This window comes from Lepeophtheirus salmonis, chromosome 5 (assembly GCF_016086655.4).
Source record: "Lepeophtheirus salmonis chromosome 5, UVic_Lsal_1.4, whole genome shotgun sequence".
NCBI classification, from domain to species: domain Eukaryota; kingdom Metazoa; phylum Arthropoda; class Copepoda; order Siphonostomatoida; family Caligidae; genus Lepeophtheirus; species Lepeophtheirus salmonis.
The window spans coordinates 43,168,244-43,240,332 of NC_052135.2; the positions used below are offsets into that span (position 1 = coordinate 43,168,244).

General features: G+C 31.8%; 5 protein-coding genes and 1 long non-coding RNA gene across 16 annotated transcripts; 2 read left to right on the plus strand and 4 right to left on the minus strand.

Annotated features, from left to right (window-relative positions):
* Positions 1 to 446: 446 nt before the first annotated feature.
* LOC121117938 (phosphatidylserine synthase 1 homolog l(3)77CDf) lies at positions 447 to 4,125 on the minus strand. Of its 2 annotated transcripts, XR_005864281.2 has the most exons (6): positions 3,810 to 4,125; positions 3,309 to 3,739; positions 2,357 to 2,763; positions 2,033 to 2,292; positions 1,053 to 1,235; positions 447 to 784 (listed from the first exon to the last, which is right to left on the minus strand). XR_005864281.2 is itself a non-coding variant. In XM_040712469.2 (5 exons), exons 1-5 carry the CDS (start codon positions 4,003 to 4,005, stop codon positions 1,204 to 1,206), a joined length of 1,326 nt encoding a protein of 441 aa, XP_040568403.1. In that variant the 5' UTR covers positions 4,006 to 4,125; the 3' UTR covers positions 1,008 to 1,203. The 2 variants fall into 2 exon arrangements, 1 of the variants encoding a protein (XP_040568403.1); XM_040712469.2 differs by lacking the exon at positions 447 to 784 and having other exon boundaries at positions 1,008 to 1,235.
* A 1,398-nt stretch (positions 4,126 to 5,523) lies between these two features.
* Positions 5,524 to 30,755, minus strand: beta-Spec (spectrin beta chain). Of its 8 annotated transcripts, XM_040711415.2 has the most exons (14): positions 30,580 to 30,755; positions 19,098 to 19,315; positions 18,897 to 19,048; positions 18,605 to 18,817; positions 14,646 to 18,550; positions 12,823 to 14,560; positions 12,654 to 12,758; positions 12,433 to 12,580; positions 11,201 to 11,338; positions 10,769 to 10,939; positions 10,110 to 10,197; positions 9,690 to 9,857; positions 8,887 to 9,081; positions 5,524 to 6,047 (listed from the first exon to the last, which is right to left on the minus strand). In XM_040711415.2, exons 2-14 carry the CDS (start codon positions 19,234 to 19,236, stop codon positions 6,044 to 6,046), a joined length of 7,164 nt encoding a protein of 2,387 aa, XP_040567349.1. In that variant the 5' UTR covers positions 19,237 to 19,315; positions 30,580 to 30,755; the 3' UTR covers positions 5,524 to 6,043. The 8 variants fall into 8 exon arrangements, with proteins under 8 accessions (XP_040567349.1, XP_071744789.1, XP_071744790.1 ...); XM_071888688.1 differs by lacking the exon at positions 11,201 to 11,338; XM_071888689.1 differs by lacking the exon at positions 10,769 to 10,939.
* A 7,067-nt stretch (positions 30,756 to 37,822) lies between these two features.
* Positions 37,823 to 43,131, minus strand: LOC121117207 (medium-chain acyl-CoA ligase ACSF2, mitochondrial-like). Its single transcript, XM_071888102.1, has 6 exons — positions 42,972 to 43,131; positions 40,710 to 41,139; positions 40,547 to 40,667; positions 39,743 to 39,910; positions 39,422 to 39,678; positions 37,823 to 37,985 (listed from the first exon to the last, which is right to left on the minus strand). Exons 1-6 carry the CDS (start codon positions 43,129 to 43,131, stop codon positions 37,961 to 37,963), a joined length of 1,161 nt encoding a protein of 386 aa, XP_071744203.1. The 3' UTR covers positions 37,823 to 37,960.
* A 650-nt stretch (positions 43,132 to 43,781) lies between these two features.
* LOC121119068 (uncharacterized) lies at positions 43,782 to 44,166 on the minus strand. 2 transcript variants are annotated; one of them, XR_005864663.2, is made up of 2 exons: positions 44,110 to 44,166; positions 43,782 to 44,016 (listed from the first exon to the last, which is right to left on the minus strand). It is a non-coding gene; the product is annotated as an uncharacterized lncRNA (long non-coding RNA). The 2 variants fall into 2 exon arrangements; XR_011780245.1 differs by having other exon boundaries at positions 44,075 to 44,133.
* Positions 44,167 to 44,471: 305 nt separating this feature from the next.
* Positions 44,472 to 46,519, plus strand: LOC121117787 (uncharacterized). Its single transcript, XM_040712280.2, has 3 exons — positions 44,472 to 44,753; positions 45,351 to 45,431; positions 45,487 to 46,519. The coding sequence occupies exons 1-3, from the start codon at positions 44,555 to 44,557 to the stop codon at positions 45,756 to 45,758; spliced, it is 552 nt and encodes a 183-aa protein (XP_040568214.1). The 5' UTR covers positions 44,472 to 44,554; the 3' UTR covers positions 45,759 to 46,519.
* Positions 46,520 to 47,252: 733 nt separating this feature from the next.
* Fbw5 (F-box and WD repeat domain containing 5) lies at positions 47,253 to 50,201 on the plus strand. 2 transcript variants are annotated; one of them, XM_040712279.2, is made up of 5 exons: positions 47,253 to 47,986; positions 48,055 to 48,132; positions 48,251 to 48,615; positions 48,684 to 49,532; positions 49,605 to 50,201. In XM_040712279.2, exons 2-5 carry the CDS (start codon positions 48,084 to 48,086, stop codon positions 49,971 to 49,973), a joined length of 1,632 nt encoding a protein of 543 aa, XP_040568213.1. In that variant the 5' UTR covers positions 47,253 to 47,986; positions 48,055 to 48,083; the 3' UTR covers positions 49,974 to 50,201. The 2 variants fall into 2 exon arrangements, with proteins under 2 accessions (XP_040568213.1, XP_040568212.1); XM_040712278.2 differs by having other exon boundaries at positions 47,253 to 48,132.
* The last annotated feature ends 21,888 nt before the right edge of the window (positions 50,202 to 72,089 follow it).

The following is a 72,089-nucleotide window of genomic DNA, read 5'->3' on the forward strand; positions in this document are numbered from 1 at the left end:
GTCATGTGTTTGGGCGTGGTAGATACAAAACTTGAGAAAATTGTTATATAATTATTACTGAAGAGGTCTCCAATGGAGACGAAATTGATTAAATGTTACTGATCATATAAAAATCTATTTTTTATTGTATTGGTTGAGTCAAGTCCTTCTTCTTGAAAAATTTTCTTAATATTTATTTAAAAAAACCGATTTTTATTCTTATAAAACTTGGTTGTTCAGGTCCCCAAAATGGACATCAAGAATGCTGACGTCATATGAAAACGCTCAATAAGGACTTCTCCAAATTATTTTTTGGTCCTGAAAAGTCCCTGTGTGTCCCGTATTTTTAATAATGGAGAGCCCACTGGTTCCTATCTTGTTGTAATATTACACTAATTCATAAAATAATCATAACATCACTTCAATTTGTAATTAAGTAGTAGGTAGTAGATAATTCAGTAGTCTTGTTTGTTTCACTTTTTGGCAAATCATTATGTATTTTTACAACATACATGGATATTTGCCGAATGCACTTTTAAATGTCAATACTTGTAGAATGCATATTATTATTTATATGAATCGATAATGATTCCAGCATAAGTACATATTATATGTACTATATAGCTACAAGTCATCATCAATAACCGGTTGTTAGTAGTGGTAACCGGGAAGAAAAATTAGTAGTTGCTCAAGGTTAAAAGTATTTGAAGGCTAGATTTGTTCACACCCAAAAGAAGTTGCTCCGTGAAACATTTGACCAATCCTTTACCACGCCCTAACAACTATCTTTCTTTCTTTTAGCGCTCTGAATTGAGAAAACATATAAATATATATATTGAATTTATTAAATATAACAATATTATCTAGAAATGAGTAAGTTTAAATGACATAATGATGAATTTTGAGTCACAAGTAAATATTATTAAACTTGGGGGAAAAAAGATAACATTAATTAAAAAGATAATAACAAGTTAAAAACTAAAGATAACGTAAATTAATACGAAAAAATCAATGACTATTAGGAATAATAATTATTTAAGTAATATGTATTATGAGTGAATGCAGGACTATACCCAGCAATAAATATGAAGGAAACTATGATTTGATAATTATTATTATCGAAATATCATTTTCCGACTTTTCAGGTTAAGGCATCGACTGAGGAGGAAAAAGAATATAAAAGACTAGTAAATGAAATATGAAATCCATGTATGTATAAAAATACTAATCAGACTTGGTACGTTCAACCAACTGATCTGAAAAAAATGAAGAATAAAACTTACGAAAAGTCAATTAAATATAATCTTGTTAACCTATAACGCACAATGTATCATCAGAGATGGGGATTTGGACTTGATTACATATTGAAAGACTCAAGTTTTGACTTGAACTCGAAAGCTAAGACTCACGGCTAGGCTATGACTCGAAGGTAATTTTTTTATTGGTAACTCTTATTTACTTTAGAACTTGAACTAAACACAATGAAAAAATTCAAGGACTTGGATTCATCAGCAAAGACTTGAGAATCGACTTAGATTTGCAGTCGATTCTGACTTTCTCCCAGTTCTTCATATCATATTTTAGGCATGAGTTTTAGAATCCTCGATTTGAACAATTTGACAAAAAAAAAAGTTCAAAAATTGAAGGATGTATTTGCAAATATAAACAATCAATAGACAAGATAACAAGATAAAAAAATACGAATTTCTTACTTGAAACACCTTCGAGTAGTGTTTCAAACCTATGACCTTATACAAGAGGGCTAAAACTACGTTTTGTTTTTTTTCTCTCTGAAAAATAACAAATTTAATTTTACTATAGATATTATTAGGAAAAAATCATTCGATTATTTTCATAAGCATAACTATGAACATTGAAAAGCTTGTCACTTACTTTGAATATTCTTAAAAAATCTCTATTTCTGACTAGAAGTTAAAAAATCTCCGATTTTGAACAATTTAAAAAAAAAACTGGTCCTAGACATGGACAAAAAATTAGAAATTCTAAACACACATCGACGTTATAGGGTTTTACAAAAAAGAGACATACATACCTTTGGCACCATTGTGGATTCGTGTTTGTTTTGATTGATGTCTCCATTTGGATATTTTCATGGAAAATAATGTGCCCAAAGCTGAAGTTAATACAACCATTAGAAGCCATAATCCAATTTTCGAAATTTGCGTTTGAGAAAACAGGTCAAGTCCAAACTTGATATTAAGTATTAACTCAGAGAGACATATACAAAGAAAGACCCATGTTTGGGTTCCCAGTCTTTTGACTTGAGTATCTGTCATGTACATATAATATTGCCTAAATGATTTAAAAAGATGTCTCGTTTAAAAAAATTCTTAAACTTAATTGGCTGGCAACTTACCTTGTTGCGGGGGCAGCAATAAGCCCAAACATAAGAATCCTTATAACACAAATAGGATGCTCCACGGGCATAGGAAAAATATGTTTAAGAAAAAAAGTATTTAACTCCACAGTTTGCCAAATCAGCATAAACTGTGTAACAAATACAACCCTCATTTTAGAACATGATGGATCCATCCAACGGATCGAAGACCAGCTCTCAGGAGTAAACTGAAGCAACACTCTTTTAACTTTGCCTTTTGTAGTTCGTATCTCTTTAAAGGACTCCCAATGATATTCTCGCATTTCTAGCCATCTACAAACAGTCATACCAGTAAATATTCCAAGTCCATTACAGATTAGCACATCCAGGATAATATTATCCCACCAGCATTCATAAAAATTTGGAAGTAAATGTCCAAAAGCCATCTATATAGCAAAAATTAGGTTAAGAAAATTGAATTAAATGTCAAATGAAATCTTAGTGAATAAGTAAATATATTTTGAACTCTAGAACGACGGTTATGTAGTATTTCCCTTCGCTACAGCTGGTATCAAAAATGATTCCACATAATTTCAAAAATATGATGGGCAACAGAAAAATTATGTTTGAGGCTGTTCTGATTGATATAGTTACAATACAAGTACTAATTTGAGACAAAACATCAAAACAATGATTTACGATATGTCTAGGGTACATATTTGAACAAGTAAAAATGGGTGGTTGCATAAATGATTCCACCGTCCACTGAGGAAGCTGTTTTAGGATCATTAAAAAGAACATGGCTCCAAAACATCCTCTAGAAGTAGTTTTCACATATTTAATAACATACTTTTTTTTTAAACTAGAGTTAGAACATTAGAAAATATTTTACCACAAAGTCAAAATATTATTAACAAATGGTACTATCATCGATCTAGCATTAACAAAATTATCTTAGGACATAAATTCAATGATATTTTGTTGCAAATACCTCGGTAAGCTCCCACATGATGGAAATACTCCAACAAATTCCGTAGTGACGAATAATAAGTGCTTTCATGCCCCACCCCCAGTAGTGCCCAAAGGCAAACCAATCTAAATGTGCCCATAGCTTTTCCATGGATATATCCCAGCATTGGGCTCCATATTCTTTCTCCTTATCTATAGAATAATTAGCCATTTTAGGATCAAACCAAATAATGACTCCTCTCACGGTGTTATAGTCCTGCTGAATGAGGAATTGAATGATAAGTAAGTAGATAACAGAGACTCCAAACACCATTCTCCAAAGAATAGGATGAGGTCGAGTAAAAGGACCATGGGGAAAAGAGAGGACTGAGATCATCATGAAAAAGACAAAGGTATTAAGGAGGCCCACCCAAATGTTGGAGCGGCTGTCCATGTTTTCATCTCGTGAAAAGGCTATAAAATATATTATGTGTATACATCAAAAAGAGAGAACAATAGCTAATTATAAGTCCTAATTAATTACCAATAACGGATATCCCTACAACAGAAAGAAGGAGTAGCGATATGGTATGAGGCTTATAGAAGAAATTCACAGAAATATCATCCACTGGACGTTCGTTAATAATGGTAAACCGATCTTCTTCTTCTTCATCCGAGGAGGCATTGTCCTCCATTACAGATTCAGATCTTACCTTTTTCTTACTATTTCCTCGTTTCATTTGATCACTCCGAGAAAATTATATTAATAATTTTTTAACTTAATCGTACTTTTTTTAGTTAATGTTGGTATTTAATATATTTTCTAATATTATGAATTCTTCCCTTTTATTACAAATATAATAATGAAAAGAACTCGCTCCTATGAACGCTTTATTTGTAGAATCACGCAACCTTAATGAACTTAAACAAAAAGGCTTTATTCATGTTTTATTTAATCCATTCATATAAATAGGGAAGATACTTGTAAGAAAATACAGGCGTGATAAATAAATCATATGTATATCTATGCAATATTGATTAATCATCGTAATATTTCAATTATCTATTCTATAAGTATGTCATCAACATAAAAGCAATCTTGAAGTCAAGAAATTTATACATTTACTATTTATTTGCTAATTGTTGATTGAAAACTAATATTCAATTATGAACTTAATATTTCAGTTTCTAGAATGGGTTGATACCCTACTCGAGAATGTTAGCTTGGGGAGTCTAGTGCAGTATTTCTTACACTTTATACAGTTTACGCCCTCTGTATAACACTACAGATACTTGCTGGCACACTGTACGAAAAATAGGACTCCATAACTTAAAATAGTTACTTGATTTTTATAAACGATATTTGAGGAATGCTACAGAACACAGGTAAAAAAATTGTGGGCCGCATAGTTTGAGAACCACTGATCTAGTGCCTTTATTTGATACAAAGAACTGTAAAAAGAGGACATTGCTCGGAAAAAGAAGACGGGTAGTCACATAAGATGTATAGTTGAACGCAGTTGGAGGAGAGGGCTTGATATGTCCCTCCAGATTTTCTTAAACCTAAAAATATTCCCCACATATTTTACAGCATGTCATGGATTACTCACATATATATATATATTATAATGGCATCCTTGAATGGCCTTCCCTAGTTTAAAAATTCTAAAACAATTTCGCGGTAATACCTTGAGAGACAAGTGCCCAACATACAATTTTTTTAGTGATACGAGTGGGATTCTGAGCTAAAATTTGCATTGGCATACGAAGTTTAAAAAAAACACGAGATAGTCAAGAATTGGCGACGGGGCAGTCAATTGGAGTTCCTTTTTTTAATTATATCTTAAGTGATGAACTGATTCGACTTGTGAGCCCATCCCGGAATAAATTAACACTCATATGTGAAGGTATTGCTATAATCAAGACACATGCTTAATAATACACTAATCAAACCAGCTCCTATTTGGGTTGTTGGACCGCATAATATAAATATTTTTTGAGAAAAGGTTTCGTGGTTTTAAATATACTCTTCCACTTTTAATTTTAGGCGTAAAGGATTTCTCAGAATTACTTGAACAATAAATCTACCTCCACTTACGTTTGGTGTATAATTTATAAATAATTATTCGCACTCCAAATATTCTGTGAATATTATGACTTAAGAGTAAAATCGTACATGTAAACACGTGACGTATCAATGAAAGACTTCATATTATATATATAAATGATAGAAAAGATCAGAGTCCGTAAACATTGGATTCGTTGTAAAATTATAATAATTTATTTCGAATGAAGCCATTAAAATATAAAAAAACATTTATTCAAAAACGTACAAAACAAAAAATACCTTGTTCATTCAATTACAATGTTGTGAAGAGTAAGCTAAACACATTATATAATATTATTTATTATATAACGCCGCTGCTGCAACATGGAAAGTCTAGATGAAAATATAATATAATTAATAACATGAAAGTAGACATAAGTAAGAAAGATCACTCCAAAAAATCATTTACTTTCTGTTTGTAATGAAGGAACTGAATAAAAAGATAAATATAATATAAACAAATAGGAAGAATATAGTAACAATATTAAGAATTTATAACAAATTAACAATTTATTTAAGAGATATCATTGTCTTAGAGTATAATATTAGAATAAGCGATGAACGGCTACACAGGCCTAAAGGAGTTTTCGCATTTAAATATGATTAAAAGAGAATCTTCAAACGCGATCCAATCCTTCACTTCTAAATACATTGCAGCTTGAAATACATGATTAACTGAAACGATAAATAGAAATGCAGAGTAATAAATAGAGGTCCTGGTGTACAATATGATGGAGCAAAAAAATATTATTGAGGTCTCTTAAGGAGAAATAGTGTAAATTACTTACAACAATGGTTCTCAATCTGTGGTATGCGAACCCCCTTTAGTGGCAGCTTGAGTAGAGGGGAGGAGTTTTAAAAAAAATAACCAACCATCGTTCTCTTTTACTTTTTTATATCCATTCCGGAGCGTCTAGGGACTTTTTTATAAATTTATTAAACGTCATATTATTAAGGGTTTTTGAATTGACTTCAAGTGTAAGTAAATATCAAAATATTAACCACCAAAATTGACACTAAACTTGGTAACTAAAAAAAGTCAACAAATATGTTCAATAAAAAAAGATCATCCAAAATGAACAAAAAAGTGCGCCCTATAAGGAATATAGCGATATTATATTCCAATTTGTCATTATTTTACAAGAAATAATCATATTAGGAGAAAACTATATCCACACATTTGAAAGATTGTATATTCATATAGTTGCTATTTTTTGACTTATATTGAATATTTTTTCGGTAATACTATTTAAATAAATACAAAAAATTATAAAAAAAGAAACAAATGTTATATGACCCCATAAAATATATTACTTTTAGAACATGTAAAATCATTCTATTTTATCCGATAAATTAATTAACTAAAAATACAATTTGACCAAAAAAGTATCAATCAGTGTTAAGAACAAGATTGATATTGTTGTGCGAGGTACAATTTTGATGGAATAATGTTGGAAAAATCACTAAATTTATATCAAAAATACACTATTTCCCCATGGGAGCAGGGTATTCCCCACTGAGGGGTGTGGAGATGAGTAGTGATACTCCCTCATGGACATGTTTGTTTGTTTTTAGATGGTCATCCCACAAAAAATTCAACAATTTGGAAAGTTCCTAAAGAACGAGATGCTGTCCTTTGGAGTACGGTAAGTTAAAGTTTTTTTTTACCCCACTTAATATTAAAAAAAACCTTTAGAAATAAGTAATAAGATGATACATAGATGGAAAAGGAGATGCAAATACTAAAGAAGATCTTTACCCAGAGATAGATTAATAGAAGTTGCGAAGGAAGTGAGTAATGGATGTTAGCTGTTGGTTGATTGATACGGTATAATAGAAAGAGAGTCCAAAAGTCCCAAAAAATATTTTTATTAACATATTTATTATTCACATCTTGGTTAGAGATGATAAGAATGTTTATTGATCAATTCATGTACAAAGTCCACGGAAAGTTTTATTATAGCTTTATTTTGTGGTAACTTATTATTTGATTAACAAATTTATGTAACATATATATTTGAGATTAAAATGGCCACCACTATAGCTGTAAGTATCCATGGAAAGTTCTTCTAAAATTTTATTTTGATGATATTTGCAAAAATTATGTTAATTTCAAATATTTGCTTATATTTTTCTGATTCAAACAAATTAAATTCAAATCAATATTGCTACTGAACTAGATTTTTTAGGGACCAAAGACATCTTCTAACTTATTATATTGCTCCTTTCGAAATAAATATTGGCATTCTATTTTTTTTTAATGTGTTAGAATATGTCTTTGCATAGAACCAAATCCTATATTGTATATGAAACCCTTATTATTTACACTTCAAATAAACTCGTTGAATTTGTTTCAAGCCAAAAGCTATTATAGCCTATTTGAAATTAACATAAAATTTTGCAATGAATGAACTAATTTTTTGGTAGATTACTGATTTTTATTAATTTCGAAATTTGGCTCAAACCTATAGAAAGGGTACAAGTACTCAAAAAATTAGAGATTTGATACGAAAAAGAGATTCGTAAATAGCCCGTCAAGTACAACCAGAATTGAATATGGAATTAAAAGACTTTTTTATGTTGCCTTGTGTTATCAATTAAACGGAAATCAATCAGAATTAATTTCACAAATCATGAAAGGTCAGCTAATCAGTATAAATCCATATGGAATTTATGTTGTTAAACACACACTCAGACAGGAAAGCCAGCAGTACAGTTAAAGGGAAATTATGTTGCATCATTAAAGGAATAACCATACTAATTAATTAATTAATCAAAATAAGTAATTATTGGTATATATTTATTTATAAATAGCTTTATATCATTATTTTTCTACAACAGGCACAAATTACAGAATAAAAGAACACACACCACTCTCCCAACTTTTACAAAGTGATGTTTGATACTTATGATGATAGATAAATAGACTGAGTACAAAAGTTATTTGAACTCATTAGCTGATTCATGGAACGTATTATAATTAATTATTATTATTTATATAAAACAAACAAACCAAATAATCTTTTTTAATATTCTTTTTTTTTTGAGAAAAAAAAAAGAAAAAAAAATTAGGGAAAAACGACAAAATGATTTATGCAAAAATAAAAGCTCGCCATTTACTATGTATATATTAATAGGAAAAGTAGAAGTGGCAGTGAATAATAATGAAATAATTCATCTATGTTAAGATAGTGGGATCAATCTGCCAATGAATACACTTGGATAAAAACTATGAACAGCTAAATATTATTGTATTATTTTGTTTGTTGGTGTGAAGCGAGGAGGAAGATTGTTTTTGTTTTGTTTTTTGTAACAGAAAAAAAATATATGTCTATATATAGTGTGGATTTTTCATGTATATATATAGTTATACGTTATATATCAATTCATTTAAGAAATAAATTAAATCGTTAAAGGAAAGAGATTAATATAATATTATATATATATGTAGGTATCTATATATAAGTATAGAGATAGATAGAAAGAGAGAGTAAATGACTGGGAGACTCGTTACTTTTTCTTCAGAGTGAAAAAACTTCTTCGCTTGGGTTCATCTTTTTTCTCAGAACCTGAAGGAAGAGTTTGCGATTTCATTTCAGCGCCGGAGGTTCCACCAGCAATAGCTGCTTGTTGGTTGATAGAAGCTACCCATTGACCCATTTCCTCGGCATCCTTGGCTTGGAAAAGATATTCTCCTCCATTGGACAATCTATTGATATATATAATTGATAATAAATAAAATAGTCAAAATATTTCCCCAAAAGACAGTCAAATCCACATAAAAAAAACTCATCGGCCCCAGCAAATTTTTTGCTCTTATCTGAACTGAAGGAAAAAAAACAACATATTTTGACTACTTAAGTACGGGCGATTTTTATATTATTAAAACCATCTTGTAATGAATATCTTAAGGAATTAGAAGAACTTTTTTTATTAATTAATATTCTAATGGCATAAAATAAGTAGATCAACCAAAATAATAATAATATTTTAATTCTTTAAGACATTCATTACACAATTGTTTTAATACAATTGACTCTTTCCTTTTTATATCTTTTATAAACTATTCCGGTAAAAAATCGTCTTAAGGGTGAAAAAAAGAAGAAAAAAAAGGGATTGCATGTTCCAAGCAAAGAGTCTATCCAACAATTTTTAGGAATTTCTTACGTAAAAATCACGTCTAAAACTTGTACTTATTCGGATTTTTTATTCTTTTATGAGAAGCAATTTATGGAGTCGCAGATTTGTGTATGAGAAAAAGTGGCTTTTGAGTGAATTTTTCTATAACCGGATTTGCCTGTATTTATTATTACTTACTTCAGCCTAAAAACGTTATCCTTTTTGACATAATTCGATGCAATTTCCGCATTCGCTCCTTTTAAGTCAATGGGTGATATACTCTCAGGAGAGGACTTGTATGCTTTTTGATCCTTGTAGAAACCTAAGGTTGTGCCTTTTAGTACAACACAAACTCGGTCCCATGATCTAAGTAAAATAAAATATTATTATAACATCGATCTATGTAAAAGGAATTCCTTAGATTAGTATTATTTTATGGGTAACCTTTTCATCAGGGTAATTGGGTATATTTAATAGACATGAGGAATAAAAAAGATCATTTGAAATGTCTTCTCTCTAAAAAAAGTTTGTTTTTGCATATGGTTAGTACTATAGTTGAGGCAAGCCCTGGGAATGGAAACCCGGATGGAAATAGTTGCCATAGATATATGTACATACCTGGCTTTTGCTCTTTTGGTCATCGTTTCCCAATCGTGTTTTCGCATCAGAGTTGCCTCCAATTCACTGTCCTCTGCTGGTGGACGCTCTATAAAGAGAGATAAAAATAAGCAAATATTAATATTTGATGACTTTAGGTAATATGTACAATACAAATGTACAAAGAAGTCCAGAGTAAATTATTCTCTCCTAATTCCAAAAAGTTCATTTTTGGATTATATTGTATATATATGCGCATTGAGTGCTCACTTAAACTCACTTACAAAATATGTCGTACTAAATATATATCGGAATGATGTACAATTAGAGTGTATTTATAAATTAAATGTACTTAAATTCTAGAATAATTATGTGTATCATGCTAATTATGATGTAAGGTACCCTGGCTTTTAAAAGTAGGTGCACTATGACAATAATGTCTGGACAATGATTAAACGAATGAGATCACAATGCAAAACTTAAAAGTAATAAATTTGGGGACATTAAAATAATCATTATGTATGTATTTATAGGTAATAAGGTAGTAGGTAGGTAGACAGTTACCCCAGATTGGGACTTGTGTGACGGATTTAGATATTAAAAAAAGGAATATTTCATTTTAAAAAGAAAAAACAAACAATCATCCCTGGTGCCAAATAACTGAATTGGTTATTCCTTACCAGCAACGTCTCTAAGGTTTTCCTCGTCGTCACTTAAGTTTGTTCCAGAAGTATCAGGTTTGGATTTTTTAGGCCATCTGAAGCTTCGGAAGGGTGACTTAGAACGAGTACGTGATTTTGTTCGGCTCGAGGCGGATTTTTTTTCACTGGCAGTACTACCTCGCCGAGAAGCTTTTATTGAGCAAAGAAGGGTTAAAAGGTTATTAGAAAGAAAAAACAAAACAAAAACACAAATTCAACAAAAAGAAAACAAAAATAATAAAAAAAGTAAAAGATATGTGATGTGTGGAAAGATGATCGAAAATCATAATTAAGTAGAAATCATTTCGATGATCTAACCAATGGTAAAAGGAGACTGACTCCCTCTCATTGACTATTTTTTTTAGTAGCCATCTTGCATATGTCAATGAGCGGAAGTATAGGATCTTATACCTTTGGTTAAACTTCCAAACCAATCGGAGGAAGGAGATTTAGATGTGGAAGCAGCAGGAGTTGATGTTTTGGGAGGTAGTGTTTTGCTCAACCTTGCCTCTTGAGTAGAAGTATCAACTTCCACTGAGATATTACCATCTTTGAGAGTGTGAGAGAGAATTCAAACAGAAATGGAAGGAAGGGGGAAAAATAAAATAAATAAATAAAATCATGCATTTAAAAAAAAACATGCAAATACATAATTAATATTAATCAAAAAATAATAAACGAACAAAATGACTATTAAACTGTGCACACATAACAATACGTACTGAGAGTTAAAGAAGAATTTTAAAGATTACAGAGATAACTAAAGCTAAGAATTGATTCCCAGAGTAAGGAAAAAAAAACTACCTTTAGCCCCTTCAGAACGAGCACCAGGAGAGGTTACTGTGGGTTTAGTAGATCTTCTAACTGGTTCTACTCGCACAGAAGAGCTGTCAGTAACCCCTTGGGAAGAGGGACGACGCCCTGAAGAGTCTATTGGCTCTCCACCACCAGCAGTTTTAGATGAATCTGTGAGGGAATCCTTTTTAATATCGACACCAGCACTTACTCCTCTTCCAGCTTGTTTAGTTGATGCTTTAGAAGGTGTATTTGAAGGGGGGAAAGGACACAGAACAAGGAAAGAAATATGAGGAAGGAAAGAAAAAGTAAGAAGGATTCAGAGAGTTAATATTGAGTTGAGAAAACAAAAACTTTTGATTATTTTATAATTAGTTTGTTATAAAACCTTAACGATATATAAAACGTACTTATAACATAAAGCCCAGCAGCATTTGTTAAGAAGGCAATAAAAGCAACACGATTAAACCCATATGCACATTTCATACATTAGACCTATTCACATTTAACCCAATATATTTTAATTTGATTGACTGATTTATAGTTAGTCTCAATATATATGTACAACACAAACATTATTTCAAAAAACATGCAAACGGATTTATGAGTTAGCCCCAAACAGACCCAGACTTTCGTTTTAGAGGCCAGTGTGTATTTAATATTTAAATACAATTTTTCTTGTTAATTTCTTCGTTTTTGTAATCAGTTACATGATTAATATAAGTGCACAACTCCGATTTACCCCAAAATTTGTACTTAATCTTACATTTTTTAATAGTCACTTTGAGACTTTTGGAAAAAAAGTCATTAGTACCTAAGGTGTTTATTTCCCCTAAATAAAAACTTACCAGTGGTTGACTTGAGACTACCAGTTTCCGATTTAGTAACGTCCCCAGCTTCAGATTTTTCACGAGGAGGAGTAGAAGGTTTAGATGACTCATGGGCCCTTCGTTTCTCCTCTTCTTCTTGCTGCTTCTTAAGTTCTTGTAATTCAAACTACAAACCCAGAACATGAATGAAATAATGGCCATTATAATTAATGAACCTTGAAAAAAAATAATGATGTTACCGTTGTTAATCTTTCTAAAGCGACAAATCGATCTTCTTGAGCAGCTGCGGCCTTCTCAAAAGCTTCATGTTTCTTTATCAAGTTCTCTACTTCATCAATCGTTTGCTATAAATAAATGAGAAAAATAAATATTAAAAAAAAACTTAGAACAGAATGACTAATGGCATACTCCTAGTTCTTCCGATTTGAGGTATGGATCTTGTGCGATGAGCCATGCTTCGGCCACAGCAGCATCTCTAGCAAATTGATAGACCTCGAGAATAAGCTGCAAATGCTCCCATCGCTCTTCCCATTTGTGTAACATGAAATTTCTTTGAGAGGTCAGGTCCCCTAACTTAGCTTTGATATCCTCCGATGCATAATGATTCCTAGACAAAAGTTCTTTCCCAAGACCAAGACAATGTGAAAAGTTGTCTTCACGCGCGTCAATTTCACACTTGTGTCCTTGATGATTATTCATTAATAGTTCAACACCACTGACATCTCTGGGTTTTTCAGATGTAGACATTTGTCTCATGAGGTCATCCATCCAGATCATGAGGGTTCGAACCATGTTGAAGAATTTGAAAAGATCTGATGTATCGTTAAGTTTGGCTTTGCGCGTGTCAGTCATGGATTGAAGTTCACTCCATGCTTTTGTCACTTCCCTTTCTCTATTTGTTATTTCCATAGCTTTATCACCAGCATAGGATGCCTGCAATTTAGCGGACTCAGCTTGAATGGCTTGAACCTGAGTTTGTAATCCCTGAAGATCTTGACCAAAGTTTTGGTGTTTACGTAATAAAGCAGAAACTGAGCCTGCGTCGCGTCCAAGTTCATCGGACATTGAGTTTTGTTTTTCCAAAATTCTTCCAAGAACATCTTTACAGTCATGGAAGTATTTATGTAGTTCCCTAGATGCCTCCAACATGGCAGTACGTGTATCAATCAGCTCTCCAAGATCAGCCCATGAATCATTGAGGCCGTCCTTCCATTGGGCTATTGTGGGGGCATCTGTGTGCCCAGCACTAATTAGCGCATCAGCAATTTCATTTGCATTGGCAACTCTTTCAGTCCCTGTAGCTTGAGTCTCTCTAGCAAACTCAAGGAATCTCTCCCATAATAACGTAACATGTTCATAATCTTGACCTAATTCATGTGAGCCTGCAACGACTTCACGCTCTGCAATCCATTGTTCCAAGTCATCAACCTCACGGTTGAGTCTGAACAATTTTAATGCATCATCCAATTTAGCTCTGCGCTCGAATGCCAAATCTTTCAATCCAGCATACAGTTTGTCAACTTGATTTATACGAACACCGATTTGTTCTGAATCAGGATGCCCTTCATCCATCAATTGTCGCCCAGTTTCTCCTTGCTGGCGAACATTAGAAGCATAATCTTCAACGGCATTTTCCAAAATTTCATGTTTTTTCTTGAGATTCTGAGCAGAAAATTCATCTTTGCCTCGATCTTCTACCATCATGTACAACTCTTGCTCACTCATCCATGCTTCAGCCTCGTTTGCATCAAAAAAGAATTGCTGAGCTTTCTCGGATACAAGAAGTTTTTGACGCCTGGCTTCAAGCATTTGTTTCAAATGACCGAGTTTTTCGGTCAAATCTTGAATGTCTTGACGGAATATATCAGCTTCAGGATTTCCATCATCAATAAGTTTTTGTCCGATTTCACAAACAGAACGAATACGAGGCTCATGGTTATCAATTTCTCCCTTGAGAGTTTTGTTCTTTTTGATCATCATATTAACAGATTGAAGAGAATTACCATAATCATCACTGACTGCAGAGTTCATTCTTTCTTCTATCCAGATATTTTCGTCCTCGATATCTCTCTTAAATTGGAATATTTCTTTCTTCGTGAGTAATTCTTTCTTTCTTGCTTCAAGAGGAGCAATAATAGTTTCAAATCTATGGAATAAAACATTTTTTTAGTTATATGTAGGATATACATATTATTCAAAGCAAGATTACGAATTAAAAAAAATACACTTACCTTTGATTAACTTCTTTCTTCTTCATTTCAATTTCTTCAGTTTTTTCAGGAGTCATTTTTGTCAAATGATCTGCTTGATTCTCCAACTCCGAGACTTGTTGAGATTTCACTTGCATTTGTGTTTCTATCATTTGTTGTTTTTGCATAAGAATATTGACTGATGTGAGATCATTTCCAACGGACTCTGTTTGAATTTGGGCTTCCAAGTCCTTAACAAAGCTATCAATATCATCACAAGATTGTTCATATAGATCAGCTCGCCTAGCATCAAAAAGCCTTTCTCCTTTATCTTTAGTGCTCTTTTGAAGGTCTTCAAATTCTTGACTAAGTTCATCAATTTTGGGAGAAATAACAGTTTTCATTTCAGGCTTAGTAACAAGTAGTTCTTTACCAATATCTTGAACCTGTTGTAGCCTTTCTTTGTTTGAAGCAATTTCTGATTCAAATGCCTGATGACGAGTCCATTTGCTATGAATTGTTTTAGCAGTACGATAAGTATCCTCTTGAACGAGAACATTCTTTTCTTGAATCCAGTCATGTAACTCTTCACAATCTTGTAAGAATTGATGAAGAAGTAACTGATCCTTCAATTTTTCTAATTGACTCAAGGCTAGTTCATGGTTATAATTGCGACGTTCAGAAATGTCGTCAGCTTTCTTTTGAATTTTGTCAGATCCAAAATGTTCTTCTGAAACCAGCCTTTGAGCGAATTGGAGAACACCATTCATCTTGTCATCATTGGCTTCCATAGTAGTTAGGAGAGCTTCGTGCTTTTTGATAAGGCTTTCTGCTTGTTCAAGATTGGCAGGTGTCTCATCCTTGCTGAGAAGATGTTCTTGTTGTGATAACAATACTTCAGCTTGTTTTGCATCCCTATTAAACAATTGAAGATTGAGAGATTGGGAAAGTAGAGCCTGACGATTTTCCCACATTTGATTAACTTCTTCCCATCCATCTTTCAATGCCTTTAGTCTTTCCCTCAAGAACATATACTGTGGATCATCAAAGGTGGAAGGATCTGCAGTCACCTTCTCGCCGTATGCCATCATTGAAGCATAATCATTGGTATAGCTTTCGATTTCCTCATGAATTTGTTGATGTTGAGTCAATAGTTTTTCAGCTTCTGCGAGACTGGATGGAGTATCTTCATTGGCAATACTTGATTCTGTCTTGGTAAGCCAAGATTGGAAGTGATCCAAGTCTTTGAGGAATCTGTGCAAGTCTCCGGCTTCTTCCAATTTAGCGTCACGAACCTTAAGCATTTGATTAAGTTCTTCCCAAACATTGCGTAGTTTAGCATTACGCTCCCTGACAACCTCAGCTTCTTCAGGATGAATCTCTTTGATTTTCTCAGCCTCTTCTTCAAGGGATTTGAGTTTGGTTTCAATAGCAGCTAAATCTCTTTCCATACCAGATAACTTTCTTTGAAGTGTCATAATACCAGTGAGATCCATCTTCAATTCATCAGTTTGTTCTAATACTCGCTTCTTATCCTCAATCCAAGTGACAGTCTCTCTACACTCAATATGATAAGTTTGAACTCCATGTGCAGATCCCAATTCTTCACGTTTTTGCTCTGCCTTTTCCCTAAGATCAGCCCACCTTGAATTAAGTTGATTCTGTCTATCTGTTATGTCTTCTGAATTTGGATGATCAACATGGAGTAATTGCCGTGCTAGTTGATTCACCACTGCAACTCGTGATGCATTGGCATTCATTTCTCTCTCAAACCCATCAAAACGATGTTTCATAATTTCGCAATCTTCTATGTCCTTTCCTGGTGTCATAGTGACAAGCATTTTCTCCTTTTCAGTTATCCATTGCTCGACACCATCAGCTTCAGTACATAACTTATATAATGACAGAGCATCCAACAAACGTTGCTTTCTAAGTCTAGCCAATTCTTGAAGTTCTTTATAACGGTTATCAATAGATTCAAGGCGCTCTTTAACAGCAGGACCATCCCTATCAGTTTCCCCCAGCTGACTAGCTTGAGAATGCAATGTATCAATTGTGCTTTGATAGCTCTTCAACTCATCTGTAATTTCCTTTTGTTTCTTTAGCAATGTCTGTACATTTGATTCATCCTTGCCAGTATCATCAGATGAGACCAATCTTAGAATATCTAACATCCATGTATCTACATCATCAGCATCAGTTAAGAATTGATGGAAGTCAACAGCTTCAGTTAACCTTTTCTTACGATCAGTCATTAAATCAATTAACGAATTCCACATTCCTTGAACTTCTACACTTCTTTCTCTTATTTTATCTTCGCCAAAATGCCCCCGTTCCATAAGGTTGTTACCAGCCTCGAGGGAACTTTGTAGGGCAGTTTCATGTGAATGAATCTCTGTTTCAATGGATTTATGTTTCGATAGTAAAAGATTAATGGTTGTCAAATCATGACCAATATCTCCCTGTGAAAGAATGTTTTCCATTTCTTTAATCCAGTTTTCTTCCTCAGCCATATCCCAATAGAACTGCCAAAGAAGTTTGGATTCTTCTAAACGAGAACGCCTTTCAACAGCAATACGAACTAATTCAGAATATGCATCTTCCAATGCTTGAACACGTTCGATAATAATACTTGGATCACAAGGTTTGTAACCATCAGGTGTTTCTTCTTCCACAAATCCTTGAGTTTGTTGAACAACTTGCTTAACTCTTTCACCGAGAACATTGATATCCGCTTCAACCAAGGAATGTTTTTGAAGCAAGTCTTCTACACCAATTAAATGTCGACCATAGTCATCTGAAAGCAATCTCATCTTCAATTCTTCCATAGAGTCCAAAATGTACACCATTTCTTGGAAACCATTTTGTAAATTAAGAGAAACAACAAGGCGATTTCTTCTAGCATAGATAAGTTCCAATAAATAGTTCCATAACCTTAAAACATTATCTCTTCGCGCATTAATACGATCTATATCATGATAATTCTCAGATTCTAATTCTGAAGCAACAGCTACAACAGCTTGTACTCGTTCTTCATAAGCAAAAATATCTGTTTCGATGGCTTCATGTTTCTTAGATGCAGCTTCTACAGCAGCAAGATCGAAACCAAAGTTATCTTGGGAAACAAGTCTTTGATTTTCAGAGAGCCAAGTTTCTCTCATTCCTGCCTTACGATTAAATCTAGCTGCCAACTGTTCTAATTTCTCTTGACGGATAAGTTCTTCTCTAAGTGCCAATTCCCTTTCATGTTCTGCCTTTTCCAGCCTCTCCCATGCACGATTGATATCGGAAATTGTTTTCGATTCTTTGGGGAAATAAGGTTTCTTATTATTGGCTCGCATTTTAGATTGAAGTGTGAATAAGAGGACCTCCAAATTACCCTTCTCCATAAATTTGGGTGGTTTTTCGAAATTTCGGTAGGAATTGAACTCAACAAGTTCTTCTTGAACACCACGTAAGGAATTGGAAAATTCTCTATCTCCCAATTCTACTATTTTAACATCAATCCATTTGAGAAGTTGAGTTGTAAAGGATTCGTAGTCTTCAATCATTTTTTCACACTCCATATCAATTCCAACAACACGAGCAATTCTCCTTCCTTGAACAGTTTCATGTTTAAGTTTAGAGAAATAATGATAGTACGTAACAACATATGTTATAAGAGACTTTTCATCTGGTCTTTCAACATTGACGTCTTCAGGATCTAGAAGCTTCGTGAGATTAAATTCACGCTCGGCGACATCAAATGCATTGCTTAAGTTGTGATGAGCATTAGACTTGGCGAGACGATCATACTGAATAAGATCAGGCCTATGTTTATGAATAATTGCATTGAAAGCGAGACCGTCACTCCAAGAGGTTGTAAAGTTTCTAATGTTAACGTTGTTGTAGCCAGCTGTCTTCATTTGACACCATAGCAGCAAAGCATCCTTTGCAGATCGAGTTGCCTAAAACAAAAATTGATTAAAGCATTTTTCAAGAGATATGTTGTTTAAAATTACTTGTCCAGGTCCTGGTTCTTCAACTGTGATCTCTTGAATTTGGAATCGTAGGATAATGGTCCATATTAGACCAAGGGTAAGTCGAGGACTACCGTCAACAATATCGTGGGCCCCCATATTTTCTAAATGTACCCTTTGTTCATATAAAAATGACAATGCTTTGTCAACGTTTTCGAGGCAGTGAATACGCATTCTTCCCTTCGTAGGTCTTGGCTAAATTTTGAAGAAGAAACAAAATGTAATGATTTAAATAAAGAAGAATCACAACGAAATACATGGAATAAAAGCTTACCAGTCTCTCGCCAGAAAGGATCTCCAATAGCTTGATAAGTAATTTTCCATCTCTTAAGTCTACATACAAGTCGTTAACTTTGTAATTGACTCGACACAGATGCGAATTTACCCATTTTGTAAACGTTTTCTTTTGTACGTGTTCTCTTTCAACTGAAATAAAAATATGAAATACAAGAACAAAATGATTCAGTGTTATTACCCGCGAGAGCTTTAATTCTAGATCTCTCAAACAATCTGGATGAAGAGTTTCCTCCATCATATTCGAATTCGTAGTCATCCACCACTTCTTGTTGATGAAGGGGATCCCATCGAACATTTACACTTATATCGGTTGTCATGACTCTTGATTAAAGTATTCTTTATTTCTTCTTTTTGTTTCTTAATATGTTTTGATAGGATTCTTTAGAGCCACAGCTCCTGAAAGAAAAAGAAATCATCATGCAAAGACTGTTTATTGTCTGACATAATATATTTGTGTTAGTTAGGATGGTTTTTTTTTTTTTTAACTTTTTTTGAATTTCGATAACGACTAGTAGGAAAAAGTTATCAGCTAGTAAGAAAATAACCTATGCAACTTTTTGTTGTTTTAAATGTGATTTTTAGATTGCACACATCTCGTTTCAAGTTTGAAAAAAGGCAAAAAATATAGATTTCATCAATAAAGTATTGTTCGTTATTTTCCATAAAACCATTTTGATGGGCGTTTTTCTAACCTATGTCATCCTATGGAGCAAAAAGAGAAATTACCGAAGGATAATCCATGTATAATACGCATCATTATTTTTAGAAAGGATATATTCAATATTTCCTTAATTAAGAATTTTTACCCTTTCTCACACTTTGATATAGAGATGTGCCCAACCTAAAAATGACATCATCGTAGAAAAATAAAACTTTGCAGGATATTTTCTTACCAGATGATAACTTTTCTGCGCTAGCCGTAATAGAGAACAAAATAAGTTGAATAAAAAACTACCCTAGAGTAGGTAAATATATATTTGTTGTTCCTCCACCCCATAAAATAATATGGAGGTAAATATTTAAAAGTATCTTGTATCATAAAGAAATTTCCCATTGTTTGTAACGAACTTTTCTACTCACACGACATTAAATTAAGATTAACTTGAATTTATAAATAAATAAATATTATAAGAGGTTGCAAAATATATGTTCCTTGATATTATATGAAAAAGAGGGTTCTTAGAAGTCCTTTTAAGAAAAATTCCGAATTCATTAACCATATATAATAATATGTTACAAATAAATACTATTCCACCATTTGGAGAAACAGGGGGGGAAGGGAGGGGGACCATAGATGGAATAGTACTACCTCGAACTCTCCTATTTATATTACTATAAATAAGCTTTCTCTTGAAGGTTGTAAGAATAAAAGTTACGTATTTTTTCTTGTGTGTGTGTGTTTTTTTTGTTTTTTTTTCAAAAAAAGCAGGGGTGTGTCAAACAGCGTGTGCTTTCTACATATAACATACTTTTTTTTCTTTTTATAGAAAATGATTCTCTACCTGAAGAAAAAGCTGGTCGTCGTATGAGGAGGAATCAACGACATAATAATGTGTATGTTATCAGAACAATTAGAAGAAGTTTTGAAGAATTGCGTAAAAAAAGACGCTACTAAGAGGAGCAAAATATATAAATTTGTACAATTATGTGGTGTGGTTTAGATCAAGGATACTGAATCCTCACCACCACGACCACAAAGGTAACAATAGTCAATGAATTATTCAGTGAAAGAATATTTCTTATATCTACAAGTGTTGCCACGATTAAACCAAATTTTTAAGCATTTATTTCGCTAATTTTCGATATTTTTTCGACATCACCTTATATGATGTATATTTTTGTTTGAGCTGGAGGCTAGCTTATAAATTTGAGGATTTTTTTCTAAAGTACAATTTTGTTTTGATAAATTGAAGGGGCAACTTTATTATGACTCATTGGAACTGCAAGTATCAGTTAAGATTACCTTTTTTGAATGTGTCCGGTACTACAAGAGTACCGGAGTACCGAACAACAATTATACTTACCTACATGAAACATATTTTTTACGATAAGCGCGATACATAAAGAGGGAATAATTACTATTTAAGAGTACATATTATTAAATGTATTATATGGAGAAGGTAACACAGGAAGGAAGTAACAAAGGATTACTTAGTTATTATAGGAGAAAATTGAACAGGTAAGTAAGAATGTATGTATATGCAAAGGTATAATGGGACATAAAAAGAGTGTGCTATCATCTTCATTTAATTCATTACATATAAGTATATAATATGTAGCTAAAATACAATCACGAATCAATTTAAGGACTTCTACATACATTTATGAAAGACTAATAATTACGACTTATTTCGTTCCTCTATTCACAATCCGTACGTAACATATGCATATTATGTGGCCCGTTATCACAAAATTAAGCTATAATGATTTATCTCAAAATTGACTCTATATTACATTGATTGTTGTACTCTTCCACGAATAATTACCGCCAATTTATGTCAATACACTCTTCAGATTAATCACTAAGAGGCGCTGTAAATTGCAATTACAGTAGTAGCAAAAATTCATTGTCACGTTGAAAGAATTGGTGTCAAATACAGTTTTATAAGTCAAACGAAGGTTTTAAAGTATAGTCAACATTCTTGAGTATCTCAACTCGCCCCAGAAATTGGAATACAAAGCCTGTAATTGACCGAAATATGTCAATGAATGTATGTGAATATAATATAAAAAATAAAATTAATTGCACATTTACCCTTTTCTAGATTTTTGTTCAAGATTGTTTTTGTGCTAACTCCCCACATATCCTTTATTTTAAAAAGGCAAAGAGCGGCATAGTGTGAGTAAGTAAGTTGTTGAAATTTTGCCAAACTCACAACAAACAAATAAACATTGTATTATTAATATGAATTTATTAATTTTACAAAATTATTATGGATGATTATTAGACTAAATATTATATATATACATATGAAATATAAAACAACAAGGAATGTAAATAGGAGAGGTGGGAGAAGAAGCCCGAAGAAAATCGATAGATTATGTATGTCGTAGATAAACATATGTATGTGTTATGATTACGACTATAGCAGGTGAAGCTCGCACGGAAATACAAAATACTTTTTTTTAAATAGAAAATTCAAGCATGTTCTGCTATTTAAGAAATAAAGAAGAAGAAACTCAAGCTAGTTCATAAAGGCATTTTAAAGAAGAGGTCTCCTTGGTGTAACATGAATGCCCCCATAGATACCTACAAGGATGGGAAATGTTGAATAAATCAAATTTATATAGAAATGAATGATGTAAGCGCCTTAATATAGACATGATGGAGTGAAATATATATATTTATACATATATTAGTGTTGGATTCGAGTTTTACTCGGAAAAAAACTCAATTTTATTCAAGAATAATTCCTTATTAACCATATGTTATTTTATTTTAATAAATATTTTCTAAAATTACCTTCATTATTTGATTAATAATTATTCAGGTCAAACTGAATTCATTGTTAAACTTAGATTTTATTATTAATTAAATGAAAAAATATTTGTCGTTTGATGTTTTTACTCGAACTAGACTAGATTTTATGCTCAAAAATCGAACTCGATAGTTATAACTCGAATGAATCACTAATATATATATATATATATTATCATAAGTATCCCTCCTTACGTCCTTCTTATCATAATAGATAAAAAAATGAACCTTGATTAGGCAACAAGGAATGATGTGAAACTATTTTACACTCTTAACAACATTTCTAAGAGAGAGTATAATTGAATATAATATTCAATTACATTATGAAGGACTATGAATATATACATCATAATTTGTACATATATATATGTTATATGTATGTAGAATATAAAACATAAAAACTAGAGTAGAAGAGAAAAGTTGATCCTTCGGCCTCCGAACTGCTGCTGCTGCTCCTTCTTTATTCCTTCTTCAACATCATCAATCTATAGCAAGTAATGATGAGCTCATCTTAAACGAACTTGATAGAATAATTGGGCATGTAAATTAAGAGTCATAAATGATCTTCAATCATGAATCGAGGGTACTCAGTACTTTGTAGGAATATTACATAAATACAACATACATAAGAATGTTGTTTGTACAACGCTCAAAGCATTATAATTTGTAATAGATATTGATTCAAACTCCATCCATCAATGCAGATGTGGTGTTCAAATTTTTCGAATATAATAATAATAGTATCCTATTCTCCCTTAATTCTGCTTCCTTCCCCCCCCCCTTACATAGGCGGTGGCTGCAGGGTAGAATAAACACTTGTGTATAACATTAACATACACAACTCCAATACATTAGAAAGCTCCGGTATTCTTCCTACGACTATTGGGGGTCTGATAGCTATTTTATTTAAGGATCGAGAATGATTTACTTGTATAATTTCCAATTGATTAATAGCTTATTCTTAAGGATCTCTTGTAGAATGATAATTTATTTGGCTATTCTCTTTATTAATAGACGTTGTTTTAAATACGAAACATGCACAACACATAGTAGCGGGGGTTTCTCTCTTCAGATATGATTAACGCACATAATTCTATTATTTATTATAAACACAACACAAAAATCGACACAGGGCGAAACTCACACTCAGATCCGGAACTACACAACTACTCGACACACTAATACTATTTTTTACTTCATAATAATACTAAGTACAGTCCCTCCTTCTTCCTCTTTTCGGCCTTCCTTTCCTTACTCGCACGCGCTCTTAAATAGCCAACATATTTCCAGAGTGCATATGGCCGGCCATCTATCTTCATCCACTGTTGTACAGCAGTTACTACATACATTAGATGGCACAAATTCTTCTGCTACATTCAATATGTAATCCTTTTTTTTAAACTGCTGGGCACAAATAGATATATATTTTGTGCAAGTAATGATATAAATAAGGCATAATTGACACTGTCACTATTCATTGAATGCTTCTTCCACTCTTCTCCTTCCAGAGTCGTATATTATTTAGTATATATATTGTACTACTAGTCTCTTAAGAAGGGCACAAAAAGTTATGTAATCTACTCTTTAACTATGTATATATGGTAAATCAACCCAAAAACAATCTTAAACAAAAATCAAGAAAAGGAGAAAAAAATTTCAATTTATTTATTTGGTTACACAAAATCTTGGAGGAATATGCCCCCTTCGTCCACATTCACGGCGCCCATGCATCATATATTGCACATATAGCCCAATATTTCAAACTTTCATTTGATTTAGAGAAGGTACATTTGGCCCCAATATTATAGCCCCTTCCAAATACAGTAATACCTTAACATGCGAATTTAATTTGTTCTTGGGCGGAGCCCTTAATCAAAGCAATTTATCCTATAAGAAATAACTAAACAAATGGCGTCCTGTCGCCAACTCTCGGGCCCACTTGTATGTCAATGCGAACATTTGATCATAATCCAGCTCGTATCTCAAGGTATTAGAGTACATAGCATACACCAATTTCTAATTATTTCATGGTGACTATGCATTTATGCTTATACTATAAGTGCAATTTGCACCCCCTCCAAAAGATTGATCTTAATCATCCTTGATGATAAAATTGTCAAGAATTAATTAATTATTCGTCAAAGAATATCATGAAAGTAATATAGACTAGATTTTGAAAAAAAAGTATTCTAGCCTGTTTGGTATTGACGGGCAACATAGATGCGTGCAAAATGTTTACCTTTTAGCTATTATATTTATATATACTATTATGTATTTAACACCAATATACTTATATAGTTAAAGTAACTTAATTGTATCTCGCAAACCTTCCCTCCGAAAAGAAACAGGAAAGAAATGCCCAGAATCACTGATAATAGTTGATCAATTCTTTCCAACTATGCAATTATTACTCAATAATTGTTGGTAATGGTTTAGAAGCAGCGAACAAGAGCTAATTTTAATTAGCTCTGATTAGGGGGGGAGAAGGACAGCATGCAACAAATACAGAGTAAATTTTTGTGTTAGTGAGGTAACACCAAATTCTATATTTCAAAATAAATACACATATTATTTGAATTCTTCACATTGCTAACAGAAATTTCCTCTTATTTACTTCTGTTGACTGTGTCGTACATAAGGAATACATCATGAAGGAACCACTCCTTCAATAATATTACATACATGTGTATATTCATAGCTAGTTAGCCTCATAAATAAGGGAGAAAAACTACAAACATACTACATGTGACATGATGAATAAGCATAAGGAAATATAGGTTGTCTTACTTTTTGAAGGAACATACTTAATTCTGAAATATGACACCACACCACGATTAAAATATCTCTTAAAACATCTAAATTCATTTGATTGTACTATTATTGTGTCGACTTGAGTCTATTGAATATAGTCGTTAAGGATCGACTCGAGTATATTTCAGTCATATTATAAAGAAATGTTATAGAACGTTACATATATGGACATTGGGCAACGATTACTTTCTCTTAATATAGTCACCCCTAGCCTTAACTCTGACCTCAATGGGCTTGCAGAAGCCAGCACAGACGTTGGTCATATAGCCGGCAGACATGTCCCAATGCGAGTCAACCTTTCCTCTTAAAGACATCAGTGTTTGGGTCCTAGACAATGCAGGACTTACTAAAAATGTTCAGTCATAATACATAGTCCCAGGGATTCGTATATTTTAGAAATTGCATCGTATGACGAGTGCGGGAAGCATTATGAGTAAAAAAAAAATTAACGGAATCTCATAATAGCTACTCGTATTGGGTTTCGGTCTGGAAATCCTAGATTGTATGAGACACTTATAATTTTAAATAATTCAGAACAACTTCTCTATGGGCCAGTCTTGATTCGGTCCCGTGTCATTTTTTTAGAGAATAAATTTGAGTGAGGGTCCGACTTTTTTTAGAAAAGGAAATTTTGGTCAACGATTTTATTTCAAATCACTTTTTAAATTTCAGATCGGTCTAGAAAGAATCCCTTATGACTGAACCGGAAAAAGTATCTGTCTCGGACAGTCTCAATTCTAATACCTACCACATTTATTAGTTGGAATCCTTATAATTGCTAGAATATGTCTTATTATAATTCCTGGAGAAAGATCTATAAAATCTAATTTGGGCCTATAAATAGGCTAAATTGTGATTTGATTAAAAAATCAGGAAGGGAAAGCAACCACGAAACTTTAAATATAATTTCACTCCATAAAAAGACTGATTTAAAAATCGAATCATCCTTTGAGTAAAGTCGAACCGAGTCGAAACAACACTATTTGATATAAAGGACAAATCATTCATCTTTCTGAGTATGATGATGAAATCATCACATTAAGTAACAAAGTTATTTTAAAATAGAAGCACACCTATGAGAAATGAAGAGAGGGAAGTTTGTTTGTTTTCTTTCTTAACTTCCAAGAAGAGAAAATAAAAAAACTTTTTCAGTTTATAAATTTACTGAAGCATGTTTTTTTTTGTTTGTATATATGTTGTATACAAGTTACAATTTTGTACAAGTTGTAACCTGATTAAGCAGATTGTACAAGTTAAATTTAAAAAAAATAGATTATTTAATTTTAAATGAAGAGTTAAGAGTTGATATATTAATGGTGTAATTTATGACTATTTTGACGAAAATTAATCTGGGAGATATTATTGAATTCAAATATCCAAAGCTATATTAGTACTAAATATATAGTAAATGTGTAATTTTAATTTAACAAAATTAGTGTCAAGTTTTGGTCCGGACCGGTCTGATAGTAAAATTCGGTCTATAGAAACCCACAATTTATTCTATTATTAATAAAGATGAGTGTTTCTTAAGAAACGTCAGAAAGTTTTTTTCATATACAATTTAAGCGTCGGTCCACGGTCTGGACCGATATTTCGGACAGTTTTGTTATTGGTGGTGGCTGATTTGAGTTACTATGGATGAAACACAATTAATAGACTGATACATACTACTATTGAAATATTGCCCCCCGGCATTACGGCCTCGGATCGAGTCTCAACATGAATCATAATAAAATGATAGTATTAATTAATGGTTAGTAATTAAAATGACTGATGTTGTAATTAAATAAGGCGTTATAAGACGTAAAAATTGTAAACTTATATATAGAAATCGCAACTTGTACACAACATATATATAAATAAATAATGAAATAAAATAATTATTCCAACCACCATACAAAATACATAATAACTACATACATTCAGTACAAAACAAGTTTAAAACTTATGACGAGGATGATAGCATCTATATGATATTTACAAGCATTCGTCATTTTTTTTCCTTTACCTGAGTCATCAAGTTAGGCCGCAAAGTTTTTTTTTTAACGTGTGTCTGAGACTTTTGAGTGATTAAATAAATAATAATCGAGTATTTTGTGCCAATAATAGTAATCTCCCTCTTATTATTCTACCTATTAGTATTGGGACTGCCGGTCAGATATCGAATTTCTTGTTCGGCCCGGTGTTAAGGGCTTGAAAAAGGGAGAGGGGTTTTGACTTGAGTACACAAGCTATAATAAAATACATACATTAAGTGTACTAAATGCAAACTTGGGCGAAGGATAAAAAAATGGCAAAAACTTGCGTACATATTTATTACATGGTCCCTTAGGTTTTTTCTAGATCGATCTGTACTACCGATACTTCAGTTCATACCACAGTTTGAAACCGTGGACCGAAATATTGGTCCAGGTCGGTCCAAATATATCACTTAAGACAGATCCAGAAAAATTTCGGTCTCTGACCGAGTCCCACTCCCTTATTTCCATGATGAAGGAATAATATTATTTGAAATAAATTTGCACTGGCATTTAAATATTCTTAGTAGTAGGTAACAATAAAAGCGTGTAGGACAAAATTTACACATCTAAAAAAATAAAAACTTTCATTCATCTCATAGTCATCAAGACAATAATGATTCTGTTTCCAGGCCATCATACGTGTATAGAATAGCCTACATAATTGTTTTACATACTTTATACATATAATATACATACAATGAGATATACGTAACACTAAGAAAAAAGAATTTTAAAAACAACAGCACAACAATGATACTATATATATATAAATTGTAAAACAATGCAGCTTCTAAAACTCCTCCATTCATAACCAACAAACCATGGCAGAATGCAAAGAGTGATGTAGTAGAAATCTACACACATTTCCTTCCATTATTTACTAGCATCAGAGTACAAATTATCTACCTTAATTAGTCTGTATATAATATACCTACATGATATCTGTGTATGAATCTATGTACGTTAATATCCTTGTAAAAAGAAGAAAAAGGTCATAAAACAAATAACAAAGGCACATTAGTCATAACATTTTAACAGCAAAAATGTCCTAAAATCGAAATAAGCTGAATCAATGCTCTAAAGCAAGGACTATTAGAAGTAGTCATTTTATAAACATAGTAGCGCAACGCCCCTGTTAGCTTTAGTAGATGCCTTGTCTGCTACATGATTTTTTTTTTCGCCGCAAGATGCCCCTTCTTATGATACTATCACAAACGACATTACTTATTCAGAGAGATAAGACTTTTGTAGATTAAAAATAGTTATTCCTTCAATTTTTATCTCCAAGAATAAAGAATTCACCTTATTAATTAAATAAAAAGAGTGATTCATGGAAGTTCCGTAGTTAGTAATTAATTCATCACATTCAGCGCCCCATAATGGGCAAAAAAGTATTATCGAAGCCGGATAAATTTGGATCAATATTAATAACGTGGTCTTCGTTCCGCCACTAGGATTATAGCTTAAACGGATGTGAATAGAATTTGATCGCTTAATTCCAAAAATGACCTTAGTTGTTAACTTTTACAAACTACAAATTGAGGAAACTTTGAAAATAATCATATCATCAATCTTTATTTAAAAATAAAGAAAGCTTGCAAACTTAAAAATAGCCGAAATACACCAAAAAAAATTATTTTTTTCATAAAGAAACTGAGATCGATAGAGAAAAATCAAAGCCATAATTGGAATCAGTCTATTTTGATTTTAGTGGGGAAAAGTGATATTGTTGGGTAGTGTAATTATATATGTATTATCAAATAGTTGGAAGAATGTAAATTAACTACCAGTATTTATATTATGAAAACCTATTATGAAATGTCCAAAAAATATTTTGTATGAATTTAAATTAAAATCACTTTGAAACGAAAAGCCAGACATTAGTGAAACTTGAACTAATCGAATATAGAGCTCAACGTGGTATCCTTGTATACTCTCTTTCAAAGATATTTGTATGTATTTGTATATAGTCAAATGGAGTGGACTATGCCAAAAAAATATATATCAAATAAAACGCAAGATCTTGATCCAATAGGTGTTATAAATAATATCAATCTATATTAACAACATAGAAGGTTCTTCAAATATTTTCTCCTGTTGAAGGAGAGGTAATTTTTTCCTTTGAATTTCAAGCTTGAAATAATATTAGGTATATATTTATATCATTTTTAAAGTATTGTATTTTTTGAAATTTGCCCACATATTAAAATGTTTCAACTATCATTTGACAAAATTTCCCGAAGCTGGTATTAATCATCTATACGACATAGTGTCACGAAAAAATCATCCTATAGAATTAAAGAAGTCGATAAAAGGAAGTCATAGTTTCTGTCGAAAAATTCAAAAAATTTAATTCGTAGTTTTGGAATACATTTAAGAAATATTTTGCATTATTGAAATCAGGAGAAAGGGCACCATCAAATAACGTTAATCTTCAAATTTATTATCATTGTAACATACCTAATATTATCGAACTTTTAATTGAATTATCATAATCCAATGTTGAAATAAGCGGGTTCAGAAAACAATGAATAATTAATTTTATTAGTGGTATCTAGGTGCTTTGATATCAGATTCAAAAACCTTTTACTATAAGTTATTACAATACAAAGAAGTGTTTATTCAACTAGTTAATACAGAATGGAAATTGATAATATTTTCTAGAGCACAAAGAGTATGAAGAAGAAGCGTTTGAATAGTTAAAAGAAAATATAAAAAAAAGAAGCTTATGCTCCTACGATTTTCTCCTCCAAATACTCTTTTTTCCCCTTCTTTTTATCGATCAATGACTTCATTATTCATTTTTTTATTATTTTCGAATGAAATAAACATTGTAGAAATTTAAGTATGAAATGAATGTCAGAAGAGACATTCAACATAACAAATGAATGCTCCTTGAGTTGGACCCCTCTCCAAAACACATGTACATGCTAGAAACGAGACGAAGCGGATTAGCGAGGGCGTTCCTCCCTTCCTTCATACAATGGCAAACTTTACGACAGCCATGACAAGTCAAGAACTAAAGGCTGGAATATTCAAAGCAGCAACAGCACATTAATATTCAAAGCAACAACATCACATTGACATTCATTTTTAAGCAGGCTTGTCAAAGAGCCTCACCATTGGAGTCCCAAGTCCATAAAGAATCATAAGTACATCACCAAGATATGGGGCATTCCACAAAGGAATAGAAAAAAGAATAACCAGAGTCAAGTTATGTCGAGCTATTCAATGGGACAGAGTCCTTGGGATCGGGATTCAGTAAATAAAAGAAAATATAATTCGTAAATTACAGAAAAGAGGAAATATAACTGAAGTGATAATGGATGTTAAAATAAGGATTGTCCTACCTCTGTAACGAATCCTTTTCTAGGTCCAGAAGGAGTATGGGATGGTCCTTGTCAAGGCGAATAATTCATAGATGAACTGTTTTTATTTATTATTGAAGTGAACTCTACGTGAGAAGTGGAAAAGGAGAGCTAGAAAGAGAAACAAATAGAAGAAGAAAAAGGAGAATACAAGCCGTGTAGCCAGCTGCTGCGAGCTGCGAGCTAGCTAGCAAGCATAGAAAAGTGAAAAAGGGAGAAATATCTTCTTTTTTATCTAATAAATAAATATCATATCTTCATCAATCTTAGAAAAATTATAAATTTGAGATAATATCCTTTTCAAAAATACCTATAAATTTCACTTGTATTAACTAAAAATGTATTGTTCTCAAAATAATGGATCCCCTATACATATCTACATAATGAATTAATGGTTAATAAGAAGATGAAATCAATGAAACGAAAGTTGTTCTTGCCCGAGTTTTCAACGTTTCCCGCAAATTTGAAAATGAGTGAAGAAACGCTATACACTCGTCTCTCGGCCAAAAAAGACAAACAAAAATCATGATTGCCCTATCTCTCCCTTTCTCTTTCGAATTGTATGTATTTGATTTGACTGCCATAAAATTGAAGCCTAAGCCCATCCCCTATATGAAATATTGTTTTTACTTCCTTTATTAATACTACAAAAATATATGAATTTCAAAATTACAAAATGCTAAGCTTCTACTAAGGTTCCGTACATATGAGCATTTAAATAATCAAGAATACATCTCATAACTCCTCCATTTCAGATTTTCTTCACTACAACCGCGCCCCTTCTTTCTTGTTACAAGATGGCGCTCACCGCCATATTGGCTTGTTCATGGAACAAGAAAAGAAAGAGAGAGAGAGAAAGAAGTAAGACTAGCAGCTGATTAGTAGAGCGTCCTTTTAAGCTGTTATTCCTTCATGGGTGATTTAAATACCGTATTTATTTAAAATCCTCCCTAGGTACTCCTTATACTAGGCATTGCATTGCGTCATCATTAGGGATGTGAAAATTGTCTAAATCCCTGTGAGTGTAAATCTAAAAAGTATATGTTGGCAATTTTGAAGGACAACATTCTGCTGACAGAGACCATTATAAAAACCATAGAGCTCCTTGCTCACTAATACGTTTTAATTTACAAAATAGGGAGAAATAATTAATAGGAGCACTAATATCTTTCAGGTTACTAACAGGAATTAAATAATTTTTTTTTATATATGCTCACGAGCATTTTGACAATTTCTACATTCCTAGTCAACGTAACTTGAAATCCTCATACTCTTTCAATAGCTTGTTTCAGTCAAATGCCGACTGTTTAATTCTGAAATCATATTATGAAGATACTTTAATTTACTTAATACTATAATTATAAATAAATTGGGACATTACATACATATAAATATTAAAGAACTTATGGGATTTCAAATCTGAATGAATATTTTTGGAATTTGAATGGTTACATAATAGTATAATTTTCTATAGTTATTTTAGAAGACAATAATAAGATTTATTCGATTTATAAATATTATTCAAATGCACTATGGAAAAAAGAAGCTCATATCAAAAGTAAATAAGTGAGGAATATAATCTCACATGAGTTATATGACAAATTGATAATACAGTCTGCACCAGACTTTAGATAAATAAAGGATTGATAATACTGCCTTTGTATGGCAAACATATCACACTTTAAAAAGTAAGTTGGATACCTATTTTAAAAGCAAGGGAAATTGCTGAAAATCTTGTGTAATTTAATACAATTACTCTTTAGTATGATGTTATGATTCAATTTTCGAACTAAAACGTAATTATAAGTTAATTTGTGACATGAGTCATGGGAAAAATTAAGTATGTTTAAAGTATTTTTGGGCCTTTATAAGCTATGATGTAATTTAAGTTTTAACCAATGTGCGTATCTAAGTAAACGTATATTTCAATATATATATATTGTTACTACATTTCTGTCGATAAATTATGAGCATGCTGATTTATAATTAACTAAACAGATAATAAAAGAATTGTTCAAATGAGTATGCAGGAAATTATGAAAAATAATTTGTGTCGGCTTGAATAATTTAAATATAGCCTTAAACTGTTTTAATAATGAACTCACATACATTTTTAGACTCCTTGGCCCCTTTTTCCAGACTGGTTACAGGAGCCACAAATTTAATACTCGTTCAATAGATTTTGAGTTGTTAAAATGAAATAATTCGGTACATGAGAATAAAAATATGTAGGTATATTTTATTTACGCCCCCGCTGAAAAAAAGGCTTGCCGTCAAATCATTTTTAGTATTAAAATTATGTCTTTTTCCAAATATTTTGTCATGTCTAATTTTTTATTCATAAAAAAACACATTATGTCAAAATTGTTGTAATCAATAGATGGTCAACTCAAAACTGGCACAGTTATTGTTATGTAGCTAGTTTGTAGAGAAACTGAACTATTCTCGGATTTATGTAGGCTTAATATAAAATTATAATACTTTTTTTCGTCATTTACAATCTCTAATTTCTACAGACTTAATTCTATATAGTACATTAACATAGGTATACTATTATACGTAGCTATGTAAGTTATGGTTACTCCAAAATGCAATCCTACATTTAAAATATCTACCATGTGAAGCCGCTGTGGATATTATGCAAAATAATTGTAACACCTACAGAATTATTTATAAATAGTGATATCCAAATTATGCAAATAAAATATATTTGAATTTGGGCTCTTTTTTGCATTTTCGACTGTTATTTGCATTTTCCCAGCCATTTTAAGGTAAAAAAATATTCAATTATTAGAGTAAGGGAGGATTGAGTGCGAGTAATGGAGGAAGAATAGAAGAAGAGGAAAGGATGATTCCATTGGCACCATGAATTATGAAGGGAAAAGTACTCGAATATTCAAAAATATTTAAATCCAACTTGCCAACAAAGCTATTTAGATTTTTCACAATCCGTTTTTTTTTTCATAAATATAAACAGACATCCAGTATAATTTATTTTCATTATATTTAGATTCATTCGATCTTTTAAATTGACTGTGCCTGAGGTAGTTGACCCCTCAGTGCTCATTAAGGAGCTCAGTGGCACCAAGATTTGAACTTATCTGCCTAAAACAAAGTATTTGCGATACAAGCTTTCCAACTTCAGTGATAAAGCCAACAGGAAGTGTGTTCTAAAACAGCATGGAGAGTGCGCCACGCACAAAAAGAATGTAGATTTAAACAACAAGGGAGACAAAGCAACATAGAAGGTGCTCCTCCTTCCAACGATAACAGCGATGACGTCTTCAATACTGACCTAGTAAAGACCATGGTATCCGCCAAGATCAACAACAGGGAGTTCAATAATTTCTTGGAGAAACCTTCTAAGAAGATTATGCCTAGCTGAACCACATGATAATTTAATAGAGCAAGACCAGCTTGATTGAGAAATTTTAATTATATATTTGTTTTATTCCAGATTTATTCGCATTTTTGAGTGTCTTATTATTGAGATATATGTTTTGATGAGGAACCACAGAAGCTGTGAACGTTTAACCATGAACAAATTCAAAAACGTCAACGATAAACGTCAAAAAACAACTTTTTAATTCTTTCAACGTTCATCTATATTAATAAAGCAAAGTTTGTCTGTCTGTATGTATGAATATCTAAGTATATGAAAACTAGTCACAGGGTACATCATGTATAGTGATCCATGATGTATATCATAAATATATTTTGATCTTAGAAATATTTAAATCATAGAAAGAATTTTGATATAAGAAATAATAATGTAGTCGTATTAATGAAATAATGTAGGCGTGTGTCTGTATAGCAAGAGCACAGTTCCTGTTTTTTGTTTGTTATTAATTTCTTATGTATATCATAAATAGGGATGTGAAAATTGTCCAAATCCTCATGAGCTTTCATTTAAAAAAAGTTCGTAATCTGTAACATATTAGTGCTCTTTTTAATTATTTCTCCCTATTTTGACAATTCAAATGTATTAGCGTGTGAGGAGCATTACACTTTATTTAGTGATCTGTTTCAGTAGATATGATGTGTCAACATATACTTTTCTTTTTGATTTACACTCACGAGGATTTAGACCATTTCTCCATCTCTGATCATAATTTATGTGCATTTTCAGTATATGTTAAGATTTGAATTAAATGCACTGGTGGCATATTAAAATGAATTTTATTTGTTTTGATTAGTGATCACTCTAAAGACTAAAGTACTCATCAGTCATGCCACCATATCAATTTTTTTCTCTCAAACTCTAATTTTTATTCTTGCGTACAGAACACATATGATTATGAAGCGTTATCAGGATTGAGTAGTTACGTCTGAGGGTGCTCATGGAAAGCGGAAAGTAAACCTTAAGATTTTTTGAGGAGTTATCTTTTATATTATTAAAGCAAAATTTGTCTTTTTGCCTAGCGCTTAATTACTCCGGCAACACCGGGTACACTGCTATTTTAAAATAAATTATCCAGATCCCTACTTTGTTCTGTACAGAAAGGAGTCGCGTTTGAATAGCGAACAGGGAGGCACGATTTTAGCTCGCTAAAACAAAAATACCTTATGCATTTTGTTGTTAGATGTACGTCATGGCTATTTCATAATTTATATTTTTTGATAAATTAAACGAAGTAATATGTTAAAAAATATAGTAATGCTCCAAAAGTACATGAGTACAATTTCTTGTTGATCCCTGGTATATATTATTTGTTATGAAGTATACTTTATGAGATGAAATATATTAGCTACATTAACTCCTTCCGTACAAAATAATTTCAACAATCCATATTCTCTAAAGGGCCATTTTGTGTAATTAAGAGGGCAGAAGAGCTTAGGGGCCATCAAAAGGAAATGTTGGGCTGAATGTGACCGTAGCTAGACGACCCCTGTATTAAATATGTTGGAAATTTGTCGATTTACAATGATTGTATTTTATTTTTCTGAAATTGATTGAAACGAGAACGATTGATGAACAATTAAAAGTGAACTAAACGAATTTTAAAAAAATGAACGATTAAAGTCAAATAAAGGATTAAAAAAGGTGAACGACAACAATTCTGATTAGTGATGATTAGTTTTTACAGTTGTTAATCTTAATGGGGATAGACAGAGGCTGGAAATGAATTTTTGAAATATTATAATGCATATATTTCATCTTAAACTTAGGTTTATCCTCTAAATTTAGTTCATTATCATTATTTATTATTGTCAGAGATGTACACAGACTGTAGCACTTTTGTCTTCGCCAAAGAAAAATTATTGATCCAAAAAATCAACAAATAAAGAACTATATCTAATCTTGTGTACACCCCTGACAGCTGAAATGTCAATATATTTAAATCCGGCGGGCCAGTTATAATTTCTATACGATATAATATAATTTATATTATATTAATATATAAAAGACGGAGTTAGATATATTTATTACACGAAATATTTTTTATTTAAGCTTGTAGTCTATAATAAGCAAAATAGATTGTTATCCATGTGCACGCGTCAAAAACTGAACACTCTGAAAATTTTTTAAATAGTTACACAATTCTGTAATTTTTAAAGTGGTCGACAAATTAATTCATTTAACATGAAAGGTGAGAGTCTTAGACACATTTCTATTCAATATGGCCCCCATGTTCTCCACTACCAACTCCAGCGTGGACCGGAACTTGCTTGCATGACTTGGCGATGAAGCTCTTGTTGAGGTTGGCATTGAATTGAAATTGGTTTTTTTCTATTAGTGCGAGGAGAAGGCGGATGCGAGACATATGGTACACCTGAAATAGACTCTTGCTAATATCAGCTGCCTGTTTTATGATGTTGCAGCCGAGAAAATGAATTACTGGCATACTGAGGAGAACCTTCTAGATTTACAATAACATTAGTACAGGGAAAATATTATTATTATATTTAAATTCCTATATATTTATTTTATTTTGCATTTTTAAATAAATATACACCAAACAGGGGAGAATTCTTCTTTTAGAGGGAGATGTTAACCCACACACGAATAATTATAATTTAAAAGTTAATGAACAAAAAAGGAGAAAGAGAACACACTTCAACCGTTTTTCCTTTTCTAATCGCTATACTTAGTTTTTTCTGTACACACATTCCCTCTTTACTAATAAGTAATAACTAATAACATAAGTCTCCCTCACGCTTCCATTACCTTCAGCTGTTATCTTTGGTAGTTTTTAGAGACATATTCGATATTTTATTCGAATTCTGAGATTTACAAGGCATTTTTATTTTAAATAGAGGTGCAACATTTTGAAATAAACTCATTTAGGACAACTTTTCGTGGAGGAGAGGGTGCAAAAACAATATGTATCTGAGAAATCCCTCTGCTATACTCCAAAATAATAATTCAAATATACAGGGGCCATTATTAACTTTTTTTAAATGACATCAATGCCACTCCCTACAACCGGCCTAGCCACACACTGTACAATACATTTCGACGGTACATTTTGAATTGAAACAATTCTGATATTATTTGCTCATTCACGCAATGTTATAATTTCACGAATCTACTTTGATTTTGAATTGTATATATTCAGTCCAGCTATCCCTTTTTGCTCAAGAAATTTTTTTTTGGATTTCAAATATTATCTCAAAATGCAAGAGTTGCTTAAAATACCACGTGATTTTGAGATAAAATTACAACTAAGACAAATATTATAACGTCATAATTGTACAAAGTTCATATGAGTTGACCAAGTAGAATTTATATGAAAAATGATGTTTTTAACCACAACAGGTTACGTTATTGAAGCTTGTGCTCCTTCAGATAGTATTAGAACTCATTGGTTATACCATCATGTAATTGGGCTTGCCAGAATTATCTATTTGATGTACCGTACTGACACCTGGACAAGGGAGACAGATTTTGACGTCATATAATAACGCCCAACAGTATATTAACGAGAAATTAAATGATTAACAATATATTATACTCTTTGACGTCATTATTAAAAAGCGTGGTGAAAGACAAACATCAGGCGGAAAAGCGTTATGGTATAACTTTATATTTCAATTAACCTTGGACCTGGTTAATATAAACATTTTTTAAAGGCTCTAGGATATGTAGTGCATGCAATATTATATGGGTCGATATGTAAATCCTGTAAGTTTTTTAGTTGCCCCGTTTTTTTGTTTTTTTTTTTTTGGAATTGATAATCTGAATAAGGAATTTTCTTTTCCTTAGTAGTTGTCATTATTATTTAATTCCTGAGTTTTGAACATGCTCTGTTATATTCAAACATCGCCATCAAGAGCCTTTGTAATTTTATTTAATGATGCTCCAACTGTTTTGTCTTGGTTTTGCCTGAAGATTAAAATTGATTTTTTCTAGAGTGCTTGCTTATAGCATACTCCAAAAATTAGGCCTAAAATTGAAAATGATTTTAACACATCCTCCTTATGTGTATACATAACTATACTATCACATCACTATATACAGGGAGCGGGGATCAAATTGTCGCCTACTTTAAACCTTGATAACGACGACATTATCAAATAAAAAACCGGTTACCAAATAGGAAAGCTATTCTCGTCAGCCGACGATACGTAGTTCAGTTAGTATAATGCCGTCATCATATGAGGAGATAAAGAGCTATAAGTGGAACGAGGAGCTATCGAGGTCCGCCGTAGTCATGGCATTGGTTAATAATGGAGGTGAAATCTCCAATTCAACGATTGCTTCAACCTTAGGAGTGAATTTACGGACTGTTCAGTGCATCCGTAAGAAGCTAGAGGACACCTGGGATGTTGATGCCACCATAAAGAGGGCACCCAAGGAGGAGGGCGCCGACAGGAAGGTAAGGGACACCGACTTTGTCAACAAGGTGAAGAAGGTGGTTGAGGATGACCCTACCAGGTCCATGAATGCCATGGCGAGGGATCAGGGCTGCCATGAGAAAACATTAAGGGACTGTGTATCTGAGGATTTAAGGTGCAGGAACTACAAGATGCAGGTGGGCCAGATCTTGACCCAGAAGACAATGGACAACAGGCTGATGAAGTCAACAAAATTGCTCAACAAGGTCAAGCAGCCCGGGATGCTGTGGATTTTCTCTGATGAAAAGAATTTCTGTCAAGATCAGAAGGTCAAAAAGTAGAACAACAGGTGGATAGCCACCTGCACTAGCCATGTGAGGAAGGTAATGAAGACCAAGTTTCCTGCAATGGTCATGGTGTTCGAGGTGGTCATGTTTGAAACTGGTCTAAAGGTCAATACAGAGGTCTACCTGGATGTTATGGAGAAGGTGGTTCTGGCCTGGATCCAAGGGGTGGCCGGAGACTGGCCCTGGGTGTGGCAACAGGACTCAGCACCCTGGCATGTGTCCAAAATCTCCATGCAGTGGTTAACCGAGAACTGTTATGACGTCGTAACCAAGGATTTGTGGCCTCCTAACTCTCCCGACCTTAATCCTTTGGACTATTTTGTCTGTGGCTATGTCGAGAGACATACCAACAGACATCCCCATAGCACAAAGGTCAGCCTGATGGACTCCATCAAGGAGGTATTCGGCAACATGGACAATGAGATGGTCAGAAGAGCCTGCAGCCGGTTCAGAGGCCGTTATTAATGCCAACGGTGATTATATCGAATGAATGGCTACTCTATACCTATATGCTCGTCATAGTTTTGATTTTCAATAAAAAAGTTAATAAATGTATATTTTGTGTTGTTTTTGTAGAAAAATATTTTGGCGACAATTTGATCCCCCCTCCCTGTAGTTGTATGTAGCTCTAAACAGAAACGTTTATAATCGACATGGAATAAAGAAATTTGATTTAGTATTCATATTAATGGACTAACCCTGAATGACAGTACCGATCAGGTCCAATGGCTTCCTGTGAGCTCTTTTGTTCTTCATAGTAACCATGCATAAGTCCAGGTGTTCGAACCCCAATCTCCCCCGGAGTATTAACAGGAAGAATTTTTCCATTTTGATCCACAATCTTTGCTTCAACATGTCCCTGTGGAGGCCTGTTAGTATTTATTCTCACTTCAAATGAATCCTCAGGACTTGATACAAATGTAGTTGGACCTGTCTCTGTTGCCCCATATATGTTCTAAACGGTAATTATACTAATTAAAAATACATTCTTTAGAAATCAAAGTATTTCATAATTATACCATTAAGGACTTCATATTTAAATGCTTTTCAAAATCCTTAGATGCTTCAAGAAAGCTGTTTGAGCCACCCATTATTCCTAGTTCTACAGAATTTACATCCACTTTTACTTTTTTTGGGCCTCCAAGACAGCAACGTACATTGTAGGTGTTCCAAATAAATATGTACACCTAAAAAAATAATTATAACCACATAATGTTGGAAATTAATTTACTTTTGAGCCGGAATACAATTTAAGGATGCAATAGGATCAAACTCATTAGAAGGAAGAACTCATTTTTACCCGTAGTATAAGCTTGCAATAGATCCCCCAACACAGCCAAAAGTATGAAAGAACGGGACCCAAAGATTGAAGGTATGATACTATTGTGTATTTGAAACAATTATAGATTCTATAAAATAAGTATGTAGGGTAAATACACAACTATCGTTACATATAAAAAAACTATCATAAGATCGTCAACTATAAATAAATTGCTTTTAGAATATTCCTACGTTTAGTCGAAACAGTTCTAATCAATACTTAAGACTCGAACATATCTCACTTGAACACAAATTTCTTATACCTATGAATTATTTTCATTCAATTTTATTCATAACAGTAATATGGTACATTCCCTACTCAATAACATTTCAATTAAAAACTAACTCTTCGATCAAATTCAATTCGATTGCCAACTAAAATTACATTATTAATCACGCAGAAATGGAAAAGTGCAACTGCCTTTGGCATCCCTGTTGTACCTTAAATATGTAAATAATTGACATAAGCTATTCAATTTAAAATTTAAAAAATAGTCAATTACAGAAGTGAATTGAATGTTGAACATATCGTCAGCTTGAATTATATTTTCCAAATTCTTAATATGAGCAACATCCTCACTCGTTCCACTGGATTCAAATAGAGATTGAAAGCAATATGTTCCACTATCAAATAGAAACAAAATCATAGGTCTGTAAGATCAAATTTGGAAATTAATATAGAATCGTGACACTAACTTAAAGTCTTGTTCTTTATACGAAGGAGACTTAATTATAATTACAGATTTAAAAAGAGGTGCAGACTCAGAGTTAATTTCTCCAGGTTTACATGACGTTTTCTCAGGAACAACTTCGGATTTCAATTCATAATAGTTTTGAGTTTTGAATGTGCTAGGACATACTAATCCCTTTACGGGAACTTTATTAAGAACGTAATGCAGTTCATCTTTTTGAAAAGCTGGATTGACATTGACTAGTACAGATCCAGCAATCGCAGATGCACATTGCATTAAGTACCATTCATAGGAATTTGGTGCCCAAATAGCAATCATATCTCCTTGTTTAAAGCCAATGTTAGAAAAAGCTTCTGCTAGTCGATAAGCATCCTCACAGACTTTAGGAAAGGTTTTACGAATCCCTTAATGTAACAATGGCTTCCCTATCAGAAAACTTTTCTGATCCATCTTTGATGACTTGTCTAAGAGTTTTATTAGTTAAAGGAAAGGGAGGAAATTCACCAGTGACATAATTCCATTTGAAATCAGAATTAAACCTAGAATTAACAGTTTTTTTGATAATAATAGACATATATTATTATAGTATATAAGGTTTTCTAAAAATTGTCTCTTTGTCTTAAATATTAAATGTATTATTACCTTTTGGGAGCAGAAAAATTATTGAATGAGAGAAGTCTGCTGAGCTGTGCCATCCTTAAATTCATCCTCATTCCTCAGACACTTTAAGACTGACAGTGAGAAATACAGCAAATAGTCAATTTTACAATTCCTTCAGTCTTTGATTATATAATATAAGTATGTTCATATATTCAAACAAGTAAATGTATGCAAAATTTTGAAAGGAAAATTAATTTATCTTATAGTTATACATTTAAATAACGTGTACACACATACGCATTTAAGTTCCTATCAAAGGGGTGTAAGAAAAAAATGGCAAGATTCTTTTAAACGGATATAATGATTAATGATATAACACCTAAGAGTTATCACTAATATAAATTAAGATAAAAGAAAAATGAACAAACACGACAGCGGTTCGAATGTAAAGAGAGTTAATCACTTAATTCTACGTTATCAATTATAATATCATTAGAAATGATGGAATATTCATATTGGACAAGACTCATGGATTGACGAACATGCATTAGCCTAATATGTTCAGAAATATAAGGTACTTGAAATTTTTGAGATCCTGTATACGTCCATGGAGTTGGCCCCAACCATACCTACTGCAATTAACCAAATTAAATTACTACATGGGTGACGAATACATTTTTAGAGCCGTTTCTGTCATCATTAAATGTGTATTTACATCTATTCAATAAATAAATTAATTGAATTAAAAATTGACAACTGAATTTACATTAATATTTGTTTTACAAGTTAATGAAGTTGGAGCAGTTGGAGCCGTATTCTTATTCCAAATTAAAATGAATGAATATATATAGATTTGTAATATTCATATTAAATAAATAGCACTGAAGACCATTATTACAGACTAGTTACATATTCTAATGTCATTTTAACATAGTAGAAAAATAAACATAAAAATTCATTCAAAGGGCCTATAAGTCACTTGTTATGGTTCTCATAACTTGGCTTGATATCCATTGGAAGTATGAATTCATAGTCGTAGATATACAACTTCGAAGATTCCAGTCCTTTGAATAACTAAGTAATGCAGCCTGTTTCGTTCTCTTTGGACAAGAAATAAGGCTTAAGAATAGACGAAGACCATCGTTCTATTGCAAATTTCAGATTGTTCCAATTGTACTGAGCTTCACAGTTTTCCTCGCGCTCTCAAACGACCCAACCTTTGACTACCTCGCCGAATCTTCTTTGGTTTGTCTCGTCACAGCCAACCGCCTCTTCTTTTGACACATCTCAGATAATAAAAAAGTGAAAATCACTACTCTTGCCTAATATTATGGTAATAATTGTTCGAAAATATATGAGTCTTGTCCAATATGAATAATCATGCTTTTGAACGGATCGCAAAATTGAACGGTGTTCCTTGGAACGTACGTTCAATGAACGTAACGGATTTTTTTTGAACGCTCAGCTTTGAACGCTAAAAATGAGATTTTAGCGTTCCGTTCCAATAGTACTTTTTAATATTTTTAAGGGGTGATAAAGCAAAGACAAACGCTTGGGAGACCTATTTTGTGACAGTGGTACAGGGGGGGGGTCTTTAGTGCGTTGACGCTGGGATTGGGGACGGTACAGGACTTACTTTCGACATAACCCCAAATACCATATTTGAGATTAATGCCGCCGGGTGAGAAGGGAGGCCACAATTCGTGTTTCCAGAAATCTTGGAAAAAAATTCTCGTAGAGCCATTGCTGCGTATTCCTGGCCTTGTGCCCCGAAAAAAAGTCCTTCTTGAACACATAGTTTCCCTCTGGGTATTTTGTCTTCATCTAGGAAAGACCATCCCCTTGAGGACGTCCTGGTACTCCTTGGCTCCGTATTTTCAGGCTATTCGGGAACCAATACGGGGTATCCTCTTCTTGTCTGAACGATTCTCAGCATCATCACAGAGACTAGGAACTTAGTTCAGTTTACAGGCGGAACCTCATCGACCACGTAGGTGAGGTAGCGGTTGTCTCTAGAGTTTCTGGACTAGTCCATGGTCCAGTTTTTCTTGCCTTGTTTCAGTGCTGAGCGTGAATCAAATTGGCTATATTTTGCATTTTGGCCTTCATCTCGACAATGAATGAACCGATTTCAGTCTATTGTAGGTCATTTGAACGCTAATATTCCCTTGATTATTGTGTTAAAAATCTTGACATCAAGTTCTCAAATGAGGTCTCCATGACACTATCAAAGTGGAAGTAGTGATTTCCTGTGGTACAGTGTATATGATACTACATTATGATTGGAACGCAGAACGGAAATAGTTGCTGAAAGAAAAATAATTGAACGGAACCTCAAAATAGCGGACTGCTTACAAGCCTGTGAATAATCCATCATGTCTAATGATATTAGAAATGATAGCGGATAATTAATTGATTAGCACTTCTTTCATTGAAACTGCTGTCGTGTTTGTATAATTTTATTTTATCTTAATATAAATTTATATTTGTGATAGGTGTTGCTGATATATCTTTTTAAAAGAATCTTGCTATTTTTTCCACTTAGTCACTTTTCCTTTTTTTTCCTTGCCTTTTTTTTCACAGCCATTTTTTCTTCAAAAAATCTAATAAAATTTCAATTTCCTAGTTTTATTGTATACTAGCATTAGTACACAGCATTGCTCGGAGTAATTAGGCGCCGGCTGAAAGACAAATTGGTCTTTAATAATAAAAAAGATAACTTTCTAATAGTTAAAATACTTTTTTAATCGATTATTGTTTCTTTACACACTCACCATCTTTAATAGTATAAACTTTTTCGGAGCCGTTAAATAAAATTCTAAAATTATGTTTTCAGTTATATCAGTTTATGTAAGTGAGAGCTCATTCATGACCGGAAATGATAAGGAAAACAGGGAAAATTAATAATGTCTAACAATAAGTTAAATCTCTATTATATAAATCTATATATACCTATGTACTTTTATAAAATTAAACTATTTAGAAAATAAATATAATTGAACATTGCCTTAACAATTTTATACTATTAAATTTAAAATAGCTTAATATATCCCTTATCAATTAAGATTTTCGAAGGAACTTAAACAGAGTGTATCCTGATTTCTGACGCAGAAAAAAATATAAATTATAGACAGTTACTTCAAATGCATAAGCATTTATAGTCTCTTAACACCTCATTACAATAGCATACTGATGCTGTAAATTGTTATAACACTCAATATGAATTCAAGAAATTCTGTTAAACGCTATAAACTGGTGGTGGTCGGTGATGGAGCTTGTGGAAAAACGAGTTTGCTAACTGTCTTTAAAACAGGGATATTTCCAAAAAGTGAATACGTTCCGACTGTTTTTGAATCTGATATTGCTTACATGAATGTTGATAACGTTGACATAGAGTTGTCTTTATGGGATACTGCAGGTAATAATTAGACTAGGGCCTGTTCACCTATTTTCTGTTCACCTGTTCTTTTCTGAAAAATTTCAAATACCACGTAATCCATTTTTTTTTTTCCAAATGGAATTGGCTACGAAAAAACTTTTTTCCTAGCTAGATGTCAATTTTTAGGTACTGCATAGGACGTCACTTTATCATTTTCCTAAGTGATATATAAATTTTTTTCTTTCCTTCTCAGAATTTACGTATCTGAATTTATGAAGGTTACTTAGTTATTTATAAAGTAATTCATGATACCTTCAGTATCCCCAAGCAGAAAAAAATATTGTTGTAGCCGACTAAATTTGAACAAAATATGAACTCGTTGTAGTCGTTTTGCTTCTTGGTTAAGCTTTGGTAATTGATTCAAAATATGTGTATGGAAAAAAATAGAAAATATGTAAAGAAATGAACGCTATTCCAAGATTTTTCCTCTAATCTTTCAATTTTTTGTCCGTTCAGGCGCTCAAAAATAACGGAAAGCATGAACAGCGTTCATTTTCTACTTAATATTCAGTCTTGAATATGATAGTAAACTGCAGATCCTTACTAATAATGTATCTTCTTTCTTATGTTATCAAGGTCAAGAATTTTATGATCGACTTCGTATATTAACATATCCTGCTGATGTAATCATCATTTGTTTTGCAATTGATCGTCCAGGTAACTACATTTTTATTATTAACACTAAACTATTATAGTTATTATTAAAATTTAGAGACTTTAGCTAATGTACGGAAACGATGGATACCAGAGGTGAGACAGCATTGCAAAGGAGTACCCATACTTCTGGTGGGAAATAAGATTGATCTCAGGGATGATCGCATGGTTTTATCTAATTTGAGAAAAGTTCAAAAAGCTCCAGTATTATTTGCTGAGACTAGATCAATGGCTTATAGCATCAACGCAACAGCATTTCATGAGTGTTCAGCAAAACTATTGGATGGTGTGAATGAACTTTTTTTTAATGGCAGCAAAAGCTGCAATTAGATACAAAAGAAATAATCCTACTGGTAATGAAGGAGCTCCATCGAATTGCTGTTGTAGTTTAGTGTAACAAATTACAGTAATTACTGTAGATCAGGCTTGGACCAGTTAACCTTTTTTCCGTTCCTTTTTGAAAAAAATTCGTTCAGAAGTTCATTCTTTTATTTTTTTTTAAACAAAATGACAACCATCTGATCAATTTTTATCCAAATTTAGTTTTCCACGAAAAAACTTTTTTTACTCACTAGATGTCCATTATGATGAGGTACTGCAGACGAAGTCACTGAATCATATTTTCTTTTTAAATAAGTCATTTTTCCCCAGAATTAACCATGCGAATTCATGGAGGTTGCATAGTTAGTTATAGAGTAATTAATGATAGCGGAGAAAAAGTATAATCGTAGCCAACTAAACTTGGACAAAAATTGATGATGTGTTCGTCATTTTGCCTCTTGATATTAGCTTTGGTCTTGAGGTAAAGATATCTTTGAAAAACAATGAAAATGAACTATGGAATGAACGGGTAAATAAACGACGTTAAAAAAGAAATCAATACGATAATTGGAAAGTTTATTTCCGTTCAAGTGATCAGGCATTCAAAAATGAACAGAAAGTATGAACTCATTTTGTGGAAAATATCCAAGCCTGCTTTAGACTCTTTGTAGTATAATTATTCATATTATTTAATAATAATGTATTTGTGATTAGATATTTAATATATAATTTTAAATATGCAATGGATTCAATAAATCGTTTCTAAGCAATTCAACCTGGATTTATGGCTATAAAGCAGAAGGATAATCTAAATTAATTATAATTAGAGATGTGCCTCGATATGAATTTTGCTAAATAAGTATTTTTGAGTTTCTAAAAAAACACTCCAGGAATTACGAGCTATACTCGTTACTCGCCTTGAATACTCGTTATTCGTCTGAATACTCGTTACTTACTCTAACCCTTTTTGCTCGCTAAAAAACTCGTCACTTAAAAAAATTATTTTTGAAAGAATTATTGAAACATTGATTGATACATTTTTAGATCCTCGATCGGAATCATAGCTACCTTTTGATTAAGCATTTCTTTTTGAGGCCCAGACAACTTTTTTTTTTGGACATAATCTATAGTATATATAGTAAATAGTATATATTATATAACTATATAATAAATATTGATAAAATAATTTAAAGCAATTTCATGTATGATTTCCATGTGGCGTTTGATTTAAGTCGTGCTGTTGACACGAGAATTTTTTTTTTTTCTGCATAGACTGTGATTCACAATATTTTAATCCTTCTTAGATCTAGTAAAAAAAAGGAGTATGGGTAGATGGAGAGGAATGATTTCCATAATTTGAATTAAGACCTGTTATAACTGGTATAAGATAGGTAAGGTTGAATATTTCACAATCTTGTGGCTCGACTAAATATTCAATACTTCACCATTATGTACTTTCCTCATAATTAAAATTCTTAATGGCCAATTTATTATTATTTTTAGTCGAAACTGAAATGATGGAAGAGGAATGGGGAATATTTTTAAGCTTAAATTTCAAGAAATACTCCAAACGAATTTGTAACAAGTGGAGTGAAAATCAGATTTGAACATTAGAATTTATGCTTCAGAGCGACCCCTCCATCATGCATTTAGAAATATTCATTAATCTACAATAATAATACTAACAATTTTGTCGTATATCTATTGGTCTGAGGAGAACTTATGAGTGTGTGCTTAATAATCTGAGTACTTCCAAGCAATGTGGTGTACTCACGCTATGCTTAAAAAATTCAAACAAAGATTTATCTTAAAACAAACTGGGATTAAAAGTACACATCTCACAAAAGTCAGCATAGTGTTGCCTCTAGGAAAACATAAATTCTAAATTTAACAAAGAAGGATGCTAGTCTAGGAAGATTTACATGTCCTAACGGGCTTGAAAAAGAAAGACAGAGAAACCCAATTTTTCAGGAGTTACGAGATTTTGACAGGTTACAAGGATTTGACGATCTTTGTACGAGTTCCGAGTAACACAAGGCTTTTTATGGTCACGAGTCGAGTTTTTTTTGTCTTAATTTATTTACTTCGTAAAACTCGAGTACCAATTGCGGGTTTTGCTCGTGGCACATCACAATTTTCTTAAAAATAAAACGGTAAATATTATATTTACTTAATCACCAAACCTACTACATTGAATAACAACATAAAGACAACATGACGTATCAAAGTACTACAAGGTGTCAAAAAGATGAATAATTTGACGAAATAAATATTGTTTTTACTTTTAAATTTTACAATTATCCAGGAAAAGTGACTATTGTTTGAATTATTGAAATGTCTTTCAAGAGTTTCGAAAGTCAAAAGGATTCATTTAATGAACAAGGTAATTATGAATCTGGTTATTCAAATAATAATGATTTATATAATGTTTTTATAAATAATTTATGAATTAACAACCACATTATTCTAAAATTAATTCTTGTTATACATTCTTTTTTCAGATGAAAGCCTTCCGTATTTCGGGACATGGAAAAATCTTCCTCATATTAATCTTCTCGCAATATTTGCTCACCTGGAAGTAAGAGAACTGCTAAGTTGTAGTCATGTTTGTAGAAGGTGGAACGATATTTCTAAGAACAATACTCTTTGGAAAAGGCTTTTCCTTAATGATTTTCACTATAAGCGAGGACGAATGAAAACCACATCAAATTACATCCATAATTCAAATCAAGATTGGAAAAGAAGATACTTAAAGAATATATACACAGTACCTCGAATTAGTGTTGAGGTTCTAAAAGTTCACGATGATGAAGTTTTACACGTTTCATTCTCTAATGATAGTCTTTACTTTGTCACTTGCTCCAAGGTATAGTTTTATTTTTTTGCATTATATAGTAAATAAAGTTGTATGGATTTATTTAACTATTTTTTCAGGATTGTAAGGCAATAATATGGCGAACAAAGGATTTGGAAATTGATGAAATACATAATATGAGTAAGTATGGTTGGATGTTTACTTGGGCAAGTAAGTTTTCACCTTCAGATAAACGTCTTTTAATATCTGGGGTAGTCGATGAAATTGGAGGAGAAATTGTCGTTATGGAACGGTCTAAAGAATATCCTCACAATTTTCAAAAGCTTTGCAGGGTCATGAATGATCCTTATGATGTAGTGGGCTGTTGGTGGTCAGATAGGTACTTTATCTCTGGTACTATTAAATCTAGTTCCAACGACCAGTTTCAGGCGTCGATATGGTTGTGTGAACCCCGAGGCAGCGATACAATCTACAATGAGAGTATTGACGAGGAAATGAGTCATAATGAGTCACTAATATCAATCAATTTATATAAATATTGTCTTTTTAAATATAAAAGCTTGTATATTTCATATTTAAGAAATTTGCTTTGTGTTTGCCTCAGTCAAATGAAAAATGTCATTTCATCCGTACCAATAGAAAGTGAAGGAGCTATAAATGAATCCATTGATCCCAATGTCTTGAAGTTGTTCAAAAATGAATCTGATGAATATGTTTTAGTTTTTATGTGTTCAGATCTAACTTCTATTCCTCATAAAATTGGATTTTATAAATTGACACCGGATCGTTTTTCCTTTACTCCTGTTATAACTTCTCCAGATGCTGCTGTGGAGCTTAACGGTCATACTGTTGGATTAAATTTATCAAAAGATGGACGCTATTTGTACGTTAGTCTTAGATCCTGGCCAGAAAATTCCTTGGTTTCAGCTTTTGAGCTACCGGCTATTTCTTCTGAAATAGAAACAAAGGTAAATTAGCTCATTTACTGACGTTAAAAGTTGTAAAAAGTAAAATATGCTAATTTTGTATTCTTTATTAAGGTAATTGATATGAAAACCCTTACATTGGTCGAGGATTTAACATTTTTTGGACATAAAGCATTCACACCCTCTCATCAAGCATATTATCTCTATTTGGATACATCTGAGAGTTTTATAACGAGTGGATCGGAAAATTCAAAAGGGATAATTTGGGAGCGAAGTTCTGGTATAAAGTTATCAGAGCTTAAACATGACGCTTGTGTCAATTCTGTTGCCTTTTACCCCAATGATGAAGAACGTTGCATATCAATATCAGACGACGGAACCATTAAGGTTTGGGAGTCTTTAAATCGATACAAAAGTTCATCAAATTATGATGAATTAAAAATGAAAGAATTATACACTCAGGCAATACACCATAAATTCTAGTCTTATCAATCATTTCTAAATTATGTTTATTACTATACAAAATTGATAGAATCTTGTTATACTATAAACTTTAATGATTCTGATGATATACTTAAATATATGGAACTTTTTTGGCTTTTTGGCTTCAGATGATATATGTATAATATACAAAATTTAATCATATGTTTACTTATGAAACTAAATAGATATTATTACCTCCATCAACGAAGTAAGAAGGATTTTATGTAATTGCAGCCCTTTATTTGTAGTTTTGTCTGTCAGCAGGATTACGGAAAAAGTTTCACACCAATTTCGGGTATGTAACTTTGTAGGAAGATTATATATGTTAACAGTAAAAGTTAATTAAATTTTAAGAGGTCAAGGGGATAAAAAACTTTAGAAACGCATACTCAACTTAAGGAAACTAACTTTAGGGTTAGATTTGCGCTTTAGCTCTTTCTAGTTTATCTTAAGTTTATCAACGAATAATTTATATTTTTGTCAAACTAAAAATATTAAAAATTTCAAAACACATATTTTTGCTTTAATTAATGATTAAAATATAGGGAAATATTAATAAAATTGTATGACTACACCTTATATATTCACATTTTTATGATCAAGTAATCATTTTGGGCTTTTAAAGCGAATAACTTCGATTAATAACTTCAAAATTAATTACATGTTAATTATTCCATGGAAGTGGTGTGAACAAGTTTTAAGATTTATATAAGCAGATTGTACAAGTTACAATTTTATTTAATTATAACATCAGTCATTTTCATTACCACTATTAATTGATTCTATCATTTTATTTGATATATTAAAATTACTTTTTTTTATGTTCCTTTAAGTAAATATTATAGTATTACATTTACTCCATCTGATATAGGAATTGTCTTTCAAGTTCATATGCATTAAGTATGTTTCCTTTTCTAGTAATGACTGAGACACGAACCTACATACGTTGAGTTCATGTGATTAATATCTCTCGAGCGCCTTGTCCATTGAGCTACGTTGTTCGACTTCCTTATTCATTATACAATTAGGACTAATCTAACTGTGGGTATTTGAACTTCGTTATGTGTTACAGAATATTTATCACATTAATGAGTAATATTCATTAAAAAAGTCAAAATTTATATATATTTACATCTATATTAATAAATCAAAGTATATCTGTCTGAAGTGATGAAAAAACCCCACAGAGTACACTGTATACAGGGAGTACTTTAGTACTGGAGTCTGCATTATATTTTTCAAGCCCTAATTTTCAAGAAGTTGTATTACAATTTTTTAGTAAATGTATTGAATATTTTATTTGTGTTAAAATAATTTTTAATTTATTGAAGTTAATAAAGATTTGGGAGAAAAATTTTAAAACATTACTTTCAACTAGAATCATTTTGACTCATAATTGGTAAGAAAACTCAATTCTTAACATTCTATGGTTGAATATAATCGCCAATAGGTCGTATTCAATATACTTATTAATTAATATAAATCTACAATGTAGAAAAATCAAGTTTTTAGAGTATAGCTACGATTCAGTGCCATATTTTAGCATGAAAGACCTATATAGATGAAAATCAAAGTAAATAACAAATTGATACAAACATTCATCATTTGAATAATGAATTATTTTTTAATTTATCTTGATTACAATTAATACAAAAAGGTATTTAACCACTAAAAAATTGAGTAAAATGAAGTACCTTACTTAGAAGCGAATATCTTTTTTATTTTTTCTTCAAGTGCTTTATATCCTAGCTGAAGTTATAGAATAGACCGAACATTTTATTTAAAAAAAATTGCATTTAAAATATGTCGATTTTGATTGATTTTTGGTCTATTTTGTATTAACATTTATTAAGGCATTTTTATAAAATAAGCTATTTAGATTGCAATAATAAGCAATATTATTCTGGACGGGAAAATTGAATTGGTAATATATCTATCAATTAATCAATGATTTTGAATATGAAACATCGATAAACTTTTTTTAATCCCATTACATCTAAATTTTTAATCATATTATTGTTGAAATTGTATTAAGAGTTTAAATTTTTTTTCTCACGGAATATTATCGTAATCAATATTCAACGCAAACTAACCAGCTTATTTTACAATCATTCCTTAATAAGGGATGATAAAATTCTAGCAATAGTGATGTCATAGACTAAGATTAGTATTGTTTTTGTCAAAATCTGACTTTCATGCCCAGCAGTCGGTACGATACATCAAATTGAAAATTCCAGCAAGCCCCATTACATGATGATCTAACCTTGGATTATTCCATATTATGAATGATCTTCACCTTCTTTCATTTGTTGACCATTTTAAATAATAAAATTTAAAATTAGATAACTATTTTATTTTGCTTAATACTGTATATAAATCAATATACATATATATATCGGTGGAATTGATAGTATTGAGCCGATTCTGATACTTCAAAAAAGGCCAATTCTAGCCGATTCCGATGCATCGGTACACCCTTAATAATTAATAAAGATTATATCATAATATTTGAGTATTATTAACAATAATATATCAGTGTTGTGGTCAAAACAATCATGCTCCATAATAGCACTGAAATGATTATGGACCCATATCTTTTTTTTGACGGAAGTGCAAAAGAAATTTGCATATTATTTATTATTAATGTAAAAAGTAAGTCGAAACTTTAACAACTTATATCTGATCTATTTTTAACAATTTTTTTATGTTTTTGTGAAGCATGTAGGGTTGTTTAGGTAAATCCGGAACATATTTAACTGCATCTTGATCAATAAGGGAAGCAAGTAGAGCTTTGAAATTTTATTTAGAAGTTCTAATAATAAAGAAAAAAAAAAAAATCCTTCTTCACCAATCATTCGCTCGTTACGAGGCCTAAAGGATTTGCAGGCCATGACCATGGTCGCGGGTAACACTTTGGTTTAGTCCTTGGTGATAGAGGCCTTCAAGGAGTCGGTACTGTTATGTCAATTGGCAAATACCTTCTTTCTAACTCCAAAAAGATTCATATTGGGGGAGTTTGAGTTTCTGGGAGTCTTAAAATGGCACTTTCTCTTTTTTTTAACAAGTTTTGGGTCTTGCAAGCCTTGTGAGTGAGGGCCAAGTCTCATTGAATAAGGAACTCAATACTATTGGTCTCAGCTTACATTCAAGGTATCACTTGGTCAGACAGGAGTTCAGAGTACATGTCGTCACACCAGCTGGTACTCTTTTGTCTCAAAGTAGAAGGGGTGTGAAACTGCCGTTCCTCACAATGACCACAAGGGGCATGGTGTTCGTCAGTATATTGGTTTAAAGACGTGGGGACCATTATATATCTCTGTGGTAAACCATCTATGGTTCTGGATGTTCTGGGATCTGTCGACATTCCATTGTTTCTCATCCCAATAAAGATGATTCGGTTACCACGGGACTTCAAATTGTTCAGCAATTTTCTTCCGTGGGCAACACAGGTGGTCTTCATTTTGTCTGTAAGAATATGTCTTTTGTAGAAGCGGTATGACTTCATCCTCATGTGAGTGTTTATAGCCCTGGAGAATGTTGCACGGCTTACTTAGCTCTTTTTGGCAAAAACGTTAATCAGAGTCCTAGGAGATGCTTTCACGGACTGTTTCAGGCCTAGGAGGAATATGGGAGCTCGTTTTTTTATAACAGCAGGACTCGTGGGGTTCTCTCTTATATGGTCCTTCTCCTTTCAGTGGTTGTAGACGTCGTAGACTGTACTCTTTGGATACCTGAGCATCTTCTTGATGTATGCTGGGTTGTGTTTAGATGATGGTGTTCCCCCGGGTCTCCTTCATCGTAAACACTTGTTTTGAACTTCAAACTAACGCTGAACCTCTCACTTTAAAATTGAAATGGCCGGTTTGAATCAAGAGTGTCTGTACCAGTATATCTTATTAGTATTTGTTACAAATTAATCATCTAATCACTTATTTATATTTAATTTCCGGAACTGTTCACGCAACCTTTTTTATTGCTTATTGATTAAATACTAGCAGTAGAGCTCGGATTGAGGTGAGTAATTAGGCGTCAACTAACAGACAAATTTTGCTTTAATAACATAGAAGATCCCCAACAAATCATCCGTTGTACTCTCCGTTTTCATAAGTACACTCATATGTAGCTAATTTATACTCATATGTTCTCTCCTCAAGAATGAAATAATAATACCTAGGGATTTTTTAAATATGATGTGATGCGGTCACTGGCTGTGTTGTACCTGCAACATTCAATGATGAACCTCATTTCTTTTCTTTTTAATGAGCAAATATGAATGTTTCGATTACATACATATCTTATGTTTTACTTGCTAGATGGCTCTTAAGTTGGATCAATGTTACTTTTTAAGCAAAACTAGTTTTTAAAATTGTAAATATAATTAGAGTTGACATGTTAGTAATGAAAAAAACTACCGTTAAAAGTTATAAAAGGAAAAATGGTTGTTACGTGTGCTCTTCTTTGTTTGTTTTTTGTTCATTATTTATTTGGTCGTCATTGTATTAACTTCTCCCTCTGAAGCAAGTATTCTCGCCTATGTTTGGTGTCAATTGTTTTAAAAATGTATAGTAAAATTAATATATATGAATTTTAATATAATTACAATATTTTCTCTGCAGTTATGCTAATTTAAATGTAGACGATTATCCTCTTAATAGCCGTAATTCATTTTCTCACCTCTAAATCATATAACAGGCTGCTGATATTAATGAAGGTCTTAATTCAATAGTGCCATATGTCTTGCTCCCGACTTCTCCTCGCACTCATTTTTTCCTTACTAAAATGTCAGTTCTAGCTATAGTATAAAGCAATCGAAAAAAAATGAGTTTTGTTGATATTTGTATAATTAGACACATTGTAGGAACTTTATTCATAACAACTTAATAAATAATTTATCTTTCGAGTAATGGAATGTTTTTTATCCATTATTGTTTCCTTGAATTTTCATCTTTTTAGTTAATTCACGTTGAAATATGGCTCTGAATCGTAACTCTAAAAACGTGATTTAAAAAAAAAAAAAGACCCCATCAAACTTATTGCAGTTGTAGATCTAAATTTTCATTTTTGTATTTTACACCTTAAATAAGAATACTAAATGTGGATTTTAGTTGGCAGGGGTTCCAAGACCTGAACTTTGTTGTATATTGTAATTTATTAACATACTGATATGAATTTAGAATGTCAATAAAGGTTAATAAAGTATTTTTGAATATATTATTTCATGAAGTACATTAATATTTTATCCCAATTTTTGAATCAGAGATTATTCTTATTATAATTCAATTCAAGAATGAATAATTCTTGATTCGTGAATTGAATAAGATTCGTAATTATACTCCGAATTTTGATCCCATGAATCCTCTCACTTTCACGTTTTCCAAAATTATATCATTGTATGCCCACATAACATTTTGAAATAGCTTTAATTAAAATGAATAAATGCTTTGATTAAAGAAATGAATCAAAGATTTATATTAATAGAATTAATAGATTGAAAGACCTAATTGTACTAGAAATTTTTTTTAACAACTAAAAAATTCAAAATACTTTATCATGGGGTCCAACATGTTACTAACATCGAATAAAACAGCAACTTTGACGACAAAGTAGTTAGACAATAGTAGTTAGACAATAGTTTGAAGTATGAAGAGGTTTAATATAATCTGGATGAAGGACAGCTACAAGGGAATTAAACTTAGCAAAATTACATACTAGTCCATCCTAGGTAATACTAGGTACTCTTACATCTGCAAGATATACTTTAACAAAGCTGTAAGTATCAGATTGGTCTTTTATTGTCCAGATAATAAAGTTTCTAATGGGAACCTTACAGCTCCCATTAATAGAAACAAACATAATTACTAGGACTTTACTGGCAGGAGGCATTGAATAATCTGAATCTCCTGTTCCAATGTCTTTTAACTTTCTTATGCTAATTTCATCTAGTGTAAAATTGCAAAATATTAACCCCAGCGGTCTCGCTGTTCAGCCCAAATTCTCAAAAGAAAAACATAAATGAAAAAAAACAAAAAAACAAATAGGGTGTGAGAATAAAATAAGAGGTTTAACATAAATCCACCAGATTGAGCGTCTTCAATCATATGATCGGAATGATGATTACGTCGGCTCATTCTTTCAGATTCCTGAAGAGAATCCGACGCCACTCTGGCAAGACTCATCATAATTCAAGGCTATCTTTGAATACAATGGATTGGACATGCCTCCCAAACAATTTCTTGAATATTTATTTAGTTATAATTCTATATGTATTTAATTTCCTTAAATACATAAAATCAATATCTGTATTTTTATGTGTTACTCTATATGTACTTATATCAGCAAAAATAAATTGCTTAATGGCGTTGTCGTCACAGCATTTCATTTCAGCTATTGTCGGGAGCATTAAATCAATCAAATTTACTATTATAAGGAAAGAAAACATGAAGTGATCACTGATATACAATACTTTCAAGAAATACTGAAGCTACTGGAAAGAAAATGAAAATATCGTGCTCAGACAATGAGGCTGACTACCTCTTTTCCTGTAACTACAAAGATGAGAAATGACTAGTATGATTTATGAAAATTTATTGTATAAATATATCCGATTCGTAATTATGTCTCATGATCTGAAATTAATCAATTTCTCAACTTATAATTATATTTATCCTTTTAACTTAATAACTTCATTTTATAGCCTGAAAAATAAAAACTTAATTTATATTACTTTCTAAATTAATTTAGCATATTTATTATTTAGTTTTTATTCGTATATAATGATAAAAATATAACATTGGAAGTACAATCATCTGTTAGGTCGAATGAAGTTAGGCAACGTTTCTGTTGTTGTACTTATGATGGGAAATATTTTATCTTCCGTAAGCAACGCAAAATTCTTTATCACAAAGTGGGAAAGTTTATCGACAATTATAGGATTATAGGTAGAGAAACGGTTACCTGATTTGCAAGTTGCTGATAGTATTTCACTGGATATTGAATAACATACAGAGTAAATATTCAATTATTTTACCTATCAAAAATGATCATAATACCCTCAACTAAAAGCAAGGTGATTCTAGTTGTTTTTAGTATTCCTTGAATACTTTATACTTTTATAATAATGGGTCATTCCACGTCAAGTGAGCACGTCACTTTTTTGCAATTTACGATATGATCCTCTCCGATTTTGATGATTTTTGGTGAGCTGGCTTTTTTATATAAAATAAGAGAGTGTGTGAAATATTAGGGTTCTGTGACTCACCTGGGCCGTTCTAGACCCACTCAAAGTTGGGCCTGATGCGTTGGACCTGTGTTGTTTAAAAGATCATAATTCTGCTCATAGTGGCTCAATTTTAATACAGATTACGTCAAAAGTTGCACAAGAACACAAAGTTTAATTTATATTCAATCATAACCTTATTTTAATCAAAAATAAAAGTTTGGGGCTCTGGTGCGGCCTTCAAAATGACGCCCCTGCCAAGTATCAAACCTTATTTTGTTTTAATTTTCGTGGAACATGTATCAATATATGTTTTCCGATCATAATTGCTTGATTTTAACACAAGTTACGTGAAAAGATGCACGAGAATAAAAACTTGAACTTATTTTCAATCATAATCTTATTTTAATCAAAAATAAAAGTTCGGGGCTCTGGTGTGGCCTTCAAAATGACACCCCTGCCAAGTAGCAACCCCGATTTTGTTTTAATTTTGGTAGAACATGTATCAATATATGTTTTCAAACATATTAAAAATTCAGAGTGAGATCTTAATGGGATCACTTCCAACAAGAGCATTATTTAGAGTATATAGAGGCGCTTTTATAGCATATTGGTATTATGGTTCTATATTCAAACTTGTATTATATATAACCTACATATTTTCTGTTGATTAAGAAAATAAAATTGGATTCTTATTTAAGAATAATATAATTGAAAATTTATATATTTTATAAAATAGCAATATGATTCAGTCAATCATTTTCGTTTTAAACTTAAATTTTATACCAGATTCAACTTTTTACATCTTTGATTCACTATACAAGCGAACTTTTAATGATCGGTCTAATTCGGGAATAAATGAATGAAGTTTTTGTGTACCATAAATGGTTTTTACAAATGTTGTTCTGTGCATATTCAAATAAATCATTGGTCTTTGTAATTTGATTTTTATAAGGACGTTGGAGACTCTCTTTCGTAGCTTCTCTTTTAATAGTCCACCTACACCATCTGAAGGTCCCTTGCTGTGACTTGTGGCAAAGAAATGCCACTCAGCAGACAATTGAAAGTCCTCTTGGTGGAACGTGAGGTTCAAGAAGGCTTTACAGTTTTTATATTGGCTTGCACACCCGTCGGAAAAAGAATATATTTTTTTAATATCACTCAATGATCTACAAGTCGTTTCTGGTATAAATGTACGGCTACAACATCATGATAGTTGTTATCGGGTATAACAGTGCAAGAGTGGTGACATAGCTTACCATTATTCTTATAATAGTAACCCCAAGGGTGTATTGTTGCCTGTGCTTTATTCCAAGGAAATGTTTGAGCTGCATCCTGGACAATAAAACTGTATTTTTCTGAAAAGTCACCAATTACCACAACTTCTTTCCTCCGTAATTTCTTCTTTATTCTTTGCCATAAAGTCGTGTATTGATAGCTTGACTGCTTTTTCTAAGAAACGCTCAACAAAATCTTGTATTGGAAGTACTGTAGAAGTTAATTAACATCTATCAGTGTTATATTGTTGTTTTCAAATTTGTTGAGTAATATATTTTTATGATCCTCAGTACTTTTGCAGGAATCACAAATACGACAGTAGCACGAAGGTAATGCAGGGTTTCATACAATAGATGCAATAACATGACGTTACGTTCGGTAAGTTGTTATTTCGGCCATTCTCGATCCTATAATCATAAGTTGAATGTTTTGATGAAAAGTGCAAATACATACTGAGTGTGTACCACTAATACCAGCAAGAACACATTCTGTTGGTCGAAGGGAAGAAAATTTTGAAAGTCCAATGCTCAAATTTGGGCTTGTATCTTTATATCCCTGATTAAGTTATCGTAAATTGTTCAGAATTAATCGCTTTTGTATGTATTTCTTGCCAGTAGGCTCTCGTATTACAACATAATCTTTTTTACCATGTAACAATCTATATACTTGAATCATCAGAACGATAAAATTCGACCACTTTGTTTATTAAATCAGGTGCCAGTGGCTTGCCCTCCTTTGGATTAGGAGATGACAACATGCCTCTTTCATCGAGTAATTTCTTTGCCTGAACTACCATTCGTTGTGAGCAATTGAAATTCTCCATCATTAATCTGATACTCATAGTCTTGGCGAAAATGGTTAAAATCTGAATTTTCTGTTTATTATTTGAAAATTGAGAGTTTTCTTTTAGGGCTTTAATCACTTCTGGCATGCAAAATTCCTCACATAATGGAACATTCGATCTATTTTCTTCAGGAGAACCAATGACTAAGTCCAGTTTTCTTTTTACGGATTCCTTTACTTTTTTCCGCTTTGATAATGCATAGGTTTTTGATTTATCTGCTTTTCGCTGGTCAATTTGACTTTCCCTAAAAGAGTCAGTGTCAGTCATTTAAAGTATCCATTTCACTATATTTTTCTCCAAAATTTAATCCTCAGTAAACATGTTATCAATTTCTATTGCTATTGGAGAAACACTGATTTCTGTTTCTGTTGGTGATATGGGAGAATCTGTTTTATTGAGGGTTTACCTGCATCTGGTGCAAAGTCAATCACATGCTTTAATAAAGAAGAAAACTGCACTGAAAGGGGATTTGAGACATCCCGTAGATCTGTTCTGTAATATTTCTTATTGTGTGCTTTTATAGGATCTGCCCAATACTTACGAAAATCCTTTTTATTTGCAGATGCCATTTTATCAGTTGGTTATATCAATTTTAGAATGTGTCGGAATTTATAGTTTTCTTCAAAATCGTGCATCAATTAAAGTACAATAATGCATTTCGATGTTTCAATTATTTAATGCACAATAAAACTATGTAGGGATTTAAAGTACTTTGAATACGTAATTTCAATGTTATGAATACTAACTTATTGACTTTATCAATATCATAGTGTTATTTTTATTGTTATTTTACATATAATACGAGTTTCAATATAGAACAATCATACTAATATGCTATAAAAGCGCCTCTATATAGTCTAAATAATGCTCTTGTTGGAAGTGATCCCATTAAGATCTCACTCTGAATTTTTAATATGTTTGAAAACATATATTGATACATGTTCTACCAAAATTAAAACAAAATCGGGGTTGCTACTTAGCAGGGGCGTCATTTTGAAAGCTGCACCAGAGCCCTGAACTTTTATTTTTGACTAAAATAAGATTTGATGTAACTTGTGTTAAAATCAAGCAACTATGATCGGAATTATGGCCTTCTAAACAACACAGGTCCAACGCATCAGGCGTAACTTTGAGCGGGCCTAGAACGGCCAGGTGAGTAACAGAATCCTAATATTTCACACACTCTCTTATTTCATATAGAAAAACCAGCTCACCAAAAATTATCAAAATCGGTGATGGTTATGCCGTGAGGGTGCGTACACTTGACGCGGAATGCCCCATTTACAAAATTTTATGTATAACGTACATATGAGTTATGACTTATGACGTATTATAATTTTGAATGAAGAGGTCCTGGCGGCAATCATCATTTATGTTTACTATTATTATCTATTCACTTAATTAAATTAATTTCGTATTGCCAGATATTATAAAAGAAGTCCTTTATCTATCGGTGATTGAATTAAATAATTCAAATTAGTGTCCAAAATGTCTCATAGTTGTGCTGCTTTTGTTTGTTTTTTCAAAAATTAGGGTGATATTTTTCAAGGTGAAAATAACTAAAAAGTATAAAATTCCCTTTTTTAAAGAAAATATTTTATTTTTAAACATAAATTACTAAACCAAAATTTTACATCTATCATTTGACGAAATTTTATAAAGCTAGCATTAACCATCTATGGGATATTTAATCCTTTATTTCTATGGACATAATAAGAGAATCATTTTTCATTCAAACAAATAATAAATGGTTGTCTAGGACTGGATTAAAATATTTTGTTTATTTTAAATTGTAGTTTTATATATGTGCTACAACTTCTATTAATTAATTTTAATTTTTTTTTTTATATTCTATGTTTTTTTAAATACAAAAATAAATAACATGAAGTATATATTAATCAATTCTCGAATAACCGTATTCATTATCTAAACGGTACTTTTAGCTCTTGTTTGAAACGTAAATTATTCAATCAAAATGTTTCATCTATCAGCTGACAAAATTTCATAAGCATGGCGTTAACCATCCATGCAATGGTTAAATATTATAGTTGTTACTCATAACTAATAAGCGATAATTATTAATAATTAACAAGATTCAATTAATAACACATCTTTGCCCCCGACAACAGCTGAAATCGAGAAAAATCTAGAAGCATGGTGGAGGGATAATTCAAATAAATTTCCCAATGTTTCCAAGTTAGCTTGTCGATACCTCGTAACTGCAGGTACATCAGTATCAACCAAAATAATTTTTTCGTCAGCTGGCGATATTTTGACTGCTAATAGGTCTTGTTTATTTCCAAAAAATTATGCAAGCTCATCTTTTTGCAAAAAAATTATAATTATAAATTATAATAAGAATAAATAGTCTTATTTAATATGTGTTTATTTTATATCAAGATTTTTTTTATTGAAAAGTTAAATTTATTTGTACAGAAAATATATTAGTAAAGAAAAAAGAATAAAAAAAACTTGAAAAACTATATTTTTACGATATACCGTACCTAACCGTGAAGGGTGCACCACAGTTGGTACCATCCCAGTCCTAATATAAATAATATAATTGATATTTATGAGAGAACAATTATTTTCCTGTTCTAATTTATATATATGTATATAGCTATATATAAACTTTGACGTGTATAAGGACAATAGATGTGGTAAACCTTCTTTAGACATTCAATAATTATTTATTAGCACTAAGGATCTAAAAAAGTGGAATCTAGAACTAGATCTAGAATTTAAAATAAAAATTGAGATCTGGATTTGGAAAGATTAATATAATTATGGTATAATGATAAATTTTATATGTGTTTTTAGTAGTAACAACATCAAATATATGTGTGTGCTTTTTAACCTATAATACCTAACATTGGAATATGTGATTTTTATCATTATTAATTGCTTACTCAAATGTTTATTGTTGAGGATGAATCGATAATCACGGCGTTACCTCACTATCATAAAAATTTACAAAATGTTGGATTGTCGGCTGCCATTTTTATTTTTTAAAGATAACGACATATTAGAAATACTCTTCAAACTTTAACGCTTTATTTATCTGAAATTTTATTGTTTATTTAGGGGCTCCTTGGCGTAAAAAGTAGACAGATAAATGTAAATTTACATATACATAGATATGAATGTTTAATTTATTATTAGATAACAATGGATTCAAATATATAATAATACAATTTATCACAATAAAAGTATATTTCTTATCAATTCCAACAAATGAAACAGCGTGAATAATATCAAAACACGTCTAATGACAAAAATAAAATAAAAATTACTTTTGTTGGGGTTCGATCAAAATGTAATTATGACTTAAGTTAGTTCGGTTCATCTCCGGTCTCGCAAATTAAATTTGGTACACAAAGAAAAATAGGTATTGATCCGTTCCCATCCGTTTTTTATATAAGATAACTTTTTTTATGTACGACCTTTATTAAAAAAGAACTTTTGGTCGTCCACAGTTCCACTTTTGAGCTACAATATTATTTAAGACAAAAACTGGGGTAAAATTGGTCTTGGACTGAATCTCAACACTAAAATTTACTGAAGTAGATTATGCAATTTATTCATCTTATCAAACAACCTTCCCCTACCCTACAAAAAATAATTTAGATAAGGGAAACGAAATCTTATGTAAATTTACCCAATGAGCAGTGGCGGTTTTAGGAGGCCATTAGGATACTTGTAATACTCTTTCGCTTCATTACAAATCAACAAAAGCGCATTTTCTTAGACAAGTGTTTTGCTAAACATAATAATCAAATTAAAAAAAATATATAAATATAGATGAGAATATTATTATAATGACTTTTTGTTCTTGGAGCATTTTGGGGATGTTAAAAAAAAAGAAACTGTAAATCAACATGGCTATCCTGGCAATTTGAAGAATACTTTGGAGGATAGTAGCTTAGATGTCATGACGTATCATTAGATCAGCTACAATAAGCTTTGACGAGAAAGGAGGGGTGGAGTGGACGAAATTAACAAGAACATTGGCAATAATTACTCCGATGTCGATCCTCCATTTCCAACAATGACTTACAATTACAACTGTTGTGTATTGTCACTAAGTCAGTGTCTTCCCCTCTCAATCTCCTTTAATATCTTAAGCGGTTTTATGGATGCGTACTTATATTTGTATTCATCTATAAATACCCTGACAGGCTAGATACTCCCAGGTAGTAGGACCCCTTTCATTATCGTTAACGTCACAACAATAACTCCGCAACAAATCCTCAAGATTTCTCTCCGTCTTTTATGAGCACACACAAAGGTTCAATCAGGTTTTGAATATAATTAAATGTAGTGGAAAAGGAAGTGGACTACTCAAGGGTTAAATAATAATAACAACAGCTGAGAAAAATAATATTTACTCTCCGGTTTCCCAACTCCAATACAAAAAAACAAAACAAAAAGCGCACCAGCCAAAAAAATAAACCCGATTTTCAATATTAGTCATTATTTTTCTTTTATTCTTGAACTCTGAGTAGAATCGAGGATCGATATCGATGTAATTCATACTTATATCATTGCTCGATACGGAGTAGGATTTGTGTTTATTTTCTTCTTCGCAAAGCTGCTCACAGCTAATTTAAGGAACGTCATGACAGTTTTGCTGCTCTTCTCTCAAGCATTCTTCTAGCTATTAGGGCGACTTAGTTAATTTTTGGTTATTTTTTTTAAACATACCGACGGATAATATTACTTTCATTTATGAACGTAAATATAAAACATATTCCCCGCATATACATAATTATAATCTGTAAATAAGCTTGTTACTTATTAATTAATAAAAATCTCTGGGTTGAATTGGTACGTCTCGCACGTCGTTACCTTTATTGTATTTCACTGTTTTCATCAATTTCATAATAAAGAAATAAGTAAACTCCGTCCATATATTTCTCACATTGATTTGTCCTTCATTTTTTATGTTTAAATGTAGGTTTTTAATTTATGAATGACCTTAATTTCTTGAGGTCCCCCTCTTAGTCTATGTATTTATTTATTCATGTCTTCGTTCAATGCCTGTAGATACATTCCAAGGAGGTATCTATTAGGATGAGTCATACTGTTAATAATCCTGAACAGGACTACAAATTTTTACTTGATTATTTAAATCTTACAAAAAAAGCACGTAAATTGCCACACATAATTCCATTTTTTTAATTGTTTGTTTCACTAGTAAAAATTAGCTTTTCTCTATTACAAAAACAGCAAACACTATTATATTTTGAAATTAAATACACTTGGTAATGTTTCATGTCAACATCAGATTTGTTGATGTCAGTCAGTCATCTGGGAGCCAAGGCTTATAAAAATTATAACCCTTTTTTCATCAAGACAAAGGAAAATAGTGGAACTATTGCTGTGTATTTGAATGTCAAAATGGGGCTATCAGTAAAAGAACCTAAGCTTTTATTTCTATTGCTTTTAATTTTATTATATTATATCAGACACTAAAATGTTTTAAGGTGGTTTGGGAGAAAACATATGCAATGACATACGAGCTTTTTGAGAGTTGGCGAAGGGATGCGACTTCAATGTATTAATTTTTTAAGTTATTTTTATAGGATAATGAAATTCACTTTAAAGTTTTTGGCCCGACCATCTTGGTCCAAAAAAGTATGTCAACACAGTACGCTGTAAGTGTTTTCAACGTTGATTAGTTGAATTTGAATTAGCTCTTGCTAAACTAAAGACAATTTTCAAAAATTATTGAGTAATAATTATATATTTAGGACTAAGTGGCTAACTACTAACAACTGATTTTTGATCAGAATGTAAATATGACTTTCATTAGTTTGGTCCAACTCCGGTCTGGATCGGTCTCATAGTTAAATTTTTTCCACAAATAAAATCCGGTTCCACATGATTTTATTACAAAATAAATATGAGTGGAAAAAAAGGACGTTTGTTTTTATATAAGATAATTTTTTTATGTGTTACCTTTTTTTGTAATAGCATATTTTGATCTAATTTTTGGCTACGTTGTTATTTAACACCGAACCGTGAATAAAATCTATCTCAGACTGAATTTTGACACTAAAATTTACAGAAGTAGATTATGCAATTAATTTTAATACAAAAATAATGTGAAACCAACTGATTTTGCATCTTTTTTCTGTTTATTTTTTAATTAAGCTTGAGAGAGGCAATAAAGTTAATGACGTGTGGACAGAGAAGTGACTTTGAAGGATTCATAGCAAGGATTGTATACTTCATTATTACTTAGTTCAAATATCATTACGATTATAATAGTATTATTGTACGTTGCCTCTAGTTGAAAAACAGTTTTTACCACATTCAAAAATAAATACATAGTAACAATACACTGTAGTAGTTTGAACGCCGGTCAGACAAACGAATCCTCTGCTGCATCAAAGGTAAATAATTATATGTACGATAAAGGAAGGCACTTCACAATAAATAAATAGAATTCAGTAAATATTTCCTTCACCTATAATATTTTCAATAGATGTGAAAAGAAAAATAATGTTTTCATTGTTAGTTTGATATGCCTATTTTATGCATGAAAGTGTTCAAGAAAAGTATATAAACGTCATTGGTAGGGAGGCTATCAAATATCATACCTAATTAATACTAGGACAAAGAGAAACCCCTGGGCGAACGACGGATATTTGTGAAGTTCAATTGGAGACAAAGGGTTCAAAAAAATTCTGCTGATGTGTTAACTTTATATTTCATATCTATTTTTTTGAAAGCACAAGGTAAGAAATTGAGATGTGTATTGTTTATATAAGTTGTAATGGACTAGTACTGTGTGCACTTTTAACAATTAATTGAATTATTCATGCCTACATAAAATATGAACTTCTTTCTTTTTAAATCATCCCATAATATCATGATGACCAATTCAAGCGTGTTTCCTTCAGTTTTTATAAAACAATACATAATCATGCTGAGGTAGACACGACGCGGCGTCACTTCATTTATATAAGAATTTTGTTGACAGCTGACGATTTTTCTACTTCTTTCAGTTCTTATCAGTGTTGTTCTGAACGTTGATTAGTGGTTAAATTCAAAGTGGCTCATATGAAGCTGTAGTAAATAATCAACAAATAATAATTATTGAATAATAAGTCCATAGTCAGGAAGAATAAGTCAAGAAACTATCAACTGATTTTGTTCCTTTTTTTTTTGTTCATTTCCGAGGAAAGGCTGCAAGATACAATAAAGGTAATGACGCAAAGAATCCTTCATTGTAAAAAGAGGTTCTACTTAATATGAATATAATTTGTTTTATTAGTCTACCGTTGTGTATTTTTATATACGTATGTTGTGTACAAGTTGTAATGTCTGTACATGTTACAACTTGATTATGAAAATTGTACAAGTTGAAATTTGTTCGTCTTAAAATACATTGTGTTATTACAACATTGGTCATTCTAATTACTAGGTATTCATTGATATTATCATTTCATTTTGATATATTAAGGCTACATGGTTATTATGCACTTATAAGTAATATAACTGTGGGTATTTGAAATTTATAATGTACCACATAATACTTTTATTTTTGTCATTTTTCTTAAAATAGAGAAAAATGACACGGTAAATATATTGATCAACAATTTGCTTTTACAAGTTACAACTTGTACAAAATAGCAACATCTACAAAACATATATACTAGGCCCAACTAGGAATGAAAGAGGAGTTTTATAACTTTTTGAAATGATAGGATTGATACCAGGGAGTATGTTTATGGCGAAATTCTTGATTACATCTCTTATAAAAGCTCATTTGATTTTTAGGGATAAGTTATTTCATAATTGATACTATTTTAACATTATTCATGGCGTTACCTTTTCTTAATTAAAAATTCAGAGTTTGTTTTGCTGTGATCCGTCCCTGCAGGGGCATGTGCAGGGGGTGGTCTGGAGGTGCTGTAGCTCCCCCAAATCCAATATTTTTTGCTTTCCACTAGAAAATTTAATTTGGACCTCTTCACATCTCTATCTATGTCACTTGATGAAAGTTCTGGAACTGTACATATAGAAGCTTAAGGCTGTTGATTAGGATCTTTGAACATTTGAATCTCTTCTTCTTATTTTAATACTTGCTCCATGATTAACTTGAGGATTTTCAACACCTTCTCATGTTAGTTTGAGAAACCTTTAATTTCTATGAAGTGTCACATTACGCTTATTTTATTACCTGTGACCTTCATAGTATCTACATGCACATAGAGGCTTCATGATTTTTTAAAATTATTATTATGTTAAAAAAGGTTACCTCCATAAATGATACTTTGCAATTTAGTCCAAGCTCAAGTGAAAACACTATTTTAACGTGTATCGGGAGGATTTGCCCCTTCAATAATTAAAGTTTTATAGAATAAAAATTTTATTCACCTATTTTCTATTCTAAAAAGTAAAATAGGTTTCATGGCTTCCAACGACCATGTCATTAGACCAGGCAGAGGCTCTCAAACTTTTTACTTTGCCTAGCACTTATAAACATATTATAATTTCTGAGTATTACCATTCACAACATTACCTCGGTTATATCTAGCAACCTTTCTTCATAAAAGAAACTAAGAAAAGCCCAAAATCAGTTAGTAATAGTTAGCCAATTTCTCCAATCTATGGAAGGAAGTTATTACACAATAATGATTGATAATTGTTCAAAGCTTAACAAGAACGGATACAATCCTATAAACATAATTGAATTAAGGGTATTGTATTTAGAGATTTGGTTAACTATGTCAGAAATATTGCAACAAACATTTGTCTGGCAAAATATTAGCCACATTGCACATGAAGTGAATGAATGTTGCAAAAACAAATTTTGTGAGCACTTTTGGGATAATACTTTTTGGCCTCCCTTGTCACCTGATCTTAATCTCCGTGACTTTGCGACGAAAAGTATGCAAGACATAGTTTTTTTTTTTGTGTGTGGGTTTTTTTGTCCATAAAACTTTGACGATTTTGACTGAAGGCAAATTAATAAATTGACTTTATTTAGAAAAGACGAATGTAAAAAAAAGTAATTTCAACTTGTGACAAAAAAAAGTAATTTCAAATTATGAAAAATAAAAAAGAACCAAATTTTGAGAATATAAATTCATTTTTTGAAAAAACATTGTCTTTTGGATAATTTGGCAAGATTTTTTGTAAGGGAGAGTAAAAAATTAAAATATTTCTTTTGGTTGTTCTATTTATTTTATGTCATCAGAATACTAGTTAATTAATAAATAATTGTTCTTTAAATCCCCTAAGACATTCAATAGACGATTGTTTTAATCGAATTATATCTGTCATTTCGTAATTATTCTACAAATTGAAAAAAATATTCTGTTGGTCAAAAAAAAAAAAAAAAAAAAAAGGCTGAACAATCCATATATAAAGTATTCCTTGTTTAGTAAAATGGTGAACTGCTATAAAAAATATGCAAAGAAGATGATATCAAGGTAATACATGTATTTTTATATGTAAATATAATAATGTAAAGTGTGCTACTCGATTCGTCCAAAAAATTCATAATATGTGTCGAGCAGGATAGTGAAAACCCATTGATGATGATTTACCAGAAGCTTTGTTACATAGAAGTGGCCAAAATCCCCCGAAGTCCTGCTTTGTTGAGGAAAATGAAGACTCCCAGCCAATCAATGAATGTAATCGTTGAAAGCATCGACGTAGCGTCCCGTTCAACTGTCTATCATTTAATAAATGAAGACCTACTGTACTACATATATGAAAGCTACAAAAGACAGCTTCTAAGCCAGTCAAACAGGTAGAAAAGTGTCACCCGAACCAATGCATTGATCAAGCTAAAACAAAAGCCTCCCGTGAAAGATCTTGTCAGGTTCTTCTCAAATGAGAAAAATTTCTGTCATACCCAGAAGAATAACTCAAGTAACAATAGATGGTTGGGAAATGTCCTTATAACATCTCTGGGATCTTTAAGGCCAAGTACACAATGCAAGTAGTGATTCTTGGGGTTGTTTAAAGCGAAGGTCACGTTATACCCCCCTTCATCTTCAAGTGAGGCATGAAGGTTCAATCAATATCCGTTTTCTACACACCAAAGTCTTTCCCTGGATATGCAGCATCACGAACGACCAACATTTGATCTGGTTGCACGGCGGGGCACCCTGTACACACAAATTTTCTTGATTCAGAGATAGTAATTTACATCCCGCCGAGTTCTTGCCCTCCTAAATAACCAGAATTTAACCTTTTAGACTATTTTGTCTGGTTAATGTTGAATAAAGATCCCCAGAGTACAACAAGATCCTTGTGAGCTAGGATAAGCTGGATATTCTGGACTTTACCCAGTGGAACGGTCATTTTATTCAACAGGACGTTTCTGGGGACTTTGTAAATGTTTAGTCTGAGCCAACGACGATTTTATTTATTGAATGTCACATTTATGTTATAATTTTGATTTTTGTGAAAACTTTAATCAAATTGGTTAGGAAATCAAGTTACAGCAGTGGTTTACTTTTTTTTTCTCGGTTTGTGAACGTTTAGATGAACCAATATATAAATGGTACTGAAAATCGGCATGAAAAAGGTAGTTGTCCATGCGGATATAATTAAGCTCATTGGAACCGAATAAATCAATATCTAAACCTTTCTTTAAAAAAGAAAACAGGAAAAAAGGCCCAAAATGAATTTGTAGCAATTATTCCCTACTCTGAAATTTTTGTTCAATAATTGTCGGGAATTGTTCACAACTTAACAAGAGTCAATTCAAAGTCCACCAATCATCGTTTTTGAGATAACACCAAAGGTACTTTTGACTGATTAAATAATATCGTTGTTAACATTATCTCCCCGTTATATATTTTTTCTGGGAGAATCATCAGATACAATAAAGCCATAGCCCATGTACGTCTGTAAAATATAATAAGTTGCAAAGCCCCCACAACTATTTAAATCGCCTATCAGGTGCCTTTATCAAAGGACTCCAACTGTACGCATTTCAGCACTATTACTTATCTGTAGTGCAATATTTTGAAAATATACATTACTATATAATTACTTAGAATTAAGACAATCAAAAATGCATTAACCAATTTGGTAGATTAGCAATGAGAACTCCATCTCCATCTAAATAATATCTGATACTATTATTAAAAAGATATATGTATCAAATAATGCATTATTATATATATATAAGTTGAAGAGCGCATTCTTTAAACTTTCTTCTTATATCAAATAACAAAAAAAGAAATAAAAGTAGTGTATTAACCATTTTGAAATAGGTTGAAATTCCTTCCCTCCGAATTTATCGATGCAAACATAAACAACAAAGTAAAAACATTGTAAAAACTTTCAGTGAAAAAAATATTTATTAGGGATGTAAAACCCAGGAAATCTCGGGAAAACCCCTAGTTTACACTCCACCGAATTACAATTTATTCTTTAGATGTTTAGGTATTCAAGGTCTTTGTTCCTTTGGCTATTCGTCGTAACAAAATTTCAAAAAATAATCAAAGTATTGCAGAAAAGTCATCCTTTTTTTTTAAATACCTTCATTTAGATTGTCTACAAATATTAAAAGAATTATCTAAAAACTTCTGATGAAGTTGCATTGAAGGCTTACACAAATATTAATATATATCAATTCAATTTAAAATATTCGCATTTTAAATCCACAACAAAAAATATGAATAAAATACAAACTTAATAGGATTAATAAAATAAAACAGAATCGTTCTTCAATTTTCATACAAAATTCTAGTAAACATAGAAAAAAATAAAAACAAACAAACAATCCACTAAAAACTAGTGATGTGTAGTGGGGTAAATTTTTGCATCTCGTATATAGTCGATTTTTTGTGAATATAGGTATACTAAAACAAATGCTAGTTATAATCGTTATTAGCACTAACAGAGCTGCTTCTTGCCCGATTAAATACTTTATAGCGATATAGGCTAGTACTCTTCTTCCCAACACAATTATTGCGGGTTGCTTCAGATTGTACTAGCTTTTTTTTTTGTATAGATTAGACCTAGACTTAAATGAATGTGCCTTCAATTGAATTCGCTTTCAATTTTTTGGAGTATAGTCTGCCTACTTAAGCAGTATTTTATTTAAAGTGTGTTTTGCTCTCGGGCTCACTGAGTTATCCATCTATTTGCATGCCAAGCAGACTGTAAAAACACTTATCAGAGCTCACAACTTAATTAAATAATCTCAATGGAGACATTCCCCCAATTTTTCACATCATTTTTAAAAATTAATATTGGTCAATGCTTCATTTCTATCTATATTTAGTGTACAAGTTACAACTTCTCCAAACAGATTGTACAAGTTGTACATTTGAAAGAATTATGTCAATTGGACGTTGAAGTATTAGCCGAGGCCACATGGCCACGCTATTCTAATTCTTAAACATTTATTCATTGAATAAAAAAATTGGTAACAAAAAAAAAAAAATACATATTATATTTACACAAGTTATTAGATTAAATTTTATAGTTATTATTTTGTGTCCATAGCCTTCGAAACATTAGATATATAGAGCCACATAACATTTCTTGTATTTGTTCTATATGATTGCCTTGCATGAAAGATCAGCACACCTTAGTTTCTTTTTAAGTGGTGTATTTTCTACAAAATAATCCATTCTACCGTATTGATTTTGAGTTGAAAATAACAATAAAAGTATTTCCCCCTGTGTTTTAGGTTTGGTTCCATAACGCTTTATATAGAACACATGAGTAATTCTTTTGAATATTTTTAATGTGTCTTCTATATTATTCAATTTTGATAGCAAATTTAAACACTCCC

Excerpts from the sequence above, each read along its gene's own strand:
- Fbw5 (XM_040712278.2), top strand. The coding sequence starts at position 48,084 with ATGTCTTTCAAGAGTTTCGAAAGTCAAAAGGATTCATTTAATGAACAA. Across the intron at positions 48,133-48,250 it reads GGATTCATTTAATGAACAAG|ATGAAAGCCTTCCGTATTTC; the intron begins GTAATTATGAAT and ends TTCTTTTTTCAG. Across the intron at positions 49,533-49,604 it reads CTTCTGAAATAGAAACAAAG|GTAATTGATATGAAAACCCT; the intron begins GTAAATTAGCTC and ends TTCTTTATTAAG.
- LOC121117787 (XM_040712280.2), top strand. The coding sequence starts at position 44,555 with ATGAATTCAAGAAATTCTGTTAAACGCTATAAACTGGTGGTGGTCGGT. Across the intron at positions 44,754-45,350 it reads GTCTTTATGGGATACTGCAG|GTCAAGAATTTTATGATCGA; the intron begins GTAATAATTAGA and ends TATGTTATCAAG. Across the intron at positions 45,432-45,486 it reads TTTTGCAATTGATCGTCCAG|AGACTTTAGCTAATGTACGG; the intron begins GTAACTACATTT and ends ATTAAAATTTAG.
- beta-Spec (XM_040711415.2), bottom strand. The coding sequence starts at position 19,236 with ATGACAACCGATATAAGTGTAAATGTTCGATGGGATCCCCTTCATCAA. Across the intron at positions 14,561-14,645 it reads AAGAAAGAAGTTAATCAAAG|ATTTGAAACTATTATTGCTC; the intron begins GTAAGTGTATTT and ends TTTATTCCATAG. Across the intron at positions 9,858-10,109 it reads ACCAAAAGAGCAAAAGCCAG|ATCATGGGACCGAGTTTGTG; the intron begins GTATGTACATAT and ends TATTTTACTTAG.
- LOC121117207 (XM_071888102.1), bottom strand. The coding sequence starts at position 43,131 with ATGTGTTCAAGAAGGACTTTTTTTCGGGGCACAAGGCCAGGAATACGC. Across the intron at positions 39,911-40,546 it reads TCAACATTCAATTCACTTCT|GTGTACATATTTATTTGGAA; the intron begins GTAATTGACTAT and ends TTATTTTTTTAG. Across the intron at positions 39,679-39,742 it reads TAAATATGAAGTCCTTAATG|AACATATATGGGGCAACAGA; the intron begins GTATAATTATGA and ends ATTACCGTTTAG.
- LOC121117938 (XM_040712469.2), bottom strand. The coding sequence starts at position 4,005 with ATGAAACGAGGAAATAGTAAGAAAAAGGTAAGATCTGAATCTGTAATG. Across the intron at positions 3,740-3,809 it reads TGTAGGGATATCCGTTATTG|CCTTTTCACGAGATGAAAAC; the intron begins GTAATTAATTAG and ends TATATTTTATAG. Across the intron at positions 2,293-2,356 it reads ATTGCTGCCCCCGCAACAAG|GCAATATTATATGTACATGA; the intron begins GTAAGTTGCCAG and ends TAAATCATTTAG.